Source organism: Carya illinoinensis, chromosome 1 (genome assembly GCF_018687715.1).
Source record: "Carya illinoinensis cultivar Pawnee chromosome 1, C.illinoinensisPawnee_v1, whole genome shotgun sequence".
Taxonomy (NCBI): domain Eukaryota; kingdom Viridiplantae; phylum Streptophyta; class Magnoliopsida; order Fagales; family Juglandaceae; genus Carya; species Carya illinoinensis.
This window is the reverse complement of record NC_056752.1, coordinates 9,901,779-9,973,867: the sequence shown is the minus strand read 5'-3', so window position 1 is coordinate 9,973,867 and position 72,089 is coordinate 9,901,779. Positions and strand designations below refer to the sequence as shown.

Here is a 72,089-nt window from a genome sequence, read left to right as displayed (position 1 = left end):
GGAGTCATGTACCCATAAGACGACGCATTGGTGCTAACCTTCCTGGTCACCATTTACACTACCAAAAGAATTTTCATCGATAACAAAAGCTCCGCAAGCATCTTATTCTGGGAGCCTTTTGTTTGGATGGGCATAGATGTTGGCAAGTTGAGACCTTCACCCACCCCTTTGAAAGGATTCGCCAGTGACACAATTCAGCCAGTGGGTGTCATAACCATGCCTGTCACGACAGGAAAAGGGACATGGACGACCAACAAGATGATCGACTGTTTGGTGGTCAAGGCCCCCTCATCTTACAATGTCATATTAGGGCCGCCGACCCTAAATAGCCTCAAGGCTATTACTTCTACCCACCACCTCAAGATGAAGTTCCCGACAAAGGTTGAAAAAGGGGAAGTGCAAGGTGAACAGGCCCTAGCCTAGGAATGTTCTGTACAGGAGCTAAAGTAAAGGGGATTCAACGTTTGCACCATTAAAGACTAGGCTTAGAACAAACCAAAACCCCCACCCCCCAATTCTTCTTGACTTGGGAGTGGAGGCATGGGATGAATAGAGCTTATAACATGCAGAAGTAAACATGACATTGGAGTTAATAGCGTTGTAACCAGGGTGGTCAAGCACAACAACATGGATGGAAATCATCCTCTATCGCACCAATGGTTCAAGGAGGACAATGTTGTTACCAATGATCTTGCCATATAGGCCATAGTTCGTCAACTAGACTTGGATTCCTGTCATTTTAGAACTCAAGGAAACAAATGTACATCCCTATAGAATGGATCCTGTTTGCTTTTGAAAGCTGCAGATATTTCTAGCAGAGCCCCTAATCGAATAAACCATAAAGAACTCTCAGTCAGTTAAATCTGGGTAGTCCTCTCGAATAGGCTCCAAAACCATCCACCTAACGATGCAACTACAAAAAATGACCCTCCAAGCATGGAAATGAAGTTGGGTGGGCACCAACTTCAAGAAATCAAGAATGTTGCGCACCAAGTGACAAAAGGAGAGTCTTAGGCCATGGACGAAAGCATAAACTAGCAAGGCCACTTTCTCTGCAAAACCTTCCACATTGACGACACCCTAGTGAGGAAGCTCGAGAACCATGGAGTCTGGAATTCCATAAGAGCTCCTCAACTTAGTGATGTCTCTGAAAATGAGAATAGAGCGCCAGTCGACACCCTCGAAGCAAGGAACATCCCTCTAAGCAAAGGATTCTAGAGCAGAATTGGGGGAACCACAAATAGTGGGTCAGGAAGACCCTTGTTGGGCCATTATGAATCAAAGGGAGCAAGGGTTTTGAAGCAAGGACAAAGAAGAATTCGAGATTTTAGGAAAAACATGAAGAGAGAAGTATGCAAATGTAAAAGAAGAAGGAAGAAGAGGGGAGAAGAGTAAAAAGGTGATTATGAAGGAGTAACAAAGCGACAGGAAAGGAGTATTTGCTGAATCTTGGAGACACGTGTCATGAAAGTAGGTGACTTTTGAAATGTCCAAGGTCCTCGAGAAATGAATCATCAAGCTGCAAGCTGGGTGTTTGCTAGATTCTGGCCAAAGGGGGCGTTAGTCCTTACCCATTTAATAACCACCACGTTTACACCATGAAACGGATGAAATGTGGACAGTCACACATCTAGATGGGGGGTGGTTGTAACAGACTAGCAGTGACATTATAGCCCAAGATACAGGAAGGTCAACCGACAAGTGGGGTAGTGCCGCCAATCATGATATATAGTTCCCGGAAAATGATATTATTACTACTCAACTACAACTTATCTACAACTCTTTTTGTATTTGATTTTTTTTTTAATTTTTTATTTTACTTAATGATTAAGAAAGTCAGTATTAATAAAATTATATTTTTTTTAAAAATTTTTTTAATGATTTAGGATGTTAAAAAAATACTTAAAAGAAAATAAAATAAAAATAAAAATATTTGAAATACACATGAATAATAAATAAGTTGTAATAGAGTGATAACTCTATCACTACCCATAACTCCCCTTATGGCTACGTGAAAGAAATTAGGTGGATAACTTGAGAGTCTTTATAGTCCTTAGTAGGGAACGGGTGTAGTCTAGAGGCCCAACTGGTGGTTGGTATAGAGGCCCAACTGATACGAGACCAAGGGTAGAATGAAGTAGTCGTCTAGGTCTACAGGACCAATACGACTCTATTTCTAACCACCTAGTATGATGGGTAGGACGATCAAACCAAACAATTGGGATAAACACAATATCTCCAGATAAGATGACTATAATATAAAAGATACAAGTTGATAAGAACAAATAAAGGGTCAAACCTATTGCCGGTATTTATCAGTAATCTACCATGGCTATATATACATGATAAGAAGGAAAAAAGGGGATAGATTCTCAAAGTTTTGGGTGATAACTCTTTCTACATATCACTGACTTAGGCATGAGAGGTGCATCAGGCACCCTGAGCTGCTATCTTTATTTGTTGAACGTGGAGAGCTTTGGTGTACCATGGAACACGTTCCTAACAATAGTGTTATCAAAATATTTGAACTCTAGAATTATCTAAAGATTATTTTGTTGTATCTCCATTTAATTTCTTCATAAATAGGGACATTATACGCTTTATATTAAATTCATTCAAAATAATAATAGCAGATTTGATCCAATATACCAAGATCTATACATGGAAGTGCAGGAAGACTGGGGGACAGCGATATATAAGGTGACAGTTGATAATTGAGTGGTATCATGTAAACATGGTCTATTCATGAGCTTAGATAAATGAAGATCATTATATATAACTCGTGATTTCTAATATAGACGGCAAACTCTTTCCATGATTAATTAAAAAAAAAAAAAAAAAGCAAACTATTTTAAAGGAAAAAAACAAAAAAGTAAAAAAATGTGAAAGAATGTAGTGAATTATAAAAGGGACAGATCGAGGATGCATATATATTTTGTACCCCCATTCTGTAACATAATAGCTCGTATTTATGGAGGATCTCATCCATATTCAGCTTCTCTCTGTTCCTGCATTCGCTTACCAATCTATCATTCACATACTTTGCTAGAGTTTTTGAAGGACCCACTGAGATATCAAAGAAAAAAAATCATCAACCGATCAAATTCCCACACTAGTTGATATAAATCTCTATAAAATCGCTGTTTTTCATCGTTTTCAGCGATTTTAAACTCGTTGCACGTTTGTCGCTATTATCCAGCCACTTTTGTTCCTTGCAGCAATAGGGAAAAAATTGTTAAAAAAATGACTATTTGCAGCGATTTTTTTCTGCTGCAAATTGTAAAAAAATCATTATAAATGGTTCTCTCTACTAAAATATAAATCGTTGGAAATGATCAATTGCAGCAATCTAAATCGTCACAAATATTAAGGATGGCTCTAGCTAATTTTGTTTATTATAATGTGCGAATAATTTTAAAATTTTTAATATATATTAGAAAAAAATTTTGTTTTTCTATAAAAAAAAAAAATGGAATTTCGTCTATATATGTCACCTTTTTGTGCAAATAATATGATTCTAGACGTTTCATGATCCTAGCTAGCTATTGGATAAATCTTGATGGATATTTATATAAATGTTACATAACATGTCATACAACAATATTAATATTTTGATCAATTTATTTTTGGAGCAAGAATCGGTCTTAGCCTTAAGTACCAGACACGTCTAGCTCACGATACGTACATGATTAGTGCGACCTAGTCAGCATCGATCCTAATATAGAAAAAGTGGTTTGTCAACAGTCCTGTAAAAACAGAACAACGTCAAATAATGGCCGAGATCTAGCGAGTTAGGAGTTGCATGCATCGAGAAGAAAATTAAGATCAGCGTCCACGTACACAGTTATTCCAACTGCACGCATGCTTAACGCAACCAATTATATATACAGAGGTCGAACCAGACTAGATCAGTTGTTTGGTAAAACCGAGTAGAAAATAAACAGAAAAGTCCTCGATTTATCCTAAAGAAAATTCTATTATGATCTATGATCCTTAACCTCCCATTAATGATAGCTCGAAAACAGTACAAACAACCTGTGAATTTTGTTAGAACTTTATTGTAGGAGTATCGATGCATATTGCATATATATTAGTAACTCTGGTATTGTTCTGAACAAACTGGTTGAAGCTAGATCAATAAGGTCGTAGCTTGCAAGGGCTAGAGCAGAAAGTACGGGGTTATGTTCTAACATATATAATTCACTTTGAACGAGCCATATCTGACCACTTTCCATTCCACCAAATTCCAGGGAATGTTCATCGATGCTCTTTAGGCCTGGAGGTGCTCACTTCTGAAGTTGAAAGGCCTGCCTATTGAACTTTGTGCAAATTTTACACCTTCTTCTTCTTCTTCTTCTTCTTCTGTCTTTCTCTGCACTTCTTTCAACTTCTCTGTATTATTTCATTTAGGAAACAGAGAGCGTCTATTATGAATTTGTTAACAATCTTGTTCTCTTACTCGCACAAGAATCAGGATTGTTGACAAGGGTGGGTGGGCTGGTTCGTTATATATACGGTATTTGTTTGTATAGATCATTAATCAATTAATTAAAAAGATGTCAATCATAGACAACCAACTCAACCCAGTGGGTAACTTTGAATTTTGCTATAATAAAAGCATAATCCATAGCAACGGCCTATGGCGAGCTGAAAACGCCTTGACATCTTCTCTCCCAATCTTTGTCGCCCAACTGGCCTTCATTATTCTGATCAATCGCATTGCAGTTCTCCTCCTGAAGCCTTTGGGACAACCTCGTATAACCGCTGAGATCCTTGTGAGTATATATTACATTCGTCAATCTATCAAAACATTCTTCTAAAATATCTTCTAACAAATAAAGTTTGACCTCTTTTTTCCCTGTACTGGCTATACGTGCAGGGAGGTATAATAATGGGCCATTCTGGACTTGGCCACATTGAAGTCTTTCGAAACTTTGTGCTTCCTATCAAGAGCCTTTGGACATTAGAGACGGTTGCGAATTTGAGCCTGGTTTACTACATGTTCCTGGTCGGTCTTGAGACTGATATATCCCTAATTCTTCATGCTGGGAAAAAGGCATACAGCGTGGCCCTTGCTGGTATTATTGTCGCAATGTCTGCTGGGTTCGGCTTATTTTACCAACTCAACTCAAAGCCATCCTACCCGGGGGGCGCCATTTTCTGGGCCATTGGTCTCGCCTGCACCAATTTTCCGGACCTTGCACGAATCCTCGCAGACGCAAAGCTTCTCCGCTTGGAGATGGGACAGACGGCCTTGACCTCCGCCCTTATCAACGACTTCTGCTGTTGGGTTTTTCTAGTTGTGGCGGTGGCGTTCCTCGAAATGGGGGTGTATATTTCGGTCGCTTCCACCCTTGCCTTCACGCTATTCTGCGTGTTTGCAGTTCGTCCAGCTTTGAAATGGATCATGTGCCGCATAACAAAAGAAGATGAATATGAGGAGTACCATATTGGCTTTATTCTACTCGGAGTTATCCTCTTTGGGTTCATTGCCGATGCGTGCGGCGCGCACTCCATTGCTGGGGCTTTCATGTTCGGAGTTATTATGCCAAAAGGGGAACTTAAAGATACACTTATGGAGAAGGTTGAAGACTTCGTGTCAGGAACCATGTTGCCCCTCTTCTTCTTAGTTATTGGGATCAGAGTTAATGTTGCAGCACTGGCCTATGGCACAACTTGGACGAACGTGTTGACGATTATGGTTTTAGCTTGTGTCCCCAAAATTCTCAGCACTTGGCTTGTCTCTTTATTCTATAAAATGCCACCGCTAGAAGGTCTGGCCCTTGGACTACTTATGAACACCAAAGGCTTATTATCGTTAATTATCCTTAGCGCCGGACGCGATCGAAAGGTACTCAATCATGAAAGGTTTCTTCTTCTTTCTTCTTCTTTCTTCTTCTTCTTCTTCTTCTTCTTCTTCTTCTTCTTCTTCTCTCTCTCTCTCTAGACTTTATTTTTTTCTAAATTACCATTATATCATCTATTATATTATGCTTACAAGTTTGTTGTAAAATGAAATCGATGTTGCAGGCTCTGGACAACCAAACATTTTCAGTAATGGTGGTTGCGTGTTGGTTGATGACGTTTGTGATAGGGCCTATCCTGGCAAGCTCTTATAGGCAAACATGGCGTTCAGGGCAATCCGGGGCCCGGACCATCCAAAGCGCAAAGCCAGACAGCGAGTTTCGGATCCTTGTCGGCGTTCATGCCATGCCTAATGTCTCCAGCATCATCAACCTCATCCAAGCTTCGAATCCCACCGAACTATCCCCCATTTGTGTCTTTGCCGTTCACCTTGTCGAACTCACTGGTCGTGCATCCGCCATGCTCATTGTCCACGACACATGCACGAAGTCTTCTCAAGAGAAAGTTGGTGTTGGGCGCGCAAGAGCACAGTCAGATGTTTTGGGTGCTTTTGAGAGCTTGGAGAGCCGAAGCAATGGCATCTCTGTCAAACCACTCACCGCCGTTTCTGCTTACGACTCCATGCACGAGGACATTTGCAACCTAGCTGAGGACAAGAACGTGATCCTCATACTAATCCCATTTCACAAACAATCCACCATCGATGGCGAATGGGAAGATACCAACCCTGCTCTCCGAGGGATCAACCAAAACGTGCTAACCAATGCGCCATGTTCAGTGGGTATTTTTGTCGATCGCGGTTTGAGTAGTGTGTCCTTGACGCGTAGGGAGTTCGAACATAGTTGCCAAGGACAACGCTTCGCAATGCTCTACATCGGCGGCCCCGATGACCGGGAGGCATTGGCTTATGCGTGGAGGATGTCTGGGCACCCAGGAGTGAGCCTAGACGTGGTGCGGTTTGTTTCAGCTGAGGATAGCTTGAACCGAAGAGATCAAAACCACCAAGGAGATGATCACTACGATGACAAAGAAGGGATTTTAGGAGATATAAACGACCACAATGATAATCGGGAGAAGCAACTGGACGAGGAATATCTAGCACATGTCAGGCGAGTTTCGACGTGCAACCCTTCAGTTTCATACATGGAAAAGATGGTGAACAATGGGGAGGAAACTTTGAAAGCTTTGAGCACAATGAAAGATGAGTATGATCTGTATATAGTAGGAAGGGGAGAAGGAATGGTGTCGCCATTGACATCTGGTTTGACAGAATGGAGTGATTGCCCAGAGCTTGGGGCTCTGGGGGACACGTTGGTGTCTTCCAGCTTTGCATCCAACGCATCGGTGCTAATAATTAAGCAACATGCGAGTAGTAGTTATGGGGATGAAGTTATATATGAAATGGATGGGGGGAGTACTGATCATGAAGCTGGACGCAGCAATAAGGTGAGTGGGTGTCTCACGGAGATGTCATGCCACTTACCTCAAAAGAATAGGAACTGATTACGTTGATGATGATGATGATTATGGTCGTGCACCCCTGATTTGCTTAATTAATATCATGATTCATGTATATGTATAAGACGATCGGTTTATAATGATCAGGAAGATCGTGATTTTCAGTTTTGATGGATGCATCTTTTTAATTATATTAACCAACCACGTCAAAACTCAAAACAACTAATAATTAATTAGGAGGTCATGATCTCAATTTATGCAGTAAAGTACGTATAACTTGCATGCTTTTTTAAAGTTTTCATTAAGGATAATTCCTAGTCTCTTCTTCAAAGAATTTAATTTCAATCACGTTCTTCTCTAAATACGCACAATCACATTCCATAAATATTAAAAAAAGTAATTACATCTAAAAAAATAGAAAACGTTCACGTACACACCCTCCAATAAGAGGCTGACATATGATCAGCCTGATCACAATATGTTGTTCTTATTTTGGACCACAATTCACTGAATGATAAGTACTCATAATTCTCTCCATTGTTTTGACCCTCGATCCACTTGACCACAAGTTTTTAATTTCCCATTTCCGTTTTGATTCGATTCACTGCAAAAAAATAAAAGATAAAATTGCCAGCATTGGTTATGCATCGATATTGTTCAAAAAAATGCCGCTAATTAATTTGTAACATTTTTCTACCGGCTTAACCATCCGTAGTAATGGAGGGTGGCTATTTTCATGTTCCGACTTTTGTGCAAATGCCAGTATTTATAAATCTCATTAGTGGCATTTGTATACAATTTAGCAACATTTATTGAAACACCACCACAGTACCTACATTAACAGCGTTTCTCAAGACGCCGTCATTTTATCATTGCCATCTCCTGACATATACTAGCGTCGTTATCATAAACACCACTACTACTACATTACCGATGCATCATATAAATTAGCGGTATTTATTTAAATGTCACTAATAATGCGCTGGCGATGGCACATTGGATTTATTAACTACATTTATCTGACTGCCACCAATTTTTAAAATAGCAACATTACGATAAATGCCGCTACTAGTAATTTGCCAATGCATCATATAAATTGGCGACATTTATTTAAATGTCACTAATAGTATGTTGGTGGCGGCACATTGAATAATTTAATGGCGTTTATCTAAACACTACCAATGATCTAATTTAATGGCAGTTATCTAAACGCTGCCACTAGTAAGTTGCCGGCTCATCATATAATTTGGCGTCATTTATTTAAATGCTACTAATAATACTTTGGTAAATTTCTTAATAGCGTTTATCTAAACAACACCAAGAGTTTGTGTTTTTCACATTCCATAAATTAACAACGTAATGTAAACACCACCACTAATTTGTTGCCAACACATTTTTTAAATTAACAGCATTAATTTAAACTCTGCTACAAATAAGTTTCCGGTTCATTGCATTAATTAATGACGTTCAAAGCGCACTAATAATATTTTATACCAAAATAAAAAATATATATAATATATAAATTAATAATAAATATGATATAATGGATAATTATTCATATAATAAAAAAATACAAATCAAATCACATGAAAGTTTTTCATGGATAATTCTTCTTCACATTGTGTTTGTCATTAACGGTAGGACCATTTCTTTCATGGGTAGTTCTTCACATTTATCCAATAGTTTTTTGAAATTGTTATGTAATCGTTAAGCCTAGAAAAGATTAGAAAAAGATTTGCAATAAATAAAATACTGTCTCACAGGGGTATAACGTAAATAATGTTATTGGAGGTAAAGATATATTTCAAGGAAATCTATGAAATAAAACACAAGTCACCAAGTTAAAACGTCATCACATGTTCCTGGTACTTGTACAACCAATTTTAAAATTTAATGCAAAAATCAAGTTCATCTTACTCTTCCATAACATCTTATACAGATAAGTAGTGCTATATTATTACATACTCAAGCATTCACATACCTTCTCTCCCACTTTCTCTTGTTGTTCCTTCACTTTCTGTTGTAGTTTCTTCAATCTCATGTTCGCCCTCAGCCGCTTTTCTTGTGGACAAAAACAATACCAGAATAAGTTCACCAACAACAGCTATAACGAAAGTCAATTCCAAAATAAAATTCACAAAATGGGATCATCTCCTTAGAAATTCAAACAAAAAATAAAGAAAATCTAACTAACAAAATCATGCCTTCACATAGCTAACACCAAGCTCTTTTCTTGAATATCCACTATCCAAGTTACGCATCACATATTGGTTATAATCTTTTACAACCCTCATTATAATATCCGAAGTAGAAATCCTATCAGTTCATTTTGTTTCCTTGAAATTCCCAGTAGCTTTAACCTACAACAGAGCTTCACTTAAAATAATTACAGGTTATAGAAAAATATTAGCAATTTAAATAGAATAGAAACTGCTCTCAGACTAACAAACTCATAGACATCCTTCCCGGCTCCACAAGCATCTACTTAACTGCAAATATTTACATAATAGTGCAAAAGATTACACTAAATATCTGAATTTTTTAATCGCAAAAATTAGCATTCCAAAAGAAATAGATTCGATCAGCAATTCCATTCACTTATACATGCTATAAAATTACCATATTTGCCAATATTAATTATTGAACAAGAGAAATTGAAATAAGCAATCATTGCTCTAGAACTAATAGGTTAGTCATACAGCCAACAGTCTTTGTAAGGTTGAAACAATAGGTCACACATTCAAATATGAACTTAATAAATCAACCATTGAACAAATTAAAACGCCATTCTTATCATAAGTATGAGAAACTTCCTTAGAAATCCTACAAATTAACGACCTTTCCTGTCTATACCAAGGAACTGAACTTAAATAGATGAATATTAAGATCTTTAATCCCTACAACAAAGTATTATCTTCAACAAAGCAGAATTCATGGCCAGGAATAGTAAACCCCCAGAACTTCTATAAAAGTGTAAACTATAGATTGAGCTCCAAACTATAGAACTTTATTTTGAAATCACAAGTTAGGGCATTCATTTGCTGCTGATGATTTCAGATCAAACCCCGCAAGCACAAAAATCCCCAAATCCATGCTAGCCCAAGCATACGCCTCTCATTCAAAGCCCTAAACTCCAAAATTTTATAACTGAAAAACACAAAAGACCTCACAAAAGCAATGCAATAACTTCTATTTTGACGGAGAAATAGAATAAAATGACAGAAAGAAGAAAGCTTACCACAGGTGACTCGATGAACGTGGATGATGGTGGTGTTGTACAGAGTGGTGATAACAAAGTAGACTGAGACACACACGCACACAGGGGGAAGCAGCATGGGAGAATGAGAGAAAAGAAGAAAGCTTACTATAGTGGTTGGCTGGATGTTTGAGACAAAGGTGGTGCTTAGAGCATCAGCGATGACGAGAGAGAGAGAGAGAGAGAGAGAATGGAGTGTGGGAGAACAAAAGAGTGTATGAGGTGCTTACACGCACAAGAGAGGGAATTTTAAATTTGACTAAAATTTTGATAGGTAGTTGAGGGCATGAGACGCCAAGTTGAAATTTTCAACCTTCTTTTATTTTGACAATTTTATCTATTTTATTATTAACATATTATTTATGCATACAATATTTTAGTAAAAAAATAATTTTAAACAATATAATTGAACACATTTACTTCTAAGATTTTCTACTTTTATTTGGTTTAAAAGATAATTTCATGATAATAACTAAATACAAAACATTACTTCACTGGATTTTAAAAATAATAATAATATCTAATGAACAATTGTAAAAGATAATATATCAATAGCATTGCTAATAGCTTCAATAATATAGATAAGGTCGTCATAGATAACATGTCAATAGCATCTCCAATAGCATTTCCAGAAATTTTGCGACAACGTACTAGAGGCACCAGCTTAACTTTTCACTAGTTTTTGTTTTGATAACAATATTTTGAGAGAAATTACAGAATATTCGTGTATGTACGCCTTAATGTAAAATTACCTTTTCACCACCTCTTTTTTCTAATTCCTTGACTAATATTAGCTTTTTCAATATTCCAATCCTATTTGTAAGTGAAATATTAATATAATATTTTTTTTCATATTATATATAATTATATTATATAATATACATAATCATATTTTATTATATATTATATATAAGATAATGTTATTATAATGTTATGTTAATATTAAAAATATATATAAGAATGTTATTATAATCTTAAACATGAATATTTAATTGATCATATGCTGTAAATATAATATATATTAATAACATTTTATCACTTAGTAGTAAATTCTCAATATATTCCTTTTGATAATTATATTAGTAAATTAGTAATACTAATATACATTAGTATATAGTGTATATTAATTACAATCTATACTTTATAGTCTTATACTAACACTCTATTACTATTTGTAATAGAAAGTTGCTATGCATCCGCAACTGTTTAGATGCACACTGTACACACTTTTTATTTTTTATTTCTTTTAAATGTCAGACGCCTCTCTCTCATCAACTCTCTCTCATCAAGCTTTCTCTCTCTCTCTTTGACTTCTCTCTCCTCAAGATCTCTCTGGCCTCTCTCTCTCTCCTCAAGCTCTCTCTCTCAACAAGCTTTCTCTCTCCTCAAGATGATCTCTCTATGACCTCTCTCATCTGCGTGTCTCTCTCTCATCAAGCTTTCTCTCTCTCCAACCTCTCTCTCTGACCTCTCTCTCTCCTTAAGCTCTCTCTCTCATCAAGCTCTCTCTCTCCTCAAGATGATCTCTCTCTGACCTCTCTCTATCAGCTCTTTCTCATCAAACTCTCTCTCATCAAATCCTCTCTCTCCATCCGACCTCTCTCTCTCCTCATATGTTCTCTCTCATCAAGCTATCAGCCTCAAACTCTCCTCAACGTCTCTCACTTCTCTCTCTTCAAGTGCTCTCTCTCACATCAAACTGTCGGTTTCAACGAGGAGTAAAAAATTCAAATGGTAAAATCGGTTGACACGTAAAGTGTGGAGTGTGTGATTTACTACAGAGACTGATGCCAATATTTTCTCTTTGTAGTATACTTTAAGTCTATATACAAATTATTATATAAATTACTATAGTATTAGTTATACTAATACTATATCACTTATGATACTATTAATTATAGTGATATAGTAATACTAATATTATTAATGATAAAATATACTATCAACACAAAGTTTTCAACACCGTAGTATATTGCCAATCAAATTGTGGCCGCCTAGCCAGTAAATATATAGAATGTGACCACTAGACCTTAAACAAACTCTTAGCTCCTAGTTTTAAATAATATAATGTAGTTAGATTAAGGCAAAAACAGACCTTGAAATAACACGGATATATAAAACCTGACCACTAAACCTTAATGTATGAAATGGAATTCACTCAAATTTACTAGAACCATTTATTTGTCCAAAACTAAGTTAAGCCAGACTTTTATTAGGAAATAAACCCTTATAATAAAGCCCACTAAGCTCTACTTAAGTATAGAAAATAAAGAAGATTCTTAAATTTTTCCTAAGTACAAATTTATTAAAATGTAAACCTAACTTTTGAATCATAGGTGGAAGGCCTAGCAAAGTGGCATTGTAGGTTGGCGTGAGGCTGCCAAGTGTTACTTCTATTTGCTTTCTTGCAAACTAAGGGTGTAGAACTGGACCAAATTTTTTTCTAGTCCAGTCTGAAACCCAGAATCCAGGTGCATCCTAACGAGTAAGATAAACCTAGATTCAGTTTTGAGACCCAGTTATCCGTAACCCACGATTTGCCAACAACTATAACAGATGGCACTGGAGAACAACTCTCCACCATCAAACACTCCCATATGTAAGACTCTCTAACTCGGTTTTTGAACATGATGTCCCTTCGATTTCTGAACATGATGTCCATTTGACTCCCTTCAGTTTCCTCTCCGGTTTATTTACCTGGGTTTCCAAGGCTACATTCTCCTTATTTTGAGTTTCTAGTTCAGCTTTATGTTTCTCAACCTGTATATATAAAAAATGAGAGATCATAGAGTCTATGCTTTTAGAATCATAAACTGTTTGCTTGCTGATATCTAACCTGCTTCTCCAATTAATCATCACGTGCATAAGCCTTACCAACCTTTAAACAATAGTAGCTACGAATTTCTTTAAAATTAGAGGTATTTGAATATAATAAGGTATGTACACTTTACTTCTTCTAATTTTAAAGAAAGTAGCAATTGTTGTATGTTAATGGTCATCACCTTGTTTATGCTAATCCTTTAGAGTGATGCGATCTCACTCTTGATTGAAAACATGATGTTAATTTCTAGCTAGCCTACTGACATTTTAATATCTTGAATAGGTTGAATGAAAACATGATATTTAATTTCTAGCCTACTCATATATATGTATGTGCGTGTTTGTGTGTCACAGTTCAGATTTTTTTAAATTATCTAGATAATGAATGGTATTGGATGGGCTGCAAGTGATCATTACCGTATGCTAGTTATTAGTAGATAACACTACAACATATTTAATTTTTAAGGACAAAAAGTTTTAGGGACAAATTTATTTTTGTCTCTAAAAGATCTTTTGAGACAAAATTTAAATTTCGTCTCAAAAAACATTATGGTTCAAAATTTCATTCGAACAACTATTTTATTATTCAAATAGTAATTTTTAAAGATGAAATATCCGTCCATAATAAAATTTACTGCAAAAAAAAATAAAAAATTGTGGGAATCATTCCCTCCAAAAATAATTTTTTTCCTCCTTTCTCTTCTTCTTCCCTCTCCCGCTTCTTGCCTTCTTTCTCTTCTTCTATTTTTTTCTCTTCTTCTCTTCTTCTTCCCTCTCCCGTGTCTCTTCATTCTTTCTGTTCTTCTAGTTTTTTTTTCCTGTTCTTCTTCCCTCTCCTGCGTCTCTTCCTTCTTTCTCTTCTTCTAATTTTGGAGACCCTTCTAAACAATATGGAAAACTAATAAACTGCATCCAAAATAGTGAAATATGGGTATTTCCTGGGATGGAGTATGTATGCATGTATATTTGTTATGTGTGTGTAATCATAACTATGAATTTTGTTAGTCAAAAACAAAGTACTCCGAATCATAACTAGGAAAAGCTTAAATCTCAACACCACTGTAACCTCTGTATGAGTTAGACTTGGGGATTATTTTTCTAGCGGGTTTGATTGTCTCTCATTTTAAATATTGAAGTGTTATCACTGATATCAATTTTAGTATGTTTGGTAGATTTTTCTGTTTGGCTTCTAAGGAAATAGAGGAGTTCAAATATATTTGTTAAAATGAAATGCAATTGTGTGCTGAGAAGTCTGTGTCGGGTGATAGTAACCCCAATATTACTGTATCTTTACCTCCAACTCGAAATGATGTTCTTCACCCATGTGATGTTATGGAGGTATTGATAGCACTATAAGATTATTAAACACGTTGGTGTTGTATGAAAAGAACCTTAACTTGTATTACAAAGAGAGATGCCTATTTATACACAGCTAATTGTTTACATGAAAGGAAAGAGTGATTAAGGTGCATGCTGTACAGAATATTACAAGAGCTTGAATGAAGGAAATAGACAAAAGTTAACTCCATGTATTATGCGTAGCTGCATTCAAGGGATACTGATATGCATGATTTCTGGGATCATCTATTACGCCCCCGCAAGATGGTGCTCCCATTAGTGACACTAATCTTGGACCTTAACAGTTGAAAACGAGGACGGGATAAGGCCTTAGTCATTAAATCAACAAACTAATCATGAGTAGACACGTGAGCCACTTGAAGAATTATTTTCTAACATAATCCCGCACGAAGTGGAGGTCAATGGCAATGTGTTTCATGCGAGAGTGAAGTACGGGATTAAGACTTAACTGAGTAGCACCGATATTATCACAAAGTATATTCAGTGGAGACTTCAAGGTGACACCAAGTTCATGGAAAAGGGATTGAAGCTAGGCAAGTTCAGAGGTGGCACTAGCAAGGGCCCTATACTCTGCTTTAGTGGAGGAGTGAGCTACGGCACATTGTTTTTTAGTGCACCAGGAGATAGGATTAGCGCCAAGGAAGATGATATAGGCTGAGGTAGATCAGTCGTCATCAATACTCCTGCCCCAGTCAGCATCGGAGGAGGTGAGAAGGTGTGGAGTAGCAGAGCGACAGAGATGAATGCCATGGTAAATGGAATGCTTGAGATACCGAAGGAGCTGCTTGACTGCAATCCAGTGAAGTTCAGAGGGTGAGTGCATGAACTGAGCTAGTTTGTTTACAGGAAAAGCAATGTCAGGCCATGTTAGAGCTAGGTACTGAAGTGCACCAATAATGCTCTTGTAAGTGGTGCTAACGGCAGGACTGGAGCCATCATTTAGTTGGAGGCCACTAGAAGTGGCCATGGGGTGGTGCCATCTTTGGCACCCTCCATGCCAGTTTTATACAATAGTTCTCGCACATATTTGTGCTGTGAAAGAAATAAATCATTAGTGGTGGGGATGACTTCAATCCCCAAGAAGAAGTGAAGAGGCCCAAGGTCTTTCAGAGAAAATTGTGCACCAAGCTGTTTGATGATGGTGGAGATAAATGTAGAATCATTGCCAGTAAGGATTAGATCATCGACGTAAACAAGGAAGTAAGTCACAGTGTTGTGATGATGATAGATAAATAGAGAATTATCAGAGGCAGACTTCACAAAACCAATACCACAGAGACAATCATGCAGGGCAAGGTACCAGGCCCTTGGTACTTGTTTTAGTCCATAAATGGACTTTCGAAGATGACAGACATGATTTGGATATGAGGCATCAATAAAACTAGTAGGTTGCGCCATGAATACATCCTCAGTGAGTGTTCCATGAAAAAAGACGTTATTTATGTCAAGTTGACGTAGAGGCCAACCTTTCATCACGGCAAGAGATAAAATAATGCGTATGGTTGCAGGTTTCACAACTGGGGAGAAGGTTTCTATGAAATCAAGGCCAAGTCTCTTATGAAAGCATTTAGCAACGAGGCATGCCTTATAACGATCAATGGATCCATCCGATTTGTATTTAATACGAAACACCCATTTGGAGCCAACTAGATTCTACTGAGGATCATGAAGCTATTCAAAGGTAAGAAGATTTTTGCATGTGCGAATAGAACCTGCAATATCATGAAAGTCAGATCCCAAGCCATTAAGAATATAAAGAGTGAGATCATTGTTTGTGAGGGGTGAATCAACGAGTGCCAATTCATCTGCAGTGGATTTCACTTGCTAGAGATAGTCTATAACACTCTTGGAACCACGACTTAATGAAGTGAGGGTGTCCTTGAGTTGCATGAACCTCGTTCGAGAACAATTTGCATACTGGTGGGTCAGTTTGAGCCAAGCTTCTCTTAAAGTGCTTGAGGTAGCCATTAAAGGCATGATGCTCTGAAAAACGGAAGCAAAAAGGCCATTGAGAAAGAGTTTATCTTGGCAAATCCAGCAACTATGAGCAGCAATGGTTTCAGCAATGGGGTTACTTTCGAATAGAGGACATGGGTTGGAACCAGTGATGAAACCTTGGAGATCATACCCAATGACAAGGTTGTCAAGTTGGGCATGCTATGCAGGAAAATTAGAGGAGGTCAGCTTGTAGCGAAGCTGAGCATTGGCATTGATGGCAATGATATGAGGTTCAATAGGGGGAGTAGAACTAGAGGAGTTGGTGATAGAGGGAGGGGTTTGAACCATAGCAGAAGGGAAAAAAAATTGTGGATCAACTCGATTAGAGAAGAAAGGCTCTGGATACCATATAAGATTATTAAACACGTTGGTGTTGTATGAAAAGAACCTTAACTTGTATTACAAAGAGAGATGCCTATTTATACACAGAATTGTTTACATGAAAGGAAAGAGTAATTAAGGTGCTTGCTGTACAGAATATTACAAGAGCTTGAATGAAGGAAATAGACAAAAGTTGACTCCATGTATTATGCGCAACTACATTCAAGGGATACTGATATGCATGATTTTTGGGATCATCTATTAACTTCATGATTTTCTACCAGATGGCAATGTGTGAGTTTATAGAGGTCTTGTCATTTATCTTGTGCTCACATAATGACAATTTTGCAATGTTGAATCATGAAGGAGACAGTTCAAAAGCAATGTTCATTGAAAATCCTCGTTCCTCTGAAAATGAGGTTTGCAATCCTAAGCCTTATGTGCTCAGGTATTACGATAATGCTGGATTTTGAAAGAACAGTTTTAGGTACTCATATTTATTTTTAAGAATTTCTCCTTTCTTGTCCTTGCTATTATTATTTTTATTCTCCCTTTTTGGATCAAGACTAATCACATTTCATGAACTGCATTTTTTTTTAGAAGCCGGTGTTCTTTTTAACATGTGGCCTCCATTTTCTTCTTTCTGATTGTTACTATGTGCGCTGCTTACCATTTGATTGATTAGGGGGTTTCCTTCTTCACTTCCTTCTCTTAACTTTGTTTACTAGCAGTCTATAGTGTTTAAGTACAAAGATTATATCAATACTATAACATATATATTGATATACAATCTACTATGATATACAATCTATTAATATACCCCATCATGGAAATTTCTCATCAAAAAAACAATATACCCCATCATGGACTATATATGGGGTCCATATTTTTTCAAATCAACTGTTGGATATGAACCTTCCATGATAGTATTCATTCCTATTAAAGAGGATGATTGGGGTTGATTGCTATCCCTTCTACGCAATCCTCCAAATTATAGTTTCTATTGACATGTTATACAAAAAATGTGCTTATAAACTGCATGATTTTCTTGGTGTAGCTTAATATCTTGTCTACTTCCAACACTAAACTGAAGGTTTTCTTCCTAGTTTATTTGATTTCAATTGTCTGTTTTTTCTTCTTTCCTCATGCAGTTCAGTTGAAATTTCTAATGTTTAAATTAAACAAGACGAAGACACATGATAAGAATTTTAACAATATGTATCTTTTTTCCTATTTATTTATTTAATGTTTGACACATTGCTCCATTTCCACAGACTGCTCGTACCAATCTTATGCTGGTATGTTGAAAATTGTTGGCCAGAACAAAGCCCATAAAGGTGCACTGTAGTTTTTCAATAGACCATTGATTTTTCTATGGTTGAGTCTAACTCTTGTCCCATTATTAGGTAATTATATTTAGTTTCTATCATATTAGCAGATCTCTGAGCATATGGGTTTACTAATTTTTGAGTACTGCATACTATTTAATTTTGTTGGGTCATTATTCTTAGTTCTAATGCTCTTTTTATGGAGTCAAGTTGAAGAACTCTTATTTGTAATCATTTATGTGCAAGGGTTATGATATAATCAGTTCACATTCTTGATTAGTTAATACCTTCAATTGATATATAAGTCCTAAATTATTTCCAACTGTTTCAATTGAAGATCTGTCTCTGCCTCTATCTCTGTCTCTCTCTATCTCTCTCCACACTTTGTAATAGTGACATCTTTTAGCATTATTTGCATTTATTGGCTTTTTGTTTGTATCTTCATCTTGCATGGTAATACTCTTCCTGCACTTTCACTTTTACATCTCTAGAGAAAGTTCACTCATTTCTAATTTTGTCTCTAGATTTTTGAAGTGGGTGACATAGTGCTGTTGGATGAGACTACAGATGTAGGAGCAACAAATCGTCGCCAACTTGTTGCTCTACATTGTGGTGCTACTGCAGGATATGAGGTACATGAGGTTCTCATCATACTCGGCTTGGTTATTAACATTTGAATATATGAAGTTGTGATTGTCAATAGCTATGCAAAAGAGAGACTAATTATCCAAAAAAAAAAAAAAAAAAACTCCATAAAAAATTGATCATTCATGTGTTACTTGTGAAGTGATTCACCAGTGTTTCTAATTCCCAACTTATAATTTTCAAATAATTCATGGCTTGGTGGAAAGAATCATGCTAGTGATTGGGCTAGTTCAACCTAATGACAATACAACATTCTATCTAAAGCCTTCAGATGTAAGGTTCAAGAGTTTCTCTCCCCTTCCCATTGCAGTTGCTTTTTTATATGTATGTGTTTGTTGTTGATGTTCTCCATCTTGATATATTCTAAAGGATCCTGAGTTTTTTATATGCATGTGTTTGTTTTTGTCTTGATGTTCTCAGTTGCTTAACAGGATGCTTTGACTATTTAATTTGTGCTCTAAGTAATTTAAAATGCTGATCATGTAACGTCGTGTAGTTTCGTGAAAAACTATTTGGGTGTGAAGTACTTTTGAGGGACTCATTCTCACTGGACTGAGTTGAAATTTAATTGCCATATGATTGTATACAATTCATTTGCTTCAACAGCTGGTGAAAATGATTGCACCTAGTTCAATCATTGATAAATTTTTCGCCGGGAAAGAAAAAATATTGGCCGCGGTTTTTTACTTCCATCGCGTTAGATCCAAAGTAGCTAGTTAATACTGACGAACATGTTGCAATTTTAAATCGCTGCAATAGTTATTTGCCGGCAATTTATGGCACTTCCAGCAATTTTAAGCGCTGGGAAACTTGCAGCGTATATATTCCACAACTTTGTTGCCTCATGTTGGTATTGTTGTAATCTTTTAATTTCACATGCTTTTATTAATTATTTTCCATCTTAAACTTGTGTGCAAGAATGAACAGTCGTGTAAATTATTAGTATATAGCCATGATGTACTATTTATTTAATTAATATTTATTTATTATTGAATATTTGTTAGTTCTTTGTTTTTGATATATGTGTTTAATTTAAAATATTGGACGCAGGAAAAATCAATCGAAGCATTGCCAAGTCGAGCCCAATTGTTTGTCAAGACCCATAAGAAAATGGATAGCACCTACTACAATGATGACACGAGGAAGAAAGTGGTATGTTTATTTTTAAATTTATTACTTTTTAATTTAAATAGATTTATAAGATAAAGAATGAGTATTTGTTGTTATCTATTACAGGCTGAGATTGAGGAATTTTTTACATAGGACACAAGTCCTATAGAAATGGGGTCTGGAGGAACCATGACTTGAGCATCAGATGATATTTATTCGAAAGTTATGGGTCTAGAACGACTTGGACGTGGGCGCGGTTTGGGGTTTGGGCCAATCCATACAAGGCAAACTTGTCAGTATTCACAACCAACTTCAAGCACCACATTTTAAAATAAATAAATAAATAAATATGAGAACCATATTAAGAGATTAAATTTTTAATAATAGATTGTATTATTTTCAAAATAAATGTACGACACTTACACAATTTTTAAAAAGAATGCACAATACTTACGTTATTGTATTGTACATTACTTATTTAATATTGAGGGAAAGAAATTGAAGGGCGTCACATTAAGATCTTGATGCACGAACTCTCTTTATAGTTCTATTGAACCTCCCTCCCTTCCTCCCTCCCTCTAGAACTGTTATGCGATATATGGCATTTACCGATAGGGCATCACAGAAATTCAACTACGATTTTGTGAGTATTTTCGTATCATTTAAATAAATTTTTATTATTATTTATTTTACTATCAATAAATTTATAATAACCTTTACCGCTGACGCTATATATTATTATCAACATAACAATATATACGTAAGCGCATTTATCAATTATCAGCGTTTTATTGATCAATTTTCAGCATTTTATAACACTGTCAATGCTATATAATTATTACCAGTGTAATAATATAAACACTGGAAAACTACTTGTGTAACAACGTAGAATTAATCAATGGCCAGCATTTGTTCAAACGATATAAACGCCGAAAAATTCAAAACTTTACCGGCATAAAGTTTATCAATTGTCGGCATTTTTTGAAACACCAATGACGCTATATATTATTATTGGCGTAATATTATAAACGTCGGTAAACACGGTTAATATAACGGCATATAATTAATAAATTATTGACGTTTATTTAAACGCCACTAAAAACATATATTATTATCAGTGTAACAATATAAATACTGAGAAACTGTTAATTTTCCGGAGCATAATTACTATATTGGTGGCGTTGTTATAAACACTGCCAAAGTTATATATTATTACCTATGTAAAAATTTAAATATCGGGAATCTTAATAATTTACCAGTAGAAATATTAAGCGTCGGTAAATTTATATATCTACTGGCGCATAAACAAACGCCGCACATATAAACGCCGTCAATTTCGCCCTTTTTTTAAGTGATATTGGTCCTCTGGTGCTTGAAGTCACTTCTTCCTTATTTCGACTAGTTCTCTCTAGTACTGCCCCAAGTGATATCAATGGCGGCCTTTCAGTCAACTCGATCGACAGACGTTGGTTGCAGCGGAGACCACGGCCTCTGACGAGTTCTCTCTCAGTGTCAACTGTTTCTCTCTTGTGATTATGTGAAAATGGACTATGAAGTCTCTCGATGAAAAGGGTGATTATTCAAGTTCATAAGGTTTTTTATTCATTAATTTTCTTCCTACCTGATCCCAAACATGATGGTGGTTCATCCTACAGAACACAGTTTTAAATTTAAGTTGAGAAGAGCAGTGATGCATTGTGCTTTTTGGACTTCATTTCCAAGCATCAAAAGAAGTTGGCCTTGATGGTGTAAATTGCACTTGATTATGATTAATTTCGGCAGATTATGTTGTGAGGCAGATTAGGTTGTTTTCCATATTATAATTGGCGTATGTGCATGTTCTTTGGTGCCTTGTACCGTTGATTTTGTGTACATGTAGGAGACCCGGGTTAGGCTAAAATGCCTCTACCACATATCCAAGCCCACTAATTTACTCTACGATAAATCGAATTAGACAAAAACCACCAGAAATTCCAAAACTAGCTTTATCTTCGCCTTCTCTCGCACTCCGCGTCTTTGTCCACCCTCTTCTTGTTCTTCATTCTTATATTCTTTCTCTTCTAAATATGCTTCAGACATCTTTATCTTCTCTAGAGAAATTGTAGAGCCAGATTTGTTTGTCAACCATGGTGCTAGCCATAGCAGATCAGATGGATGATCGTGTCGACATGACCGGATCTAATCACGGCACGACTTACAGCAACAACGGAAATGAAAATAGAGAAACATCTAAAAATATCTTCACTTTCACACTAAAGACCCACGACACTACCATTGTCATGGACCTAAGATGGAGATTTGTGCTCAATATTTCTAACGTCAATTTGATGGTTTGATGGAGATTTTTTGTGGGTATTTGTGCTACCGAAATTTCTGCCGTAGTAGCGCCTGTTAAACTTTTGATGGGAACATGACTTCTCTGGAGGGGTGAAGGATGACTGTCAATGTGTAGTACCTACGTGCGTGTGTGTATATATAATCACGTAATTAAGGCTACTCAAGATAAATTATATGGCAAGGTACATATCAACCTAATTAATTTTTCTAAAAAGTTGGATGCAATTGAAAAGTGCATGACTAATACTCTCTAGGTTTTCCTATGTAGAGGCGATTCTACTGCCTCAGGTGCAGTTTTTCTATCTGCTTCTTTGATTCATTTCGTTAGAATTATGAAGGCCTCTCTCAACGATCTCTATCAACGCCTTTCTTTGACTGAAAAGGAAAGTGAGGAGATCGTGGTAGCGCCTAAGAAACTGCAGGCTGATGTTCTATGTGGAGGCAAGTGCCTGATTATGCAATTGCTTACTGTGCAACATTATAATAAGGATGTTTTCAAGAGTACTACGAGGAAAGCATGGATGCTGGTTAGGGCGTGAAGTTTCGTGATTTGAACTCTACTCTTATGCTTGCAGAGTTCGAAAACAGAAGGGATAAGGAAAAAGTCCTCCGGGAGGGCCCGTGGTCTTTTGGCAAACACTTGGTCTTGAATCAAGAGGTTGATGGCAAGCAACAATTGCAGTAAATAAAGTTAACCTCTACAACTTTTTGGGTTAGGCTCTATGATCTACCACTGATGGCAAGGAATGGAGTGGTGGGTCGACTACTGGGAGAAAAGATTGGTATTGTGGAAGAAGTCGATTTGGATGAGGAGGACATGGCATGGGGTGAATATTTGAGAGTTCGGGTTACCTTACAGGTTTCTCAGCTGCTGTTAAGATGTTCCATGTTTGCAGTTGGGGCTGGAGAAGCTGTTTGGGTCTTGTTCTCTTATGAGAGACTCCCAAACTTCTGTTATCTACGTGGCTGTCTGGGACATGGCGAAAGAGAATGTTTATCAGTTAATGTAAGTTTTGACTTGTCGGCCATGATAGATTTGCCTTATGGCATTTGGCTTCGTGCAGGTTGTTATGGTGATCGATTCTTGGTTGGAAAAACCAGAGACAAAGTTCAATCTACCATTGATCCTGGATCCTCCTCTGGAGGTTAGCAGTTACCAGAGGAATAGGGGCTTACGGCCATGGCTGTTGGTTTAGTTGTGGTAGTTACAACGATGGATTCTGGTGAACGTCCCCAAACAAAACTTTGGGAGGTAACTGTCGAAATAGTTGCGCAGGAAATGGGACCAGTATCTCAAGAGCAAGGCTATGGGGAGATGGAGGGAATGGCTACTGAGGAACATAATTTGAATGTAATGGTTACTACTCAGGCTAACGACCCCTTCGTTTCTGGGCTTGATGAGCCTCACACGAAGAATTTATTTATGAGTTTTACTGTATAGAAGTACAGTCATATATTAATCTGTATATTAATACTGATTTATTTATATTTAAAATTTAAATTAATATTATTTTTAATAAAATTTATTTTTTAACTAATTACATCATATTAATATACAGATTAATATACAATTACACTTACAATTATTTTTTTCCTTTACCTATTGCACTAAACTCGGTTTCTTATAAGCCCGATGGGCTTACTAGTAAGAAATGGAAGACCATGTCATTTATTCATGAAACGACGTCCTGCCTTTCCCCAATTACTCTCAACCTTTGGGTGTTTTGTTGAACGAACTTGCTAAGAAGTGGAAGCGGAATAACACAGAGGAGTCTTCGCATGTAAGGTCTTGCAAACGAACTCATGCCTCGGGAGGTTACGATGTTGCATCAATGGCCCAAGACTCTGAACTATCAGCGGTGGCTATGGCATAGCACCACTGGTAGCCATGAAACTGCTCAGCTGAAATGCCCATGGGCAATTGGATCTCATGGTAGAAAGAGTGAGATTGCACTGTTATAAGGTTGAGAAATTGATTAATCTATTATTTCCTATTTTCCCTATCATTTTCATGCTGCTATCAAAGATGATAATTTGAGTTTGGGGCAATGGTATTTAACTGCTATTTATAGTTTTCCTAAAAAAAATATTCGTTCTCAATCTTGGGATTTGCTTCGGTCGTTGTGTAGACAAAATGGGGAGGCTTGGTTGGTTATAGGTGATTTTAACGAATTGATGTATCAACATGAGAAAAAATGGGGAAAACCTAGACCTGAGAGACAATTAACTGCATTTAAAGAGGTTATTGAGGAGTGTCATCTATGGGACTTAGGTTATTCTGGTCCCAAATTTATTGGGTCTAATAGGAGGGCTATTCCGTATCGAGTTAGTGAAAGGATTGACAGGTTTCTATTAAATTCTATTTGGTGGGATGGCTTTCCTCGTGCTTGGGTTACTCATGGTGTGGTAGCCTACTCTGATCACTTGCCTATTTAGGTAGTTTTGGAGGGTGTAGAAGAATCTCCAAAGTTTAAGAAGCTATTTAAGTTTGAGGCCATGTGGGTGGGGGAGCCTAATTGTGAGGATATCATTAAGAGTCTTTGGAGCAACGCTTCTTCTCAGTCTAATATGAGTACTGTTGCGATGATAAAAGATAGTGGGACTCATTTGGGAACTTGGAATAGACACACTTTTGGTGATGTCTAGCATCAACTTACAAAGGCACAGAGAAGTCTACGGACGTTGTATGAGACAGACCAAACAGGGGCTGATTTTGAAGCTATTAATTTAGTTAAAGATGAGATGCAGATTTGGTTAGAAAGAAATGAAGTGCTATAGAGACAACGCTCTAAGGTGGTATCGCTTAAAGAATGGGATAACAATACTAGATACCTTCATATGAAAGCATCACAGAGGCGAATGAAGAATAGCATTTTTAGAATCAAAGATGAGAATGGGTAGTGGCAAGAAGGGCTTCAAAGGGATAGGGTCATTGTTGAGTATTTTTAGACTCTCTTTACAAGCTCCTCTCCTAATATTTCTAGCGACTCTATGGATTTTCGAGAGGCGTTGACTAGGAAAGTAACTGTTGTGATGAATGTTGATTTAACAACAGAGTTTCAAGCTGATGAAGTCAAGGCAGCTTTGTTTCAAATGGATCCTATGAAGGCCCCAAGCCCCAATGGCATGTCACCAATTTTTTTTCAAAAATATTGGCATGTGGTTGGGGATTCAGTTATCTCGGCAGTTCTCCAAGCTTTGAGTTCAGGTTCCTTCCCTTCTTCTCTAAACCTCACTCATATTATACTTATTCCAAAAAAGAAATGTCCTACTCAGATGGATGATTATTGGCCTATTAGTTTGTGTAACGTGGCTTATAAACTCATTGCAAAGGTCATTTCTAATAAACTGAAAACTATTTTACCAAGTGTTATTAGTGAGAGTCAAAGTGCTTTTGATTGCAAGCCCCTTATTTCTGATAACGTTTTGATTGCATATGAGTTGGTACACTGTCTCAAACAGAAAAAGAATGGAAAAAATAAATATATGTTGTTAAAACTAAATATGAGTAAGGCCTATGACCAGGTCAAATGGGGCTTTTTACAATCTATTAGGGAGGTTATGGGATTTCATCATAGATTTATTGGGCTAATCATGTGCTATGTTCGATTGGTTTCTTTTTTCGTGTTAATGAATGGGGAGCCTAAGGGTCCTATTGTACCAACTAGAGGGCTGAGATAAGGGTATCCATTGTCCCCTTATCTCTTTCTACTGTGTACTGAAGGTTTAATTTCTCTATTGAGTATTGCTATGAGGAAGAAGGATATCTCTGGACTGAGAATCTGTAGGGGCTCCTAATATCAATCATCTACTATTTGCAGATGATAGTATTGCTTTTTGTCAGGCTGATTTAGATGAGAATAAAAGAATACATAAATTGTTGGAGAGGTTTGAAGCTATCTCGGGGAAAAAAATTAATAGAGAAAAAACTGCTATTGTTTTTAGTGGTAATGTTAGTGCTGCTACAAAAACTGAGATTAAAAATTTGTGGTCTAACTATGAGATTCAGCAATATGAAAATTATCTTTGGTAGCCACTTATCCTTGGGAGGCCCAAAACAAGAGCTTTTGAGTCTATTAAGCAAAAAGTGTGGCAAAAATTACAGTCTTAAAAAGAAAAGTTGTTGTCACAAGGTGGGAATGAAGTTTTATTGAAAGCTATAACACTCTCAATTCCAACTTACTCCATGAGTTGTTTCCTCCTTCCTTCTAGTTTATGTACGGATTTAGACAGAATTATGTCAAGGTTTTGGTGGGGACAAAATGGGTGTAAGAGGAAGATACATTGGTTAAGTTGGGAGAAGTTATGTCAAAGGAAATCTCAAAGTGCGATGGACTTTAAAGACTTGAAAAACTTCAATTCGGCATTATTGACAAAGCAAGGGTGGCATTTACTTCAAGATGAGGATTCTTAATTTGATGCATAGATTACTAAAGGCTAAATATTTTCCTCATACTAGTTTCATGCAAGCTGGTTTGGGTAGATGTCCCTCTTACACTTGGAGAGGTATTTGGGAGGCAATGAAATGGTTAATGGCAGGTTGTAGGTGGAGAATTGGGAATGGTACCTCTGTAAACATTTGGTGAGATCAGTGGATTCCTAGGCATAAGTCAATTGCTACTGAAGGGGTAGTGGTGAGGGAAGAAGATGGCATGGTTTCAATCGACTCTTTGTTCCTGCATAATGAAAAAGTTTGGGATATAACCAAGTTAAGGGCTCTCTTCAATCCAAATATGGTGCAAGATGTTCTTAAAGTGCAGCTGTGTTCTGTTGATATGGAAGATAAGAGGGTCTACATGAAAGGAATGGAATTTTCAGTGTTAAAAGTTGGTATAGAGCCATACAGATTAGCTAGGCACCCATTTTCCATAAACTTCAAATGTGCAGGGGCAACAACTACTTTGGATGCATTTGTGGAAAATGAAGGTCCTGACTAAGATTAAAATTTTTGCATGTCATGCGTGCAAAAATGGGCTACCTACGGGGACCAACTTAGTGCAGAAACATATTTTGATAAATGCCACTTGCAAATTGTGTTTAGCAGCCCCTAAAGATATTTCTCATGCTTTGGTGACATGTAATACTTTGCAAGGCTTGTTACTTACTTATATTCCTGGTTTGTGAATTAATAATAGTAGAACAGTTTATGATATGGCTTTAGACATCTGTGAGAAAAATATGCATGATAAGCTCTTTGTTTTCTTTGCTTTCGCTTGGAGTTTCTAGTTTCGACAAAACAAATATGTGCATGATCAGTTATTACTCAGTCCAAAAAACATTTAGCAGACTATGCATTGGTTATGTTGCATAGTTATACTCAAGTACAGAGGTAGATAAGGGCCCAGCTGCAACACCATTATAAGTGGCAGCACCTTGAAACTGAACGGTTGAAGTTAAATGTTGATGGAGCTATTTTTTCTGAGTTAGGGAAAGCTGGTGCAGCTGCTGTTTTGAGGGATCATTCCAGTAGAGTTCTAATAGCTGCTAGTAAAGCTGAGTTGGAAATGGATGGTTTGGAAGCCTTAGAATTAATGGCTATTTTCAGAGGTATACAATTGTGTGCTACTATGGGAATTCCTAAGCTTATTGTGGAGAGTGATAGTCTACTCTGTGTTGAAGCTCTTCATAATAGTAGGATGCATAACTCTTTGCTTGGGGGGTTATATTATGAAATTAAACAGCTTTCCTCATGTTTTGAATGCTGTTAATTTTCACATGTTTATAGAGAGGGCAATATGGTAGCTCACATGTTGGCTAGGTATGTCTCTAGAGTTGATAATATTGTTCTATGGTGGGATTGTATTCCAAACTGTATTTCTAAAGTTTTATGGCTTGATAATTGTCTGTAATTATTATTTCAATTGATTAGTGATATTCTAGTTTCTATCAAAAAAATTAAAAAATAAAAAATAAATTTCTACCATAGTATAGCTCCTATGTAATTCAATCAATTTGAACGAGGTCAAATACTTATAGAGATTGGTTACACTTTACATGCTTGGAAGCCAAGCCCTAGTGTGCAGGCTCTTTTGGTTGCCTAGGTTTATTTTTCCATTCGATCTTCATTTTTCAGCCTACTTTCATTTTTCCGTTCTAATTTCATTTTCCGACCTATTTTCATTATCCAACCAAGTTTCATTTTCCATCCTACCTTTATTTTTCACCTAAGTTTCATTTGTCAACCCATATCATTTTTTCATTCTACATTCATTTTCCGACCAACCTTCATTTTTCTATTCTACATTTTCCACCCAAGCTTCATTTTTCAGCCTATCATCATCCTACCTTCACCTCCTACTAGTCTACTTCTATTCCATCTTCAACTTTCTACAAAATCTTCATCTCTTACTAGCATCTGTCATCCTGTCCTCCTCATATGCATATCCTTAATCCAATTGCTACCTCTAAACCAACTACATCCTCCCTTCATATTGTCAATCATCCTCAAACTGAGAATCTTAAATCTCAAAATCTTTCAAATTTTTATCTTTATTGTTTTGTCAAGGCCACCAAACATCCATTAAAAATACACTTTGTTGTTCCTATATCTCTAGAGCCAACACCTTTTAATTTTATTACCCAAGCTGATTCAGATCCTAATTAGACTACTACTAAGCAAAGCTAAACTTGTTGGACAGTGATACTTAGGCCTGGTTTATATAGCAAATTCCTATCATCACATCTCATCTCAATATCTAAACACCACAAACCAAAACATTTTTCAATCTCAAATCTTCAACTTTTTCATCTACTCATTACCTAATCATTACAAGTTTTCCAAACTTTCAAACAAAATACAAAAAATAATTCATTTCAAATATCAAAATAAAAATAATATTAAAAAATTATATTCCAATAATAGTTTAACTTTATAATATTTTTATTCAACTTTTTCTCTCTCCTTTCTCAAAATCCCATAAAATATATTAACTCAAACTATTTCATTAATATTCACGTATCATCTCATTTTATCCCACTATCCAAACAAGACCTTAGTCTCTTTGTCCAAGGCCTCTCAATCTCAATGTTGAAATAAATGGGTTTTAAGCTCAAACAAAAAACATGTGGTGCTATTGCCATTAGCTTTTGGTAGTGTATTAATTGATCACTACCCCGAGACTTGTGGCCCAGCCATTAAACTAGAAACAGTGGGTTACTTCTAGCACTTGCAAATTTTGACTGGCACATATAGCAACTAGACGTTTCAAATGTCTTCCTCTATTGACTTCTTATAGAACAGGTTTTTATGTAATAGCCAGCAGGCTTTGTCAACCAGCAGCATCTTGATTATGTATGTTATTTGCCTAAGGCCTTATATAGAACTCTTAGGCAAGCATCACGAGCCTCGTTTCACGTAATACATGCTCTTCTCTGGCTCCACAGGTTCTCTTGTTGGCACTTCTTTGTACATGTTGCATCAAGGAGTTATGGTTATATATAGGTACTCATCTCGATCTTTGTCAGTAATGAGTTAGTTCACAATTTGCACAAAGAATTTAAATTCAGAGGTCTCGGACCTCTATCTTATTTTCTTGGCATTCATGTCAACCGAGGTAAGAAAGGACTTCATCTTAGTCAAGCCAAATACATCTTGGACTTGTTGGATCGAGTAAGCATGCATGGTTGAAGCTAAGCCATATCCTGCCCCCTATGTGTATCAGGGAAGAAACTCACTCCTAGTGATGGCAACCCTTTACAAGATCCCTCATTTTACAAACATTTCATTGGTGCGCGCTTTGTAGTATTGCACCTTGACACGTCCAAAGATCTCCTATTCAGTCAATAAACTTTGCTAGTTTCTACATTGTCCTACTACCACTCACTTAACAACAGAGTTCTAAGATGTCTTAAGGGCAGTACTGCGCAGAATTTGGTTTGTGTTTCAACAAAGGATCGACCTTTAGATCGCCATGCCTACTGTGATTCGGACCTTTAGACCTTTATATTCAATGAAAGGAATACAGTATTGTTTTAAGTTTTCAAAGATTAATTTGAATTTTGCATATCTTCCTATATATATATGCTGAAGAATTATGAAGCTTTTTAATTTATATGAATACGACGAGCATAAAAAAACAATTTAAACGACGGAGAAGCAACATTCCAAGTTTGTGCTTGTTTTTAAGACAAAGTTTGAGGCCATGTTTGGTTTTACAGGCGTATCAACACATCTCATTTTACCTTAACATTCATATATGATCATTTAAACACAAACATTTTTTAATTTTAAATATTCAACTTTTTTTATCTAATAATTACCTAATCATTACAACTTTTCTAAACATCCAAACAAAATTCAACTTTTTCAAATTTTAAAATAAAAATTATATTCCAAGTTATAAAAATATTTTAAGTATTTTATAATATTTTTATTAAATTTTTTCTCTCACTTCTCAAAATCTCATAAAACATCTTAAATTTTACTGCTATTCACAGATTTCGCATCTCATCTGTATAACCAAACGAGACTTGAATCTTATCTCTAACACTCTTTTTTTTTTTTAAATAAAAAAAAAAAAATCTTGTTTCAAACTAATATTGTTCCTAGAAACCAATTAAGTTTGTTGTGGTAACATTTTCTTTACGCTGCCATGCCATGTGCTATAGTGCTTTTTCTTTCTTTTCTAACTTCTTTTCTTTCTTCTCTTCTCTTCCCATCTTCTCAATTATTTTCCATCACTAAAGCTGACTTCCAAAGAGAAGATTTGCAGGCAACTTTGTGATACGATGCATAAACTTATTAGTAAAGAAACAGTGGTTTCATTTCGGTTATAAAATGAATGAACATATATAGTGTGGCCCATGACAATGCAGGTTTAGAGCGCTTATTTACGAGAATACGCTAGCTATTTTAGCCCACATGTTTTGAGCTTAAAGTTCTTCGTCTTAAAGTTTATCATTTTAGATAATATTAACCGACGTCCCGTATTTTAAATAATTTCTTATTTAACTAGTAAATATACGAAGATGTACGTCAAAAACATATATAACACATGAACAAAGATGAATTAAATTAAGTATTATAATTTAAAAATCATCTTCATGCACGATCACCTTCAGATCAGCCCCGGGCCATCTGAGCAAAACTAGGACAGTCCACGCAAGGCTAGCCATTCCCCCAGATATCCTTTTGCATTCCAAAAGAGAAGTCATAGAGCTGTCATCTTGCTTTTTTCAAAGGAGCAACGTACGTACAATGCATGCCATCGATCTCCAATTAATTTATTAAGATAATCATATATTAATTAATTAAAGTTTTAATATTTGCTTTTGATCTAATATTCTTCCACCAAATGATTGGCTTCCTGGAATTTTTTGCTTCTTGAACAATGCCTTTGGTTTGTTTATTTCTCTCAAACGGCATCTATCTTGTCTTTATTAGGAAGATGAGAAATACTTTTTGCAATCGACAGTTGCAGTCGGCGTGCAGTTAGCTGTAAAAAAGTGAATTAATACGGGACCTACATGAAAAAAAAAATTATTTTTATAACTTTTTTTTATTCATGTAGGTCCTCCTGAATATAAAAAAAAATTATAATTTTTTTTTATTTATTCCGTACAGCCGACTGCACGCCGACTATATTTGCCGACTGTATGTAGCAAAACCCTAGGAGGATTACGACAACAATCGGGTCTTTATGATCCATTAATTTTCTCATTTATCAATAGTTATATATATATATATGATGCCCTAGCTAGGAATATTATTATTAGATAAATGTTTTGTGAACTCACAAACTAACATCACTTGATGTCATGTTGTATCATATTGTAAAATTACTTTTATCGTAATGTAAATCTAACGTATCACGTGAAATCGTGCAAGTTTATAAGTTAATTTTTGTGAAATTTCGATGTAGTTGTAACACTTCTCTTATTATTATAGCACCTACAAAAAGCCCTTTACCTTGCTTCTTTCAACTTTTTTTTACTTTTTATTCGGTGATGGAACAAGAAACTTTCCACTTCAAATGCTATATATAGACCCATTATATGCAACCTAAACGACAACCAATTCCATCGACAACTATCTAGAAGATTTAATTACAAGATATTTGGCCTTACATCCTTTTCAGAACTAACGAAGATTTTTGTCGATATATATATGACCATATATAGGTAACATCAATAGTGCTATTATTCAAGGAATCATCATTCCAATATTTCTTTAGGTGGCCAAGTCATAATCATTCATGCATATTAAAGTGTATTTTTCATCGTCCCAACATTACCTTTAGCACTTTCCTGAGAGTAATAGAGCTTTATTTACTTTTTCTTTCTGTATATGTTGGGAGGCCTTTTAAAAGTACTGGGTTTTCAAAAGAGCCAGGGAGCATCCAATGCTAAAAGAGAGTGGTTGGAATAGGGAATTATGTCCAATACCCTATTAAGCTTGGAGAAATATTAGCCTAACGGCTATTCACAAAGTCTAGTGATCGACCGACCCTGGTAATTAATTGGGATATATATGAGAAATGCATTGAAGTTGATTTGATCATCATCACAAGTTTATTCTTTCCATGTCGTTACAAGAAAGTTGGACAGTTATTATCACTTATTTCTATTTCATATTAAAACACACTCATTTTAATAGGAAATAATCATTTTCGCAAGAAATAAGTGGCAATAACTGTCCAATTTTCTTATAGTGCATCCAGATTAAAAAAAAAACACACACACACATGCATATATAATTAAAAAAACTTGTAATATTGTAAGACAACGACTTAAACAACCCTAGTACTCATTTTCTAATGAGGTAATTAAAATGTGTGATCTTACGAAAGGTAGAAGGGTAAGACCAATATCACTGAAGTTGTTCATTTATAGTGTCCACTTGGTCCATTATAATAATTATATGCATATTATATATTATGTTGATGGAATTATATTAGCTATATAGGTTGGTGGGATAATAATTGAACCAGAAAATGGCCACCCATGCATGCTGCTTATCGTGGTCCTAGATCTAACTCCATCCCGAATACGGCCCACACCCTCCCTGTCTTCCTTTCAGGTCCTTGTCCATACCTTTGAGGGCAAGCAATTAGGAGAAAGCTGCTCCAACGTTCGCATGCACCATCCTGCACACACACGCATCTCTCTCTCTCTCTCTCTCTCTCTCTCTCTCTCTCTCAAGTGAAGGAGACAAGAAAGAGCTAGCTAGCATATTAAACTGATCTCTTTATATGTCATTATTCTAATGCATGCGTTGCTCCCTAAGTACTCAAGCAATTAGTGATTACGCAATTAATAGATTGATTTGTTGACATTTTTAGATCCCATTTTCACTCGAAACAAAATTATCATCGACCAGACCATTTTATACGTATGGCCTTTTATACTGTATAAATCGGTGATCAGGCACAAATATATATTTTTTCATAAAACACTCGAGATCCAAAGTTCATTATATATATATATAGTACTTATAACTCTTTTTTTTTTTTTTTTGTCACACATAAAATGAAAACAAAAAAAGCATTCATTTAATTTATTTGTCATATATATACTTGTAACATGCATGCTATTGTCATGCATGCACAACCCTCCAATTTCTTGGTCATGTGAATATAGGGCGTGATGCATTGAAAGGGAGGGTTGGCTGGGGACCTTATTGTCTCATACGGGCTTTCTCATTGAAGAAAACAAAATTAAAAAAAAAATTAAAAAATAAAGAGAGAGAGAGAGAGAGAGAGAGAGAGAGAGAGAGAGAGAGAGAGAGAGAGAGAGAGAGAGAGAGAGAGAGATCAAAATGGCCATTTGATGTGTTGATAAAGAATCAGGTGGACCCAAATGCTTTCATGTTTTTGTGGGCAGGCCTCCTGAACTTACTTTAGACCTGAGTACTGCTCTTCACATGCACCATGCATGGACAAGCATAAAACAAAATCGATCCCACTCATTATATTTCCCATTAAAATCCGTGTGCGCTCTCTCTCTCTTTGAAATCATCTTGAATATCTCTTATAAATTGATAAATTCAGATCATCATGTTTATTTAAAGTCATTACACCAAACATGAGTATTCATGACGTTTCAGTAGTACTAGTACTTCACAAAAAAATAATTAATTTTTTTCGCATTTCTTAAATATCTAATTACTTAACAAATGATACTCTTTATATGAAGGTTAATTATAATAAATATTCATGATCATGCAGGTAATGGACGTGATCAATCGTATTCATCTCGATCTAATTTAATTACATCTCCAAATCCAAATTATGATTATAATCAAGTACTACTCTTATAAGCAAAACAAAAATTTCTTTGGGTACGAAAACTTGATGAAACCACTGAATAAATTATATATATATATATAGTAGGACTTGTAGTTTTAATCTCTCTCTCTCTCTCTCTCTCTCTCTCTCTCTCTCTCTCTCTCTCTCTCTCTCTCTCTCTCTCTCTCTCTCTCTCTCTCTCTCTCTCTCTCTTGCTTTTCCTTGTTTGGTTTCTACACTTTTAATAAGAAGAACCAAAAGATACCGACTCGTCTTGGCAGATAGCCACTCGAGTCTTCCAATGAGAATCTCATTCCCCTAAACTTTGTATCGTATGTGTTGGAGTACTCCAATATCGGTTGAGAGGATTCCAACCCATTAATTTAATGCATGATGAGCTTAATCTATTCAATTATATATTAATTGAAGAGTGGGAAATGCTAAATAGAGTCTCATTACAATAAAAACAGCTTGTACGTACGTGAGACTTCTAAGTTAGATCAAATTAATCTGTTTTTAAAGAACTAAATGTTATTTTTATCATTTATTTATTATGATCTTCAATCACACTTACTAAAATTCTGCGTGTAATTAAGTAATTCTTTAGAGCTTTTCACGCATATTAGATTATCTCGAAGGCTATAAACTCCATCTAAAAAGTTATGATTTTGACCTGCATAAATCCTTTTAATAAATTGGCATAACATGCATTCCAAGTAGTTTATGTGAATATATATATATATATATATATATATTGGAACACATCATCGAGAAGAAACCAACTCAAAGTCAGCTAAGATAAAAATAAAGTTCAACAACCATGTGAAGATTACACTCAGCAACAATCAGATGAAGATAAAGCAAATCACAGCAACAAAAGATAATATCTTGGAGTAGTGCTACAGGTATCGAAAAAAGGTACTGAAAACTCACCAAATGCAGTTTTTTTTTTTTCAAATATTAATTTTTTTTCTTAAATTTAAAAAAAAAAATACAACATCACTTAAAAAAATTTTACTTAATCAATAAGTAAAAACAGATTAAAAAATAAATAAAAGGATTTGGTCAAAAAAAAAAAAAAAAAAGAACTCCTGAATTCGGGAGCCTTGTTTGGTTAACCAAAACCAAAAATCTCATCTCATCTCACGCAGACACTTACAAGAAAGATGCAGAGAATTATAGAAAAGATGCCGACAAGTACAAGACACAGCTTGATGTACTTCAGGATGAAGTAATGAAACTGCATGAGAGGCAAAATGAAACAGATAAGATCATGAGGGAATTTTTACTCAATTTCCATGGGAACACGGAGTCGCTCTAGTCTCATGGGGAGACTCCGTGAGCGTCGCTGATAAATAAAGAGATTGTATTTTTTGAGTGGGTTGGGCACTTTTTGGTTGTTGGAGATGGTGGGTGACCAATAGTATAAACACAATATATATATACATATATATATATATATATATAAAGGAAGGTTGTCTACTTTTGTAAAGGGTGAGAGGCATTGGGCAGTTGAGGGGCTTTTTGAGCGTGACTGTATAGATGGTCATACAATCACGCATTGCTGTTGGATAAGGATGCATGTGATTGGTGTTGGGAAATTCCAAAATTGGTTTGACCATAGAACGCAATTATGTGACGGATTATGGGCATATGCAAAATCCTTCGTGATTCTATGGAAGTTAAGTAAGTCTATAAGTGATTCCAGGAGATTAATTTTATTTTACACAAGTGAATTGTGGTGATAATTAAGGTTGGCTTATAATGTGTACACCAAGTGATGGACATATAAGCAACCTGTCATTGTTCTTGTTTATCCACAGTAATTGCATATTTTGTAGTTTCTAAATGCTTAACTTCATTCTGAACAGCTTCATTAAGACTACATATAGATGGATAAGTAATGAAAGTGATCTATGCTTTTATCATGTATTTCTAAAATAATAGGACAGATGATGCAATTGGTATGCAGCACTTCAGTATTATTGTGGCATCCATAAGTGTATTGGAGTGACTGGGGACACATGAAATCTCCTCAGGTATGGTTTCGTTTTATGGTTATTTGAATGCTAGTGTATCCTAAATTTTTTGGTTACTTGCCACCTTGGTTATGTCTTCCTCTTCCTTTAATACATCACCAAGTGGTATGTGAAAGTTGACCAGCAGACATTTTATTATAGATTTGGTGGATTTTATTTGGGTGGAAGCAAAACCTGGGATATAGATTTGTATAAACACATTATTGTACTGAAGAATACTTTGTCCCAATCTGAAATAGAATATGTTCTGTTGTTATAGCACTTTTAGGGGACAGACAATTAATGGTTGAACTCCATACCAAGCTTTATGGAGCCTCTATGGAAATTACTGCATTAATTTTTTCATAATCAATGCAGTCTTGCCTTAGAGTTTAGGTGATGCCCTTAGGATCTAGTGTATCCTAAGAGATGATATTAGGTTTACTTATAGAGTTGCAAATAAAAACATTCTGGACAAAAAATGTTTTTTGCTGATGAAATTCTGGAGAGTGTTCGTAGTTGATCTTTCGAGACATTCATTGTGAAGTGACAGCTATAAGAATCAGTAAATGTAGACAAAAACATGCGTTTAAGGTTATGGCTACATTGTGTGTCTAACAATATGGAGAGAATCTGTTAATGTAACAGAAAAGAGAGACAGGTAAAGAAAAGAGAAATAGCGCCCCATTGGGGTAGTAGTTTTCTATTCACTTACCACTTATGCACCAACATTTGACAAATTAATCACTGATTTTTTACAAACTTTGTTCCCAGGTGATTTTTCCATCCTTTGCAGGGAAACTTATTAGACCAAAGTAGGTAATACGGTCTCTTCCCTTTTCTAATTCAGGTTTTCCGTCTTGGTCTTGGTTTACCATTCATATGTTCTCATACTGTCACTATTTAACAATTTTTTTTTTCTTCAGATATGAGGATTCAATGGGACACTTCACTTTGTGGTGTTTTCCTAGCTTTTATAATTAAAGGTATGGTTTTGCACAACATGTGTAATACGTATTGAATCTTCCAACCACTAGTGTGTCATTTTTCTCTGTGATGGCATAAACTTGGATCTTCATGTTGAGGTGTTTTATGCTACTATGTGAAATTCAAGTTTAGGACCACTTGTTTATGTCTATAATTTGGCTTGCTTGTCCACAAGCAAAGCCTCCTACAACACTTTCATAATATGAAATGGGGTAAACCTGAAGTGGGTTTCATCTATTTTGACAAGCTGGTCCTTGAAAGGATTGAGATGAGTAGTCATGAGTAACTTTGAACATGACACACCAAACTGTTCTCTAGATCGTTACCAAATGCCTTGGTCATTTTCCCCCTGTTTTTAATGCAAAACCAGGATAGGTATTAGTACTCCCGAGAACAAATGACCAAATGGTCCCCCAAGAAATACCATATCTGCAAATATGACTGAAGATGTACCAGGAACTAAACTTTAGAGCCATGAACATTACACATTAAAAAAGGGTTGGATCTGTTTTTTTTTTTTTTTAATGGGAATTCATTGATTATAGCAAATCCTAGCATTAGGTGAATAGGAAAGGAGAAGGTGGAATATATGTTATTCCTTGGAATCCACGTTAGACAACAAAAAAATTTGTTACATATGTCCAAACTAATGCTATTCCATGATTAGTTATAGCCAATGTGAAACTAAATGAAAAGCTTTTATATAACTCAACCATAAATAAATGCATGCTATAATCTCAACTTTTATAGGCCAAAACTTTATTTAAATACTGGACAGATGGGTAGGTAACAAATCATGAATTTCTATATCCATCGCCTCTGGGTATGGGTTTAACGGCTGGATTCTGGAGTTATTGGTTTGATTGCCATTGGAGATTTCATATCTCAATGTACCTTAATCAACTATGGACTGAAAACAAGCAGAAACAAGTGCAGAAAAATTTGTTCATATCTCAATGTTGTCTTAGCATCCTTTTTTACAGAAAGCAAAATTGTCCTCTATGTATTACTGTCTTGCCAATTGTTTCTGATTATGTTTGCACAGTGAGAGTGAGACTTTTTCTGATTATCTGTGAAATATATTCTTAGAGTGGGCATTAACTTATCAACCAGAGCAGTTGGTCTTGAAGTATACAGGAAATGAGGAAGTGGAGCACTGACAGGTAAAAATGGATGACTATAGAAATAATTGATGTACTTGGAAAAAATTGTTTAGGAGAATTTTCAAGTATTTCATTATCATAAAGGTTAATGAAACTAGACCAGCCAGCATACAACATATTCTTCTCAAGTACACTCTCAAGCATCATAAGAATGTGTTATCTACTTGATTTGGTGTGTTTTCTACTTGATATTTATTAATATCCAATATGAAGGCAATTAGAATCATAAGATTCCGATTAAAACATTATCAAGGCTGTATATGAACTATAACTGTGGTTTGCAATGTAACTTTTGCAGCATAAGGAAATAGCTCAACATCTAGTATATCTAACTGGGATGATATTGAAAGTGAAGGGTAGAACAAAGCATTTCATAATGTAGTGTTGTGTAAACTGTGGGTTGTTTTTATGATGCTTGGGTGAAATGTTGGATTTGATTCAACTTTAGGATGTGATATAAGTTTAGGGGGTGGCTTTAATGAAACTTCAGTAGTTTTGAGTCAGTGACATTCTTCTAAGCCAGTACAACCATTTCAGAATTTGGTTTATTGTTGGTTGTAAGTAGGAAAAACCTGACAATAGCTATTGATATAGTGTAGAAGTTCTGCATTGAGCCATAGAGCAGGTAAAAACACAGTGTTTGGGCTGTTTAAGCTGTAACTACCTAATGCATTTAGACCCTGATTTTTTTATCTTGACTGGTGAGTGATGGGATTGGATGTCTAAAATTTGGCAAAAGAAACTTTCATAAAAGAATAATGTTTGGCCAAAAATAGGAGACCAGATTGCTGTAATGCACAAGTTATGATGCAAAATTCGGTGCTTAGTAAATGATCACCTGTTCTACAACATTGATTGATGAAGTAGACTTCGATGGATGTCTAAACAAAAATAACTTTACAATTTGTTTTATCTATTTTCTGGCATAGCAGGGATCCATTCAGAAAAGGGAAACAAATGGAAAACTGCAAAAAAAAAAAAAAAAAAAAAAAAAAAAAACTGTGAGGAATAAAAGCAAAGAATGAGAAAAGAAATTAGCAATCCAAGTTTAGGAGACCATCTCAAATTATGGGGTGGATCTATGGTATATGCACTGAGATCTCTCTCTCTTTCTCTCTCTTTCCCCCTCCCTCTCCCCAAATCAAGTGGTTTGTATTCAGTTAAATTTTTATGTGAAATTTAAATGTTAGGAGCTAAATTTGTTATTGGTTACATGTAGCAAAATTGCTTTCTAGCCATCATAAACTCCCATGTTGTATATTGCTGAGTATTGCATGGTGCAGTCCTTAATTAGATATGTCCATATTCTAATTAAATGTAATGATTTGGAGATGTTTGGAAGTTGTAATGCAGAGTTTTTTTGGATCTCAGCTGTTGAATATGATCACATCTATTGCTGAATGTATTGGGCATTTGATAACAATGACTGCTGTAATCTTGGTTAATTGGTTTTGATGATTGTCCTGCTCTAGATGTATCCTAAGGATGCAGAAATAGTGGATAGTGAAGTAGAGAGTGTGCAATGATTCTCCAGTGCACACTTACCCCGTGTACGTTTTTCAGCAACTGCTACAGCAGGCATTTGTTGAGTTCTTAATAATAAAAAATATCATATTACTTGGGTAGTTTTTAGAAGTATCATGTCTTTGTGAATTTTTGGGACTTCTTTCTGTTCTTGATAATAATAAATCGCTACTACTAAGTATTTACAATCACCTGACTAGTCATTTTTGTTATCACTGCTAGGTTGGAGTTGGAGAGAAAGACGTTGGATAAGAATGCAACAGATTAATTTCCCCCGCATGATGCAGAAGAGAAGTTGATATATCCTACCTACAATGCCCAGGTGCACTTGGTGTAAATAATATTTTTAAATATAAAAGAGCAAGACTGGTTGCACTATATATTTAGTAGTTAGAAAAGTTGCAAGATCTTGATTCCATTTGGTCCACCCCATTGTATAACCTATAACTATATTTTGTGAATTCCCAAAGAGGATTAGGTTCCCTCTGTGTTTGATGTTATATCACAAGATTTTTTATCCAAAATATTTATTAGTGTATATAATGCATGTTTATGAATTTTTTATTATGTTTACTAATTTATAAGTACTTAATATTGGGTTTTAGCTAGGTGTCATTTCATATAGGTGAAAAAATATTGAAAATTCATAAATTGGATTTAAGGTATTAAAACACAAATAATTTATTATTTGGACATATAAATAACTAACAATTAATAATAGTATTTGGACATAAAATAATTTATTATTTTAAGTTAGTCACTAAATTGGACATTTAACTAAGTTAATTGACTTAGTTATAAGCTGAAGCGGAGGGCAAAAAAAAAAAAACTGTAAAGCCATCTTTTGCAGCATTTTTTTATCGCTGTAAATACGGAACCATTAACTCCAAGGGATTATAAATAATTTTCAAAATTGCTGCAATTACTCATATGCAGCGTTTCTTAATGTTGCAAACACTTAAAAGCAACGATTACAGAGCGTTGCAACTACAATTCAAAGCAACGAAAATAAATATGTTGCAGTTGGTCTACTCTATTACAGCGTTTTTTATCTATTTGCAGCGATTTAATTACGTTGTAATTAAATGAAAGCAACGAAAAAAAATTGTTGCTTTGCCGTAACCGATTGCAGCGTTTTTATGGTCTATTGCAGCGATTAGGAGATGCTGCAAGAAATAACAAAAGCAACGCTAAAATGATATGTTGCTTTTGACGTACATCAATTGCAGCGCCTATAGATTAATTGCAGCAATTTTAAGTGTTGCAAATAGAGACAAAAACAACGAATCAACTGTAGCGCTGCTATTTTTTGATGGTTATTGCAGCGAAATTTAATAATATAGCAAGGATAAATTTCGCTGCAATTGATCTATTGCAGCGCCAAGGCATTCAGATGGTGTGGCCTTTTGCAGCGTTAAATTATTGACTTTGCAGCGCTGTAATAATGCTGCAAATGAAGGCTTTTGCAGTGTATTTTTAATAACATTGCTATTGATTAAAAAAGTCACGTTTATACTGTCGAAGATGCAAGGAGGGTAATAACGCTACAATTGATTAATTACAGCATTTTTTGAATGCATTTGCAATGAGTTTAGGCACTACAAAAGGGCGAATTTTAACTCATCATTACACCTTTTTCAAATCCTAATACAAAATATAATAAACAATCTAACTTTTTCAAATCTCAATATAAAATTAATATTCAAAAATTATATTATAATAATATTTTATTTATTACTATTTAAAACATCTCATCTCATCTGTATAATTAAGCAGGGCCCTTTCTCCTTATCTTATTTGAATATTTAAAAAATTAGTATATATATATATATATCTTATCCTATAAATAATAGATCATTTACAAGTTTACTCTATAAGTAAAAGTCTAATACCTACCAAATTGTGCGAGATAATTACACTAAAACCAATGTGTAAATATTTTTGACAATAATGTTAGGTTCGAACTAAAAGTAGTTTGTTTAGAGCCTTTCTCAGCAAATTTGAATTCAAAAATAAACCATCATGATTAGGGTCATAATGGCATGGGTCAAAGAGCATTAATGCCAAAGTGGCTTCAAATTAACTTTTGTAACATAATTCACTGTAGCCATGAGATCTTTGTCCTCAGCCAAGTGGCAGAAAAGTCTGAAATGTTTACAGTTTTACAGTGTTATCTATAATTATTAAATTTTGTTATGTACGAATAAAATTATTTATATTTAAAATTTAAATTAATATTATTTTTAATAAAATTTATTTTTTAATCAATCACATTAAATTAATATATATATTAATACACAATTATATTTATAATTAAATTTTTTCATAATTATTTAATGGAACAATTTTTTTTATCCAGAAAAGGGTGCAACTCTTATGAGTTGAAACATTGCCCCCATATTCATCCTTTTCCCAATTTCCACCTTAAATATGTTTTCTTTCTTTACAGCCACACATTCTAACATTAATTGGTATAAATTCATGTGTCGATTAAAACACCAATTATTTTTTAGCATAGCTCCATAACAATAATGTGTTGATGGCCTAAAAACTGAAGTTTATAAATAGATTTTCTTATATATATATATATATATATATATATTATAAGAAGTATTTGCTTGCATGAATAAAGCTTTTTTTTTTTTTTTTTTACAAAATCATAAGCTTTTAAGATTATTCAAGAAAATAATTTCAATATATATAAGTATTATATAACTCATTTTATAGTTATTTCTCTCGTCTTACAGCCTTTAACTGCGATTATAATTATAATAAATCCCCAAATGTAGCCGTCCCTATCTGTATCTGATTTTTCCACGCTTCACTAACTTTGTATGAACCGCAGACGTCAACCCTCAGGCCATTTCCTTCGGAACCTGCTCAATAAAAAAGTGTTTTTAAGTGATAGAATTTCACACGCAGTGACGCAGAGGGTAAAGAGAATTCAGAAGGGGGTGGTGACTTTGATGATGGTGGAAAATGGCACTGCAGCAGAGAAAATAGAGACAGCCCGAACCTTTCTTCTGGACAAAGCTCTCTCTCGCTCTTTCTCTCTCTCGCTTTCTTTATGGGCCCAGCAATCCTACCCCAACTGTCACGTATTCTTCCACTGTCAGCCAACAACGTTGTAAAGCTTTCTCCTCTCTGTTTCACCACCTTACCACCACTTTTCTCAGTCTCTTATGGCTTCCCTTCTCTGAGAATTCTGCATAGAAAAATAAAGGGAACGCTTGGGCCTCTCTTTCTGGCTGTCACATAGATACCCACATGAAAAAATCTTTGTTTTTGGTTTTTGGCATAATTTTCAGAAACGTCATCCGGGTGTGTTTAGAAAGCTTATTTTTTGGGGGTTCTTAGTGTTGAGTTGGGGTCTCTCTCAGTGCCTGAAGCTTTGACATCTGCTGGAGAAATGGGGAAAAGCTTAGGATTCTGACTTCGGAATTTGGAAAACGATTAGTTGAGCGTTTCAAGCTTATGGAGATGGTTGGAAATTTTCATTTTAGTACTATGTATTGTTCTTTTAGCGGCTTAAGCATTTGCATTGAATGAAGATTTTAAATTGATGTTGGGAAAGAGTGAAAATGCATAACACCAGAATCAATCCAATTGTGGTGAAGTCCTCAAAGTTGGATTGAACTAGCGATTATGAGATTTGTGTTTATCAGTTTCAAATGGAATTTTTTTTGTCTCCCTTAAGTTCTTGATCACATTTTTCCACAAAGTTGGTCATTGGCCAGTCTCTTCCATTGAAATTTGAGGGTATCGGAAGTTTGAGTGTTTGTGAAGTATGTGAGGGGCTGTTTCAAGGCTTATGGATGAAAAAAGAAAGCTTTGATACCTTGCTATCCATAGAAAAATTGAGTGCCTTTCGTTTTTACTAGGTTGGAAGCGTTAGCAGTGAAATTGGAATTTGTTTATTTTTCTCTGGTAGACGTCCGACTGAAATTGTTTCTTATTACCTTAGTGATTTTAAGAGCTCTAAAATTGAGGTACTTGTTTTATGCATAGCATTTGCTTATAACCACTGTTAATTTCATTCATTATACTCAAAAGGAAGATTACTGGAATTTGTGTGATCTTTCTGCATTTCATGTATGGAAAACAAAATTCTGTAGTTCTACCCTGATGTGCATGACCAATATGGTACTTCATTTTAATCCTGAATGTTAAGTATAACAGAGAATATAACCCTAGTGATTTAAGAATCAAATTACTGATATTTCTGTTTAACCTACTTTAACTACTTTTTCGATTTCACTTTTATGTTAATCAGGCTTAATGTGGCCATTACCAGTGTGTATGTTGGATTGAACAAAGCCAAATAGAATTCACGAATCACTTGTTCATTATGGGGAAGAGATCCCAAAGACGCCCGTTGCGGTATGAAAAGGATCGGTCAGGCTGTATGTGGGGCTTGATCAGTATCTTTGATTTCCGCCAGGGTCGATCAACTCAAAGGCTTATTTCAGATAGGAAGCGTGAGGGCAGACCTGTTTCTGGTATGAAATTGATTTACTATTATGGAATGTCTTTGTTTTCAACAAAATGTCTTTGTAACATGCAAGAATTTTCTAATAATATCTGTTAAAAAAACTATTTGGACTAAAATGAATTGGGTAGTATTCGTGTTCATGTGTGATATCTGGATTTGTGATTTTAGGTATTTATTGCAAGAGCATATGTTCTAGTCAAGCTTTCAAGTTTCATTGTTTTCATTTTGGATTATGAATATTAGTTAATATGCAGTGAATTTCTATGAAACTCTTTAAAAAAGTCTCTAGTCCTTGTAATTGTTGGAATTTCTTTTCTTTCTGCAGGTGCTGGATATTCAAGGAATAAGTTTGAGGTATTGACTAATTTGGGTGAAGATAATAAAGGCACTGTTGTAAGTCTTGTCATTTTAGGCTGGTATCAAACTGAAATGTGAACTTAGTAACTTTAATGTGGTACTACCTACTGACATTAAGTTATCAACATGATACCATTTTGATAGTCTAATTTGCAAATCTCAGGGTGGTAAAGAGAGGACAACAGCAGTAGTGAAAGCTGATGCTGATAAGCGTAGTGTGAAGAAACTCATAGAAGAGGAGATGTTCAGTGAGCAGGACATGAAGAAGGAGAATTGCAATGCTGAAGCAGAATCAAAACCGAGCAAACCAGGACATGAAAGCAACATAAAGACAGGGCACAAAAGAACAAAAAAGACTCGCTTGAAAAGCTGTGATATGGACAACCATGACTTGGATTCTGCTAAAAATGTGGAACCTGAATGCTCTTGTAAGCAGAATGCAGAGAAACGATCGATAGAAAGTATTCATATAGATGAAATAATGGAAGATTTCTGCCGTTGGATCTATCAAAAGAGTTCAAGTTCTACAAATCATGACCAGGATGATGAAGTTCAAATGCAATCAAAACAGAATCAGCGTGATTTTGACAGATTGAGAGGTGCAATCAAGGAGCTCATAAATCAGAAGTCTATTAATGTGAAGCATCTCAAAGAAGATGGGAAACTTCACCACTCCAAAGAAGTCAGTGCACTTGAGATTTTAAGTTCAGATGAGGAATTCCTTCAGAAACTAATGCAAGATCCAAACTCGCTTTTAGTGAAATATATTCTAAACTTGCAGGATGGTCAGATAGGGAAAGGCAAAGAACTTGAGTCACTTGTGGAACCGAACTTGTCGGAACTAGAGTTTGGTCACCGTAGACAATCTGAGGAGCATGTTAATCATAAGCAGCAGCGTAACTTTTTCAGGAGAAAAGTCAAGTCTCATGAAAGAGTTTCATCAAAACAAATTGGAAATGAAAATTCTGAAGTTTCAAAGAGAATTGTTATTTTGAAGCCTGGACCGGCAGACTTGCAAAATTCCAAAACTGAATGTAGTGTTTTCTCATCACCAAAACCTCACTATATTGTTGGAGATAAAGGTTCAACTGAGAGAGTTGGTGGACAATTTTCTCTTGGTGAAATTAAAAGAAAATTGAAAAGTGCCATAAGGAAGGAATCAAGTGGAATCTCTACCATGGCTGTTTCTACTAATTTTCCTCATTGTCGTCAAAGTTTAGGAGGTAGTGAAACAGGGATTGATAAAGAAAACGCTGGGAAAACTTCTCCAAGTAAAGATCATTTTTATATGGAAAGAATTGTCAGGCCTGCTGTTAGTGCCAGGAAAGGAGACATGGCCAGGAAACTGAAAGATTCTGAAGGAAACATGAAAACCAAAACCATTGGCCATCCCAACCAAATGGTATCTAGTATCTACGTTGAAGCCAAGAAACACCTTTCTCAGATGCTGAGCAATGGGGATGAAAGTGGAGATTTTTCTAGCAAACAGGTTCCTAAAAGCCTTGGAAGGATCCTCTCTCTTCCTGAGTACAAGTTGTCTCCAGTTGGCAGTCCTGGAACGGACTGGGAGGATGAATTTGTAACTGCACAGATGAGGTTTTCTGCGTGTGCCAAGATTCAGAAGGGCAACTCAAACACATGGTCTCCCAAAAGAGAAAACAATGTCAGCCATCTAGGTCCAGCAACACAAAACTTGGAGAGTCGGTCATCCATTTCTGATTGCCCTGATAATAAAGTACAAGCTCATGACTCAAAAAAAAATATCTCAGATGATTTTTTTCCTGTTATTGGAGATGAAGGAACCTTTGTTTCTGCTACTGATAAGATGAGTCCTGAAGGTATTATTTTCGGAGTATCCATTTTATTCATAATTAGCATTTTCATATATTTCAATCTTGTTTTTGGATTCTTTAATGCTTGGTCTTTCATTCGACTTCTGCAGGTGCTTCGGAGAATGGAAAATCGACCGAATTTGTAGCGCAGGAAGAGACGAGTGTACTATGTGCTCCTCCTGATCCAAGCTGTTCTTCAAGTACCAGAGATGACCAAAACACTAAGACATTTGAAATTTGTGACGATAAAGGATATTGTGAAAGCTTGAAACAGGTGATATATCATAGGTCCAATGCTTTTCCTAGGAATTGTAGGCATGAACATTGGGTTCCTAAATTTCAGGCATGATTTTAAATTCCTATCAACTTGTTGAGATCCAATCTTCTTTTGTCTAAAATGACTGAGTGCCCGTTTGATTTTGCGTTTGAGAGCTTAAAAAGTACTTTTAACAGTCTAAAAGCTCCTTTTAAAAAAAGGGTATACTCTGTAAATTTATAAAAAGTGACCTGAAAAAAGCTAAAAACACGTTTTTAAAAAAAACCTAAAATTGAGACTTTTGTTGAAAAGCACCTGTAGAGAACCCTGAAAACACCGTAACAACTTTAAAAGTCATTTACACATATGTTTACGTAACTGTAAACAGTTTTTCAATAGTAAAACCTTTTAACAAAGCTCTACAACTAAAAATACCAAACGTACACTGAGTCTCTAGTTACTAAAGAGCCCAGAATGCTTGAACTAGGGGATATTAGATCCAGCTAAAAGATGACATTCAATTCCAAGATTCATTACTCATCACTGCCACCATTAGCACCAGCGTTGACAGCTATCACCACCTTTCTCACTAATGGCACCATTGCTATCGTCGTTCATCACTGCCACAGTGACTATCACTTTGTGGACTGCCACAATTACTATGACTACCACAACCATCATGTTCCCCATATCTATCACATTTATCCTAACAGCTATTGGTTGTTCTATTCACAGGAATCATATGAAGAGAAGCAAGTGCCATCTTCTCCGCTTGTATCTTCTCCCATCTCTTTAATCAATAAGAAAGTTGAAAACTTAGAAAGTGCTACTGATATACCAGAGCGGCCAAGTCCTGTATCTGTTCTTGAACCACTATTTCCAGAGGATGACATTAGCCCTACAAAGTCCATATTCCGATCTGGTAGGCATTCATTTTTATATTTTAAATTCTTGAAATCATTCAACATTCATTTTGGGTTATAGGCTAATGTCAATTAATTCACAACTCTTCAGTCGAGATGCCACTGCAACCGCTACAGATTCAATTTGATGAACATGAGTCTTCTGTTGCAAGTCAGGTTAACTGCACAAAAACTTGTATGGAAGACAAGGAGTTTATATTTGAATATATAAAAGCAGTGCTGCAAGCCTCTGGCTTGAACTGGAACAAAATCTGTGCGAAGTGCCTTACATCATACCAGCTTCTTGAGCCATCATTGTTTGATGAGGTAGAGTGCTTTCCCAACCAGCTCGGATATGACCAGAAGCTCCTTTTTGACTGTACTGATGAAGTTCTCCACGAGGTTTGTCAATACTATTTTGGTTGCTGCCCTTGGGTATCATTCATGAAACCTAGTATAAGGCCAGTTCCAAACATGAAAAAGGTTATTCATGAGGTATGGGAAGGAGTGTATTGGCATTTCCTTCCTATGCCTCTGCCTCATACTTTGGACCAAATTGTCAAAAAAGACATGGCAAGAATGGGAACATGGATGGATCTTCATTTTGATGTTGACACTATTGGTATTGAAATGGGTGAAGCAATTCTTGAAGACTTAATCAAAGACATCATGGTAGGCTTTGTAGATGACAATCCAGAAAGCGGGTATACTGCTGTTCTAACTGATTCAGAAAATAGAAGCAGCAGTAACTTGTAAATGACAGTCAGCTTATACGCATCCATGCCATACAATACCTGCGATTTGCCTAGGTGGTCAGGAAGAAAGTTGTTTCTTGTTCATCGGGGAAAGAGGTGACATTCATAAATTTCGCAGGGAACTTTGAACGTCAATGGGATGATTTGATCAGCTTTTCCTAACTTGTCTACTGAAAGCCTGTAGATATCTTACAATCTTCGGCGTTAGATAGCTATCGGTGATGAGCCCTCATAGACAAAAAACATCAAACTGAGGATCCTTCTTGGGTAGAGATCAGAAGTTCCAGTTTGCAAGCGCTGTGTGCAAGAATACAAATAATGCCTGTTTCTATGGCAATTTTCAAGGGATAAAAAGTATGAAATCTGGGTCAGGTCTGCATCTAAATCAGTAATAATAGAAGTGCTCTTGTAATAGATTAGAAAAATTTGGGATGGGTTAGCCGAGGATGTGTTCTTTAGTTTGTTTGATTCAATTCATTCTTCTTTGTTTTCACTTATTTATTTTCAGGAGTGTTCTGTTTTGCAGCTTTGGCTGCTGTGTTTACTAAGGTATTGTGATTTGTAACTAATAGTGTCGCATAAAAGGAGATAAAGGGACTTCTTCATATTAGCAGTGTTATCTTTATTTCATCTTATCTCATCATCCAAACTACACCTTATTCCACCTGCTTTGGGTTATTGTGCAAACCCAAGTTAGGTCGGTAAATAAATAAGATTGTTCAACAAGCAGCTCGAGATGGGTTTAGTCAAACTTAGTTTTGCTCATTCCATGTGTAAAATAAGTCGTCGATTGATTATTGAACGGTACAATATAAAAAGTTGGCTTATATCCTATAAGCTAATATAAATACAAATAACTTCAAATTTATTATATTTTTTAGTCTTATTTTTTAACTTTATAATTATAATATATTTTGAAAATATTAATGCTATACGTATTGTTTGAATCTTTATAACTATATCTGTTGAAGTTGTTGACGTGTGTGTGTGATGAAAAAATCTATTCATTATTTATTTTCTCATCATTCTCTCATCATTTCATGATGTGACATTAGATAATAAATTCACAAGTGAAATATAATAAATAATTTCTAATCATCTAATGTCACATCACAAAATGATCGGAAGATGATAAAAAAAATAGATGATGATTAGTATTACTCTTATAAAAATGCAAAATTTGATTGACAAAATTTATATATAACATTTATAAGATATAATATAAATAATTTATGTCAAAATTATGTAGCTCATGGCAAATTAAAACTCGATGAAAAAGAATGATATCACCAAGCTCGACTTGTATTTGAGAAAAAATAATAATAATAATAATAATAATAATAATAATAATAATAATAATAATAATTAAAAGAACATAGCCTGACTAATCATTTTCCATTCGAACTTGACTCATTTAGCCATTATCAATTGTCAATTGCCTGTCCGTATTGAAGATTATTATGTACCAATGTCATAAAAAAACAAGCATTTATGTCGACTGATATACACTACTTTCTCTGAACTCATAAATATTGAGAAGCCACACTAATTAATTTCCTCCCATTCTATTGTATTGCACCGAATTTCTTGGATTATTGAGGAGTCCATAATTTGGGAAATCTATTTTAACGTCTTAATAGAATGCCCAAACTACATAACTTATATTCTAAAAGAATTAGTCAATGATGCAATTGGAGTTCTATTGGAACCTTATAAAGAACAAGAACTTCTTATTCTTATGCAATGTGAGATCCCATACACCACCTACTATTATCCTTATTATATGGGGTATCATACCTATCGAGCTCATTGAAGTCTTTTATGGAGTGTGATGACTCTCAAATTAGTACAAGTCGATTTCAAATTAGTATAAGCCATCATACATAAAAAATACCTCACTTCCAAAAAATGCATAACTAGCGCAAAGCAAAGACATCCCTCCTAAGTATATTACATCCACATAAAAGTATACGACAGAATAAAATAGGTAAAAGTCCTTCGACATAGACAACTGGAGTTAGTTACTTCTGTTTTTTATTTGCTTGTAAAAATGCAGTCTTCGAAGCTCCTGCTCTCTTCTTGTCAAATGCAGTTGTTCTGCTGTCTAAATTCTCCTCAGCATCATAGTCATCATCACCTCCATCTCTAGCAGACAGCATGCATTCCTTGGCAGTTTTGGAAGCTTTTCTTTTTCCATTGGTTAACTTGGCGTATAGTTTCCTTTCAAGTGGGTCATTTGAAGGTCCAACTTTGGATTGACGCGAAACCTTTGCACCAAGTCCAAGCCTACAACATGATGTGAAGGGTTGCGGCAAACAGCTTACAAGGACACGAGAATAGCCATAACTGACACTAAAGATGGATAAATATGTACAGACCTATAAGGTCGAGCCTCCGATTTTACTTCTGTTGGTTCATCTTCTGCAACTTTGGTCATATTATTAACCCATTGTTCAGCCTGCACATCAGTAGATTGTCATGAACAAAAGAAAGTCGCATCCTAAGCATATACTGGAGAATTGACAATAAAAGCACGTCAGAAAATGTTCTATACTTCTCTATATGTATATATAATTCTATGTACATGACAAGCATTACAAAGGCTCCATATGACCTTTGGCTATCTGAAAAAAGACAAGGATGCAGTGCATTAGCCAACATAATGCCAAGGCATTAGGGATTCCAAATGGATGCCCTTTCAGCTGAGACACGTACAGACCAGCTATCTAAACTTCAAAAATCAAATAGAACCGATTACTTCAATTGCGCTTCTTGTTAGAGAATCTGTATTCTGTTAGGCCATGGTCACCCACTTGGGAAACTAAACAGGAGAAAGCAACAGATAATCACCCACTTAGGAAACTAACCAGGAGAAAGCACCAGCTAATGAAATAAGGAGACTAGATAAGAAACCATCCAATCATGCTGAGAGCATAGAAGAGATATGCAGGAAATCCAAATACAACTATCACTTATCAGACGTTTTAGGACTTCAACAAACTACAGTTTTTCTTTAGTGTTTGATAAAAATACAAGAGATCTCCTCCAGATACTTGGCATGAGTATCTGAAAACACATTCCTACAATTCTATAAGAGTTCTATGGTCTCCTAAAAACAGATAAATCAAGAGAAGGAAGAGAAACAAAATTAACTGGTGTCCTCTTGTGGTTGCATGAAATGGGCATCAGCTTCAAATTAGAATACTTACCAGAGTGCAAATAAAAGAAGCAAAACAAGGAATCATCCAAAAATCACTAACATCTTATGTTCAGTTCATTATTCACACTTCAAACAAAAAGGGATACTCACCAATTTCAATCCCTTATCCAGTTTAACAATTAGAGGAAGGCCAGCTTTTTGTTGTGTCTCTGTAGTGCCCATTGCAACTTCTCAGTCACCCTATCAAAATCTAGATATTCATAGAATCATAAGTATAGAATAAGATTAAAGCAATGTATTTTTTTTTTTTTATAAGTAAAAATTTTATTCATCAAATGCAATAGGCAAAGCCCATGTACACACGATGTATACAAAAGAAACGCCTAAATACATTCTAATACTAGAAAAACAAGGACATAAACTCATGGACAGCCCCTCCATTAAGTACATAGCTGAAAACCAACTAAACAAGAAACACATAAAAAAATTTCAGAGTTCTTCTACATTGCATTCCCTATTATTAAAACACCTCTCATTCCTTTCCAACCAAATGCACCACATAATGCACAAAGGAATCATCTTCCACACAGCTGCCACTTGAGGGCAAGTATGAAGTCTAGTCCAACATGCGAGTAAATATACCACTGATTCTGGCATAACCCAGGTCAGTCTGGATCCTCTAAACACACCATCCCATAACACTTTAGCCACATCACAATGTAGAAGTAGATGATCCACTGAATGCCACAGCTTTCTTACACATGAAGCACCACTCCATAACAATCATTCCACGCTTTCTCAAATTGTCAATTGTCTAAAGATTCCCAATTGCTGCCGTCCATACAAGAAAAGCAACCTTTTACGGAACATGAGCCTTCCAAATGCTATTAAGGAAAAGAAATGTAATGCTGATGAGACAACATCTTATAATATGATCTAACCGAAAACTTTTTAGATGCTGTATATCTCCAGTACATTTGATCCCTCTCATGTCGTGTAATATCCACTGAATACAACAATCTGAAAAAATCAGTAACCTCCTCAATTTCCCAATCCTGGACAGGTCTGAAAAATCTAACATCCCAATGCACCTCTCCATTAGAGTAACTCATCAACTAAGATTGAGGCCTGCTGATTAACAGCCAACCTGAAAACAGCCGGAAAAGCACTAAACAGTGCATTCTCACTACACCAAGCATCACACCAGAATCGAACCTTGAACCATCACCTACCACAAATTTGACTTATTTCAGAAAATTATCCCATCCTTTTCTAATAAATTTCCATAAACTCGCACCATAAGTCCCCCTACTTAGTGCACCATCCCCCCCAATCACTCCTATACTTCCGAACAATCAGCCCCCTCCACCACTTCCTCTTCCCTATGTTATCTCCACAACCAGTTCCCCAACAATGCCTTATTAAAGCTACACAAATTACGAACCCCAAGCCTACATCAGCAATCGGACAGCAAACTTTTTTCCAGCTTACTAAAAGAATCTTAGGTTGCGTTTGGATATTGAGCTGAGTTGAGATGAAAGTTAAAAGTTGAATAAAATCTTGTTAAAATATTATTTTTTAATATTATTATTATTTTGAGATTTGAAAACGTTGAATTATATATTATATTTTGTATTGGAATTTGGGAAAGTTGTAATAATTAAATGAGATAAGTTGAAGTCGGTTGAGAATCCAAACTGCCCATTACAAAAACTAAAAACCGAACAGTTGAAATACAATGTCTAACCCAACCACGCCACCGGTCACCAAAACCACATCTTCTAAGCATGTAGAAGAGAAACTCCCAGTTTACGTGATCGTACGCCTTTTCCATGTCCAGCTTACAAAGAACCCCCAGAACACCTTCTCGCATCTGACTATCTAAACACTCATTTACAATCAGCACAGAATCAATGATTTGTCGGCCCCTAACAAATGCATTTTGGTGTATAGAAATAATCTTATCCATCACCTTGCTCATTCAATTTGCCAAAACCTTCAAATTATCTTATAAATTCTACTTACCAAACTAATGGGATGGAAATCCTTCAACTCCGAAGCACCCACTCTTTTAGGGATTAGAGCGATAAATGTGGCATTCATCAACTTCTCAAACTTTTGATAATCATAAAATTCTTGTAGAACCTGCATCACCTCCTCTTGCACAGTCTCCCAACAATCTTGAAAAAAAGCCTTAGAAAACCCATCTGGGCCAGGAGCTTTGTCTCTTCTCATCCCACATACCACCTGATGCGCCTCAAGCTCGTCAAACAGCCCCTCTAGCCAGCCAGCTTGCTGTAAAAGAATCCACAGCCTCAAAATTCAAACCATCAATTTTAGGTCTCCAATCCACCATCTCAGTTAGGAGAGTACTATAAAACTGAACAACATAATCTTGAATCTCATCAAGTGTAGAGAGCACATTATTATCAGCTTTAATCATCTCAATAGCATTGTTGCACCTATGAGAGACCCATTTTATTTTTCTGGTAGGTAAGTAAGTTAGCCATTTTATGACAGAAACTAGTGCACTTATCCCCCTCTTTAAAACATAGAACTCTCGATTTCTGCCTCCAAGATATTTCTTCCATCAAAAGTACCCTCTCAAGTTCTAACACCACTTCTTTCTTTCTTAACAAAGACTCCTCAGTTTCCCCCTCAACCTCCAAGGCCTGTAGCTCCTCCCAAAGAGATTTTTTCTGCTACTCTACATTCCCAAAAAACTTCCTTGTTCCACTTCTTCAAATCAGCCTTCAAAGCTCTGATTTTACTTGCCAAAACAAAGCTAGGAGTCCCCACAAATTGATAAGAGTGCCACCAGCTACTCACCTTGTCTACAAAACCCTCAACTTCAAGCCACATATTCTCAAATTTAAAATAACATCTACCCTCATGAATACTCTCACAATCAAGTAAAATGGGAAAGTGATCAGAACATACCCTTGTCAATATTTTTTGACATAACTCTGGATAATGAGTCTCCCAAGAAGAACAGACTAAGGTCTGCTTGGATTCGGAAAGTGTTTTATTTCATCATTAAAACTTTTCCAAATTTTCACACAAAATATAATAAACAATTCAACTTTTTCAATCAATAATAATATTCTAACAATATTTTATTCAACTTTCATCTTTCATCTAAAACCATCTCATCTCATCTCTGAATCCAAACCAGTCCTAAGAATTTATCCAGCCTTGAACCTCCTCTATAATTAGACCACGTATATTCTCCCCCCACCAAAGGCAGATCCAGCAATTCCAAATCAAATATCAACTGAGAAAAATCCTCCATGGCTGAAGACATAGAAGAATTACATGCCCTCCCTTGGATAACGAATTATATTAAAATCCCCACATATGAATCAAGGCAAATCCCACAAATGGTACAATCCCAACAATTCATCCCACAACAAATATCTATCTTGATTCCTATTTGGCCCATAAACACTTGTCAATGCCCATTTCTATCTTCTAAATTTTTTAAAACACAAGCCACCGAGAAAACTCCAACACAATCCTCCACCATCTCAACAATTTTATTATCCCACATCCTCAATACACCACCTGAGGCCCCCGAAGAAGCTAAGTAGGTCCAACCAATACATGAACATCTTCACAAGCTACGAAAGATACTTCTACCAACAAAATTCAATTTGGTTTCTAGGAGGCAAACAACATCAACCTTCCAACTATGAATGAGAGATCTAATGCAAAGACGTTTACTAACGTCATTGATCCCCCTTACATTCCAAGACAGGATTTTAGGCTTCATTAACTGAAGAAGAATCCCTCCCTTTTAATTTGACCCTCCCCATAGTTTCCTCCTTATTATCATAGTTAACAGAGCATTGCAAGAGTTTTAACTCTCTCTCCTTCCTCACAATTGACTTCATGGCCGTGAATCGACAAGCTTCTATGGCTACTAGGACAGACTTAAATTGTTCTTCATACCCTTCACATAATAATCCCAAACAAACCTGTATCTCCTCCACTTTTTTTAACACCCAATCTGAGATTTCCTTGAAAGCAATCTAAGGGGGAAGCATCCGTAAAGGCGTCCAACTACCCAACTCCTCCTCAACACTGGCTACTTCAATTTCATCCATCTATATATTAGAATTCAACCTCTCATTCTCAAATAAGTTGCCCCACTGTAAAGTCTCATCCATATCATTCAAACCAGTCTCAGTTTCTTCCTCAAAATTGTTCTTCATACCCTTCCTCGAATCTTCTGGCACAACAATCGACCCATGCCTCTTATCATGTCCAGACTCAGACATCATCAGAAATCGACCAAAACTGTTTTGATTCATCTGCACTACCAAGACTTGATTCCCTTTCCTGTGAGTTCTGAAAAACTCTGAAGAACTCCCTGAAGCTCCACACGCCCCACCACTGAAGCCAACCAATCCATCGTTGTAGCATCAATGGAAATAAACTTGACAACCTAACAACTACTCTCCGTAATCCTCCACCATAGATCATTTTCACACTTAAATTCAAATAATTTTTTTTTTTTTTATCAAAAAGTAACCTCCAGCATGACCCCACTTGAGATATTGCTTATTGACACAAATTCTTTTTGGTATGGATTTAAAGCAATGTATTTAGTTTCCTACAAATCACTAAACACTATAAACCATAATACCAGTTTTTCCTATTATTAGAATGCCATATTTGAGACGAAGTATGAATCATCACATGGTTTTATTATTTTCCCTGCAATTATCAGCAAGTAAAAAAATTGTATACTACGCAGCAAACGTAGCAATGGGTTAGGCTAATATAACGATTGGCAAATTACAATAACCATCCAAGGTATCATCTAAAATGATTTCACTTTCTATCCAAATAACTATACATCGTATCATGACTACAATTAACTTTCCGATAGCCAATTTTACAAGAATATGGCATGCACGATCAGACATTCGGATATTTATGCGAATAATATGCATGTGTTACTGTGTATCATACACATCCAAGCACAAGCGCGCGAGATCAGAGAATCAGAGACATGAAATGTTGTTTCTGCCATAGGAAACAGAGTAAGAAAAAGGAAAGCGAAAGAAAGTTGAAACACCTTAGTTTCCTAGCATAGCAGATGAAGAGGAAGACTACGGAGTTAACAGTCTCGGAATCCTATTGTTTGGAACCAAAGCTCCTATTCTCCTGTACATAACAAAACTTGTTCAAGTTGTCCCAAACAAGAACTCGGTATATTTATTAATTTATTAATTTTAAAATTTTACATTTTTACCCCGAACTATATTCTTATTTCTTTTTTATTAATTCTTGGATAGTTCCCAAGGAGGATGGATATCACTTATTACAACCCAAAAAAATAAAGATTTACTGTAGATTTAGATAGTAAATTGAAATGAAATGAGTATAAATAAAAGTTGAAAGATCAACAAAATATTATTATAATATTATTTTTAATATTTAAAAAATTATATTGTTTGTTATATTTTGTATGAAAATTTAAGAAATTTATGATAATAAAATGAGATAAATTGAGTTGAGATCAACTCTGAATCCAAACGAAGCCGGTTAAAAAGATTTACCTTCTCATTGAACTAGGAAACAAGATATGGGAGCATAAGGGTATTTTGACCCTTAACATTATCTCATAATTTTATGAATAGTATAAAAATGATTTTAGTGAAAATATTTTATTGGATTTTGAAAAATAAGAAACAAAAAAGTTGAATAAAAATATTATAAAGTTAAAAAATTGTTTGAATATTATTTTTTATATTATTTTTATTTTAAAATTTGTAAAAGTTGTATTGATTTTTATATTTGAGTAATGATCCGGTTATGATTAGATGAAAATGTAAAAAATTTGAAATTGAAAAATATTTTATATTTGAGTGATGTTTGAAAATAAAATTATAAGAAGTTTTAAGAGTTATTATAATGTTTAAAGATGCCCTTGGTTGGAAAAGAAGAAGGGGTCGACCAATAGAGGTGGTTTTATGAAACTTAAAATTATTTCATGGAATCTAAGAGGTTGAACGAGTTGGGAAAGCATCTTAAAATCCAAAACTGGCTTTGCGATTGAAAAGTTGACATGGTATGTTTACCAGAGACATGTTAGAGATTCATTCCCTTGACCATGATAAGAAGTTTCCGGGGTTGTAATCAAGTGAGTTGGCATAATTTGCCCACCCATATGTAACTTCAAGGGATATCTTGGTGATATGGGATCAAAGGATAATAAAAGTATGGGTGATAATATATGATATGACTTGTTAACCTGACATAAACTAAACACTAAATTAGTATATTTGGGTTTGATATTAAAGGGTTTGGATCAAATAGGTTAACCCGTTAAGTTTTTTTTATTCAAAATTATAATTATATCCTTTTTAACCTAAAAATAAAAATACATTAACCCTATTTCATATTTTCTAGCTCTCACTTTTAGTTCTTAGTTGAATTAGTTCTCATGAGTCACGATTGCCTTTCACACTTTCTTTAGATTGTAATTTTAGTATTTTTCTTGTTTGGATTGTAATTTTAGATTTATGTAGTTAGTTTTATATTTTTGGGAGATATTGTGATTTTAAATTTTATGTGAAATTATGTTAATGAGGTCAAATAAATTATTTGGATCAATTCAACTAATTTATATAAAAAAGTGGACATGAGTCAAAACGGATTATTGTGTGTCAATATATTTTTAATTAATTCATAACGAATTAAAACAAGTCATGCCATCTGTTATTTTAATAGGTCGTGTTATAATTTGAAAATTTGACCTGTAAAGCTTAATGGTTCATGTTCGGGTTGACTTATATTATATATTATACACAACACGAACACGACCTGTTAACACGATTTGCCACCCCTAGATTAAAGAGATAGGAGTTTGTGGAGGAAGATTCATGATGGCTATCTAAAAATACTGAAGATGGATCTTTGTAGGTGCTTCTTGTCAAAGTTATTATGGGATGAGTTAGTAGGGCTACATAGCATATGTGACTTACCCTAGTGCATTGGTGATGATTTTCATATTGCTCTATTCTTGAGAGATAAATTGAGTGGTTCCAGTTTAATTTGGCAATTAGTAGACTTCTCTAACTTTATCTCTAAGCAAGATTTACTACTCTCAGTACCCAAATGTGCCCTAACTTTCTCATTATCCTCGTTGCGGAGGCATCCACAAAGGCAAAGGTATTTCAAGTTTGCAAACATGTGGTTCAAATCAAAGGGTTTCATTAGTGGTCTTCTTACCAATTCTAAGGAAACCCAAGCTATATCAAGGGATGCAAATTAAAGGCATTGAAGAAATAATTGAAAGGCTTGTAATGAGCAAGTTTTTAGTATGTAGAATAACCAAAAGAATTATCTTTTGAAGGAGCTCAAGGGATTGGAAGGTGGCGAGGAGGAGAGTGGCATGGAGGGGGTGGAGAGGACTCATAAAACTAAAATGTTTTCGGAATTTGAGAGGACTTCTTATTGGAGGAGATATATAGGTGACAAAAATTGAGAAACTTATGGTTTAAAGAGGGAGATTAGAGATAAATCCGCCAAGTTATTCAACAAGACGACTACTTCGCATAGGAGAATAAATGGAATAGAAACATTGACGGTGGATGGGGTGTCTACCTCGAGTCATCCTAATATCACAGATAACATAGTTAACTATTATGAAAAGTTGCTTTTAAAATAATGGTGCTGGAGACAGAAGTATTAGGGTGGCTTGAGAGACCTATTGAGGAGGCCAAGACCCTGAAAGTGGTAAAGGGTGTTACGAGTGACAATTACAAAGCTCCATACCCAGATGGCTTTTCTATGACTTTTTTTCAAACTTGTCGAGAAGTAATTAAAGATGATATCATGTGAGTTCTTATTTATTTATTTATTTATTTTTATGAATTTCATGAAAATCAAAGGTTTTGAAAAAGCTTCAATGCAATCTCATTGTCTTCATTCCAAAAAATTCAAATGGAGTTAAAGGTAAAAGATTATTGTCTTATTAGCTTGATGAGTAGGATGTACAAAATCCTATTGAAAAACTTTGAAAAATAGATTGAGCATGGTGCTAGAAAAAGACTACATCAAAACCCCAAATGCCTTTGTAAGAGGTAGAAAACTATTGAGTTAGTGCTTATTGACAATGAATGCCTTGATACAATGGCGGACCTACGTTACGACTAGGGGCCAAGGCACCCCAAAATTTTCTAAAAATTAAAAATATGCCCTATGTTTTATTTATAATTCTATAAATATAGCAAATGCTCCCCCTCTCCCAAAAAAGAATTTTACAATCCCCATATATTCTCTAAAATTTCAATATACCTAGAAATATTTTTCTCCAATTTTTTTCTATAGTCTCAAAATTTTGTATGATTTCTATATATTATTTATCTTTTAAAAAAAGGCGTCTCACCAAAATTAAATTAAAACTAAGTTTAGGAAAAATAATAGACTTATTAATATGAATCTCAAAATTTTTTGTTATACAATATTAGACTTCTTAATATGGAATCCAAAATAAAAATATAAGAAAAATTATTTAAGGTTAATAATTTACATAAAAAATAGTTAAGAGGTTTTATCCTCTAGACTTTATTGAATAAAAGAAAAATTATTTAAAGTCTTAGTTATAGCATTATATGCTTAATATGACACGAAAATGTCTAGATTTTGCATGAAACTTGATGAAATAGCTTACATACTATAACAAAAGATGACATTCTAAAAGATTACTTGATAATTTTTATGAATAAAATAAATTATAAATATTTCATTACAAAAATAATAATAGATTAATATTATTTCATGAAAAATTATCGTTAAAAATTTGAAATATATATTAAGTTGTACTTTTTAGAATTTTATTTATATGTATATGTAGTAAATTATTGAGATCTAATTTTATAAATAGTTATATTTTTATGATTTTTTATTTTCTTTTTATTTTATATGAACGTATCACATATTAGAAAAGTTGTCCGCCCTAATAAAAGTTTCTGGTTTTGATGATGCTTGGATAGTAAGCTCAAGTTGGGAGATTTGAGGCTTCTATGTAGGCTAGATATGGAAAAGGTCAATGACTGAGTAAGCTCCAATAGCTTGATACAAATTGATCCTTTATCCCCATTACTATTTGTTTTCATAATGGGATTTTTAGTAAAATGCTATCAAGTGTCGAGAAGGGTGGTTTCTTACTCGGATCCTCGGTGAGGCAAATTTTGGTCATTTCAACATCTCTTCTCTTATTTATTGATGACACTCTAATCTTTTTACTAGATCAACAATGATCATATTCGAGGACTTTCTTCTATGTTTTGAAGTCATTTTTGGATTGAAGGTGACTTTAGCCAAGTTGAAAGTAGTTTCGGTGAGAAATATTCTTAAGGTCGAGAATATGGCTTCCATTCTGAGATGCAAGATAACCTAATTGTCAATGAAATATCTCGATCTTCCTTTGGGTGCTCATTTAAAATCAAAATCTATTTGAAATAATGCGCTAAAAAAATGTAGTAGAAATTGACTAATTAGAAGAGGGTGTATTTATTCAAAAGTGGTAGGGTTGCTGGCTTGAAAAGCATCGTCTCCAAACATTTCATCTAGTAGACTTTTATCTTGAAAATCATTTATTCACTCTCAATCAATAATTTCCCAACTTTTACAATCCAAACATCACCTTGAAAACGCCATCCAAATATATACCATATTCCTTAAAATTACTCAATGTTGGAATAAACTCATACCACCTAGTAAGTAGATCATGTGAGACTTATACATATGCAACACTTTCATAATTCACTCACTGCCTATTGAGAGATGCAACTTAATTCAAGCCTCAACGTGTCACTAAGTGAAAAATAAGACTAGTTACATATATATGCCTTACATATTTCAGTACCCACTTGGTAAACATTTCATGTGGGAGTTGACACCCATACAATAATTGTCTATTTTATAATCCAATACAAGGTTTTAGGAAAATTTTATGTGTAATTACTTTTGTGTATTCCTTGTGCATTCCACTAATGTGATTGACTATTTTACTTTTTTATAATATAAAATAACTGTTTTATCTAATTACATTAGTAGAGTGTGCATGAAATATGCAAAAGTGACTGTATGTAGCAGAACACAAGATTTAACTCAAACTAGGTGTTAAAATGAAAGACAAAACTTGCCACACTACAAGAAAAACTATCATTAATTAAGGTTTACTATTAGTGGGAAAAAATTGCAAATTCATTGCTAATATATCTTTCAAGTTGGCGCTATTGTACACTTTTTATTGGTGAAAATTTAAAGGCTCTTTTCTTAAAAGCAAAAGAAATTAGGATGAAAATCTTTTCTGACAAAATATTCTCCATAGTTAGTGTTTGGGCGGGGATGAAAATAATTTGGTTGATCTCCAATTCTAAGAGTGGAATTGGAAATATTTATTGGCCTAATGAGAAAACTCTAAACTAAAGAGTAACTCTTTATTTACCTTAGTTCTAGCTATGGCTCATCCACCTCCATTTGTACTTTAATGGTTAACCCACATTCACTTGTATCACAACCATCAACTTCGAACCAAGAGATTTCAGTAGTGGGCTCCGTGAATGACTGAGTTTGAAGACTTAACATCCATCGACATCAATATTGATAGTCAAATATCCCTGATAATGAAAATTATTTTAAGGAGAGGTTACGCTAATGATAACCGTCTAAACCATGATTCATCTAGAAGTGCTACATTTAAGTCTCTTGTGCTAGGCTTACCAAGTGAACCGACTTTTATTGTAATATTGGTTAATCATTTTAGAATATGATAGAGATTCGACTATCACTCTTTCTAGGATAATTACATTTTGTAGTGTTTTTTTTATACAAAAGATAGGGGGTTTCGAATCCAGATTTTCCATTTAGAGAATCGAGTAATATATCATCAGACCATTAGCATCTTAGCATTACATTTTGCATTTGGTTCCAATGTTCCAACTCATTTTAGAAGACCAACAAAAATAAGTAAAATTATCTATATATACACGTGTAAGCAAGATCTTCTCCTAAATTCTTATTTACTTCATCTCAAGCAAAAACATCTGAAATTGTCCAAATAAGGTAACACATCTTACCCAACAATTTGCAAAGTCAAAACGCTTTGATAAAAAATACAATGCTTATGAATGTTTTGTTGCATACTTTTCAAACAACTACTAATCAAAGTCACCAAAGCGCACAGCCGAAGTAAATGCACAACGAACACATACCATAAGATGTCCGATTGATTGCGCTCTCGACCCGCTTTGACCATTAAGTCCCTAACGAAATCATCATCTAAACAGAAACCACCCAACCACCGTGCGGAAAAAAGGAGGGTGAAATGGGGAGAAAAAAAACAATATTTACCAGATCGCCCTCCTTTGCCTTTATTCTAATCGCAGGAAGCAACAGAGGCATCATCGTCAGCAGAAGCAGCAAGAACAAAAGCTTAAAGAGTCAAAGCCCTCAACGCCCACGAAACCCTTCTTCTCCTTCGCATCTCTATCTCTATCTCTATCTCTCTTTAGAATTTCCATTCCGCTCTCGCCGAATCCCGAATCCCTCAAAGTTTGGACCCCTCGAATCGTTAGTTTTGGTTTTTATTTGACTTTCCCCTTTCTACGGAGATTTTTCCATCAAAACCCTAGCTTGATTTTCCGCCTGGGAACCCAATCCCTGGCCCTGGCTTTAGCTCGGGATTCGTCTTCGAGTAGAGGAATTGGAATTCGTTCAAAACCCTAGCTTTGGTTTGTGGTTGAATCATGGTGCGTTTTTGCTATTAGATTTGAAAATTTGTGGTGCAAACTCTTATTCTTGGTGAAAATATTATAGCTTAGATTTTGGGTGATTTCAATTTTTTTTTTCCATAATATCCAGAAGATTTGTGTTTGTACTGTTCATTATATATTCTAGGAATTTTCTGTCGTTTCTTTTGGGAGGGAGATTTGGAGTGATTTGAGCTACTTCGGCGGTTAGGTTTGACTGAACAGCTGAAAATTAAGAGTTAATTTTGATGAGTCCTTATATTTGATTTTAAACATTAGTGTGATTTGATCAATCATGCAATTCAATGGGATGTCGGTAGTGAGTTCGAATTTTGAATTATAGAAAGCCCAGACTTTAGGGCCGTGCTTCATTTTGAGTTTAATGTTGTAAACTCTAGGGTTGTGATTAACATTCTGTTTGTGAATTTGACATGTCAAATACAACTACTGCTGGATTCGAAGTTTCTTGACTTGTATATGTTTAAAATTATATCATTAGCAACTCCAAACTATTGCTCTAGCATCTCAAAAGTTCAGACTTTTAATACGATGCAAGTAGTTTCATTAAGATTGTAAATCTCACCAATTGCCATTAGTTGGGTTATGCTGGATTTACATTTTGCATGGATGATTGGTTTCAAGGATGTAAATTTCCATTATATGTTCGGTGTTTGAAATGATGATTTGTGAACAGTCCAAGTTTTGGTTACTGAAAATATTGGGTTATGTTTCTCTTCTATTTATTTATTTTCTGGATGGAGGTATTGGGTTATCTCACGTTTTTGTCGAGTCCTTTTGTTTTAAGTCCTAGCATAAGCAACCTCGAGCTGTAAATAGGGGTTCATTATCATTTTTTGTTGTTTGTTTAAAATTTTGAAATGCTACAGCACCGGATACAAAATTCTCGATTTATGTTTGCAACAGTCTTCTTTCTAGCAAACTCGGAAGTTTCTGCACTAATGGTTTTCTTGTTTATATGCTTGTCTTTACCTCTAATTTTTCCATTCGTCCGTGTGTTTTTCCCCACTCGTTGGATGTTTTACTGCATATTCTAGTGGTACTCCTGACATTCTGATTGTCAAATGCAAACATGTCTCTGGTTTGACAGACTTGGTCATAAAGATTCAGTGCTTAATCTGGATGGAATTTTGAAATTTCAACTTACATTCTGCAGCTTTTTGATAGGAGCTCATTAACACATCGACTGATGCTAGAGGTTATAGAATAGAATCATTTTTGTGTAGTATCCAATTTTGTTATCTAATATCTTAATTCGCTGTCATATTTTGTTAATTCTATGGCATATTATTTGGATATATGAAGTAAGTGGTAGATTCCCTTTGTTAGACATGATATGCTGAGCATGTTTTTTTAATACAGTTTCTAATAGCGGCTTGATGCTGGGAGCAGTATGCCGGTTGTAGTTGGGAGAAATGCAAAGGTATCATCCTGCTGGCTGCACTAGTGCAGTTAATAACAGTGCAATAGGTGGGCCATCAGCTAGGGATACTGCCCGAGCTGATTCTTCTTCATTGTCAGCTAACTATGGCCTGAACTCTAGGTAAATGGGTTCCTGAAAAATTGGATGTCTTACACACTTTATGCAGATAATGAATCCCTGCATTGCCTACCTCACCCCCATTACGTTTGCTTTTGATTATTGTGGCCTTGTTACTGTATGAAATGGCTTTGCCTAATTATTAGGATCAATGAACTTTCTTACTTGGGCTTTGCCCATTCTTGGGAAAAAAGTTTCTTATTAATTATGGAAAAAATAAAATAAACTTTCTTACTTATAAAAAAAAAAAGTGTATGACATGATGAGATTCCTATTAAGATATTGGTTCCAATTAATAGGAGGTTGATCATATTTGGAGAGTAAGTCATTAGTGTATAATAACGCTTGATTTGTTCATAATTAACTAGTTTGTGATAGAATTTATTGTGATGCATTTCCATTGTTGCGAGATCACGTGGTAGTGGCAATCATATTTATAAAGTTCCTTACTTTCTTAGTTAAAGTAAGCGAACTTTATGAGACTAGATTCTGCAATCTTATAGTCTCATTTGGTGATGTTGATGCCTTAGGTGTGCACTAAATTTAGACTTTTGGGCTTCTACTTACTATATTTGGGCAAGTGACGAAATTACTTTTTTATTTTTATTTTTTTATTTTAAGAACAGAATTTCGTTAAAAAGTGCAAAAGGCACAAGCAATAAGATACAAAAAAGGCCATTAAATGCCACTCCATAGGGCCTTTTAATCTCATTAGAACACACTTTTATCTCATCAATATTTAGCATCTACAAAACTCTCCGCTAGCCTTCTCTATTGTTTTGATAGCACCGAAGTCACTTCTCCAAAAGTGCATGGTTAAAGAATAGCAGGTTCTAGGCTTCTAACCGATCCTTAGGGATTATAGAATATTTTTTCGATAGGTAAAAAGAAGTTTATTAATCCACGTAACTAGGCACAGCCCAAGTACATAGGGAGTATACAAGAGAAAACATCTAATTACAAGCTAAGCATTAGAAAAAGCGACATAGAAATCATGAAAATAGGTCCCATCCAATGCAATATCCAATGCCCAAAGTAATAATGTATGGAAGAAAAAATCCCTAATCCCTCCCAATGAGCGTTCTCTATCTTCGAAACAACGTTTGTTCCTCTCATTCCATATACACCACATAAGACATAAGGGAACCATCTTCCAAACGGCTGCAATTTGGCAATTAGCTTGAGTTCCTCTCCAACAAGCCAGTAGATCCACTACCCTCTTAGGCATCACCCTCCTTGGGGGTTGATGACATAATGTTGTATAATGATCTAACCGTCAAGTTCTTGTTCCTGGGGTTAATCCAAACCAACCTATCCTCCCCTCTACTCTTCATATTCAACGCATACACTATTCTGTAAAAATCTGAGATGTCTGCCAGCCCCCAATCCTGTACAGCTCTAATAAATCTCACATTCCACTGTAAAGAGCCATTGGAATTGTCCATATAATCTACAACTGAAGTTCCCTCATCAAATGCAATCCTGAAAGCATTCTTTAGGGCGGTATCCCCACACCAAATATCATGCCAAAATCTAATCCAAGATCCCCTACCTACCACAAATCTAAAATTGCTATTGAAATCCCCCCATTTATTCTGAATAAATTTTCACACTCTCACACTATACACACCTCTCACATCATTTGAACACCATCCTCCCCAAATGCTCCCAAATTCGGCATCAACAACATTCCTCCAAAGGGCACCCCTTCCTAGTAATACCGCAGTAATGATTTCCCTAGGAGTGCCTTATTAAAAATTCTCAACTTCCATACCCACAAACCTCCACTAGAGATTGGGCTACAAATCTTTTCCCACTTAGGTAAATGCAATTTATTCTCATCACCCATACCACCCCACAACAAAGCACGAAATATCTTTTCGATTCTATTAGCCACCCCTATAGGCAAAGGAAATAAAGATAGAAAATATGTAGGGAGGTTAGATAAAGTGCTCTTAATAAAGGTGATTCTTCACCCTTTAGACAAATAAATCCTTTGGCCCAACTTATTTGGTGAAATTTGACGTCTTCACCAAACCTCGCTAAAGGAAATCTTGCTGCAACTTCTCTAGGTGATTAGCAATGCTAGATGATAGTAGAGAGACATGAAATAAGTAGGCATATTGAAAGAATGCTTGCAAACAACATAATTCTACTACCTTTTGACCTCAATCTCACTATAACTTCTTCTCTTGTCGGCTCACTCAATCTTCTCAATAACCCTATCTCAAATTACCTTGGCCTCCACCAAATGAAGGCCATGATAGCTCGTATGTAAAGATGACACCTTACTTTCCATAATGCGTACCAGACTATTCACATTAGTAACTAGACCGATTGTAACCAACTTAGATTTAAATAAGTTGACCTTCGACCATTAATTGCTTCAAAATATACAAATAAAATGTGCACACAACAAAGGTGATTCAGGTTTACCCCGAAAAGCAATCGAGTATCATCAACATACGAAAATGTGACAAGTTAATGATGCAATAAACCCCTAGGGGTTGGCTCAAGCTGTAAGGGCTTTGGTGTTGAGGATATGCTCCCCCCAAGTCTAAGTTTCAAAGCTTTGGATACGAACAATTTCTAGGGGTCACATCCCATTAGTGAAGAGTCAATAATTTACATCCATGTGATGGGGATGCATTACACGGTTTGGGGTTTAGCGGAGTAAAGGAATGTTGCATTTCCACGGTCTCTGGGATTCCTCGTCATAAAAAATATAATAGAAACTCCCAATTGGCATGATCATAGGCATTCTCAATGTCTGCTACTCCCAAATTTTCTACACTTCCTTCCAACTAGCCAGTATCTCAACAGCCATCTTTGCATTTTCTAGGATGCCCTTTAAATCCTGATGTTGCTTAGACTAGATTGGTTAATCTAAACTTTTTGGATTTATTAAATCATACTTGCAAAAAAAGTCATCAAATTATCATCGATATTTTGTGCAGGCGACAGTCTCAACTAACTCCATACAAGTTGAAGTGTGATAAAGAACATTTAAATTCCCGGTAACCCCTGCAACATAATAGTACCTTTTTTGTTGTATTATTTGTTTTTACTTCTCCACAGTGAATGGGTAGGTTTGCAGTGCGGTGTTCTCATTTCAATAAATATTGTTTAAGGGCAGTGTAGAAGTTTCTGGTTGATCTGATATTTTGTTTTAACATCTATCATATTTAGTTCTATATATCACAATTTTTTATTCTGTTAATCTCAGACTTGGGCCACCTGACTTTCACCCCCAAGCTACAAATTGTCCTGAGGAGACACTTACCAGAGAGTATGTCCAAAGTGGTTACAGGGAGACTATTGAAGGAATTGAGGTATTTATTTATTGTGTACATCAGTTTTTGAAGAATTGAGGTACATTTTTACTGTCTGCATATTAAATTAAATTATCTTCTCCAGGAGGAAGTACGTATAGATATGGAGGCTATTGCCATGTTTAACTATAAATCTGATTTTTTTTTTTTTTTAAATCGTCTATTTTAAGTAAATTTGTTGTTGCTTGGTAACAGAATGTGCCTTTTGGTTTCATACAAATAAAATGTCCTTTCCTGTTAATTTTTATTAATCCCAGACATGCAATAAATGATATATTTGACATATTGTTCCTTGTTTCCACTGTTTTATAATGTTTTTGAGAAGTAATTATTTTATAAAAATTACTCCAGGTTTCCACCATTTTATGAAAAATACTTGAAGAATATGTGATCACTACATTGTAATTGTCCTGTCTGGTATTAAGTTTCTTGCAATGACAGTCAAGTCTTGAAAACTGTGAATCCTGCTTGTCTCTCTAGCTGTTCACATTTCAAATTTTGCTTCCAATAATTCACAGTTATTACTATGACCTGTTTTATTGGGGGGAAATGACTTGTTTACTAACAGATGACTGACTGAATCAGAATCGATGCACCTCAAACTACTACTACTAACAAAAAAAGACAGACTAGAGTCGTGTGTTGTTTATGGATTTCTGATTTAGATGTCTATACTCTAAGCTTAGATGTGCATATTTCTAATTTTAGGTATGTTAGAACTTTTGTTCCTTCTCTCCTCTCTCGCATTTTTTATTGGAGAAATATTTTGTCCTTAGTACATGAAAGGTTGTTGGTTGGTACATAGATGTAAGTTGAACTCTAAAATGGTGTCATCTTTAAGGCAGATATTTTTTATTTAGATGGTATGGATAATAACTGAAACTCCTTGCACCAAAAAAAAAAAAAAAATTGTAAATAAAAATTGTCATTGTGAATTTTGAAAAGCAATCAGCATTTTTGCATTTTTATTTTGCCAGATACAAGTGTTGAAGAAATATGTCCGCTGATAAAATAAATATTTGGTCTTGCGGCCCTTGCTTATCTGCCTTCAAACATATTGTCATCAAGAACTTCAATTCTTCTGTATGCTTCTTTGATGGGTGGTATCTAACTTTGTTTTACTTGATGCGTGAGGTAGGAAGCTAGAGAGATTTCATTGACTCAGGTTCAAGCTTTCACTAAGCCTGTGGTTGTCAAGTGCAAAGAGGTGAATCACTTGATGAGGCTATGATGGCGGGCTCTCTTTTCTTACTAGCAACAAAGTTTTGCTATTTTTTTCCCCACTTTCTCCATGCATGATTCCTTGTTCATGGAAAATTGATTGGAAGGCTACATGATCTGTGACTGTTGGCTTTTCTTTGCAGGCAATTAGAAAACGTTTCAGGGCCATCAATGAATCTCGTGCTCAAAAGCGAAAGGTGAGGAATTGACTTCGCAACCATTATTTGCTTTCGGGAAACAATATATTTAAACCCTTTTTCCTAGTTGTGTGCCTTTAGACCAATTTGTTTTTTTGTTTTTTTTTCCTTGGTGGGCATTATCTTGCCTAGTGAGGTTTTTGAACTTTTGAAATCTTATTATGAAATTTTACAAGATATGATATTCTTACCATGCAGGCTGGTCAGGTTTATGATGTGCCACTTTCTGGTTCACAATTAACTAAACCTGGCATCTTTCCTGAACAAAGAGCATGTGGTGAAGACTTCCGGAAGAAATGGATTGAGGTATGTCTTCTATTCTCACTGAATAACAATGTGCATATACTTCAATAATTGATAAAGTTTTGGTTTTTGTTTCCTTTGATGATTGTTTACCCTTTTCCCATCAATTGGAAAATGTCTTCTAGATTTTCCTTCGTTGTCCTATTACTATCCTAGAAGCCTCACTGGTTTCCCGGTGGACTTGTCAGGCGTTCGAAGTTGTGTAACAATCTCTTGCAATATTATTGACATCATTTATTCATGTCTCATTTTAAGGTCTTCAATAGGCTTTTATTATACTTGCATACTAAAATAAAAACTTCTGTAATAGAATTCTTAGTAATGCAAACTAGCAAATTGCGACTGATAAGTTCCAAAATTAAGCATGTTTAAGTCGTGTTAGTAGAGCTATAAGGAGTGAAGCTCACACACACTGACTGATGGAGGGTGGGATCACATCCGCTTGCTTGCTGCCCAGCTCCACAGTAACAAAGTGGAAAGTAAGCCCGCCCCCATAACCACACAGGAGGGTAATGAGGTTCAACTGGTTATTGGAGATTGTGAAAAAAGAGAGAGAAAGAAATGGTCTTGGGAGAGGAGAAGGGACTGCAATGCACTTTCCGCTTTTTGGCCTTATGGTGAATGATTGTCTCCACTATGTTAGTTCTCTCAACACTTTACTGGCAAACATTAAGGCTATAGGGTGGCATTCATCTAGTCAAGCTTTGGTTAAGAAATTTTTTGATTATGTAGGAACAATATGGACTAGAGACGTGTTAAATGTTACACGAAGGTGAGATAAGATCTACATACGGGTTGAGTAGCCCAAGTGGTAAGGGTGAACTTGTGTGCATGAGCCCCATGTCACAGTTTTGATTCCCCTTGGGATCAAACTGCGATTTAAGTGGGAGGCCATGGTGGTGGGTTGCTGTGCTAGTCTCCCCAGAGGTTTAGGTTCCATGTGTGAGTCTTAAGGGCTCTGCTGTGGGGTGGTTCTCCCGTCATTAAAAAAAAAAAAAAAAAGATCCATATATGGGTTCTGGAGGCATGGGTTGCCATAGTATAGTGTAGACATTGAGTCTTCCAACTTTGCTGTTAGGATGAGGCATTTGTTCCAGTATCTTTTCTTGAAAGTGAAATGGCTGCAAAGCATTTATTGTGTAGCCATCGTAAAGCCTAGACTACTGGCAGTCTTCCAACTTTACTGTTTTGGGGTATTTGGATTACCTTGTTTGGAGGCATTTATGTGAAGGAAATCAAGATGCCCATGGGAATCTGGATTCCCTCCGAATGCCCTTTTGATGGGAATGTAGATTCTCTTGTAGAGGATTAGAAAGAATGAAATAAAAAAAAAAAAAAAGATTCTTGTAGAGGTGGGAATTCACATTCCTCTCGCGGTAGGAATTTTATTTTTAATTTTAAATGGATAAAAATACCCTGCACAATTTTTTTTAATTACATAAATTATATATATATAACAATTTAGGATTGTTTGATGTATATTTTTTTGTTCTTTATTGACGCCATATATTCTAAATAAATGCTTGTTTATGCTATTATT

General features: G+C 35.3%; 5 protein-coding genes across 18 annotated transcripts in view; 4 read left to right on the top strand and 1 right to left on the bottom strand.

Annotated features, from left to right (window-relative positions):
* Positions 1 to 4,556: 4,556 nt before the first annotated feature.
* LOC122304777 (cation/H(+) antiporter 15-like) lies at positions 4,557 to 7,494 on the top strand. Its single transcript, XM_043117059.1, has 4 exons — positions 4,557 to 4,775; positions 4,880 to 5,851; positions 6,031 to 7,311; positions 7,471 to 7,494. The coding sequence occupies exons 1-4, from the start codon at positions 4,557 to 4,559 to the stop codon at positions 7,492 to 7,494; spliced, it is 2,496 nt and encodes an 831-aa protein (XP_042972993.1).
* A 16,604-nt stretch (positions 7,495 to 24,098) lies between these two features.
* Positions 24,099 to 30,481, top strand: LOC122309995. 8 transcript variants are annotated; one of them, XM_043123889.1, is made up of 4 exons: positions 24,099 to 25,705; positions 27,925 to 28,044; positions 29,881 to 29,938; positions 30,159 to 30,481. In XM_043123889.1, exons 1-4 carry the CDS (start codon positions 25,489 to 25,491, stop codon positions 30,175 to 30,177), a joined length of 414 nt encoding a protein of 137 aa, XP_042979823.1. In that variant the 5' UTR covers positions 24,099 to 25,488; the 3' UTR covers positions 30,178 to 30,481. The 8 variants fall into 8 exon arrangements, 3 of the variants coding, with proteins under 3 accessions (XP_042979823.1, XP_042979813.1, XP_042979806.1); XR_006242592.1 differs by having other exon boundaries at positions 24,099 to 24,460; positions 29,881 to 30,481; XR_006242590.1 differs by having other exon boundaries at positions 27,809 to 28,044; positions 29,881 to 30,481.
* Positions 30,482 to 43,243: 12,762 nt separating this feature from the next.
* Positions 43,244 to 49,612, top strand: LOC122309985. Of its 3 annotated transcripts, none has more exons than XM_043123857.1 (7): positions 43,244 to 43,896; positions 44,687 to 44,912; positions 45,231 to 45,259; positions 45,426 to 47,100; positions 47,205 to 47,368; positions 48,086 to 48,272; positions 48,365 to 49,612. In XM_043123857.1, the coding sequence occupies exons 2-7, from the start codon at positions 44,762 to 44,764 to the stop codon at positions 49,006 to 49,008; spliced, it is 2,850 nt and encodes a 949-aa protein (XP_042979791.1). In that variant the 5' UTR covers positions 43,244 to 43,896; positions 44,687 to 44,761; the 3' UTR covers positions 49,009 to 49,612. The 3 variants fall into 3 exon arrangements, with proteins under 3 accessions (XP_042979791.1, XP_042979782.1, XP_042979774.1); XM_043123848.1 differs by having other exon boundaries at positions 43,245 to 43,540; positions 45,231 to 45,298; XM_043123840.1 differs by having other exon boundaries at positions 43,245 to 43,896; positions 45,231 to 45,298.
* Positions 49,613 to 50,850: 1,238 nt separating this feature from the next.
* Positions 50,851 to 57,371, bottom strand: LOC122309978. The gene is made up of 4 exons (XM_043123828.1): positions 57,251 to 57,371; positions 52,318 to 52,417; positions 51,386 to 51,465; positions 50,851 to 51,293 (listed from the first exon to the last, which is right to left on the bottom strand). Exons 2-4 carry the CDS (start codon positions 52,387 to 52,389, stop codon positions 51,029 to 51,031), a joined length of 417 nt encoding a protein of 138 aa, XP_042979762.1. The 5' UTR covers positions 52,390 to 52,417; positions 57,251 to 57,371; the 3' UTR covers positions 50,851 to 51,028.
* A 6,195-nt stretch (positions 57,372 to 63,566) lies between these two features.
* LOC122309953 (mediator of RNA polymerase II transcription subunit 12-like) overlaps positions 63,567 to 72,089 on the top strand; it is an 18,202-nt gene continuing 9,679 nt past the window's right edge. The window contains exons 1-8 of one of the 5 annotated variants that reach the window (XM_043123785.1): positions 63,567 to 63,938; positions 65,047 to 65,154; positions 65,319 to 65,499; positions 68,454 to 68,513; positions 68,723 to 68,828; positions 69,967 to 70,035; positions 70,193 to 70,246; positions 70,445 to 70,552. In XM_043123785.1, the coding sequence (XP_042979719.1) occupies positions 65,372 to 65,499; positions 68,454 to 68,513; positions 68,723 to 68,828; positions 69,967 to 70,035; positions 70,193 to 70,246; positions 70,445 to 70,552 (525 nt within the window). In that variant the 5' untranslated portion in view covers positions 63,567 to 63,938; positions 65,047 to 65,154; positions 65,319 to 65,371. The remainder of the gene's footprint in view (positions 63,939 to 65,046; positions 65,155 to 65,318; positions 65,500 to 68,453; positions 68,514 to 68,722; positions 68,829 to 69,966; positions 70,036 to 70,192; positions 70,247 to 70,444; positions 70,553 to 72,089) is intronic. The other 4 variants (XM_043123775.1, XM_043123792.1, XM_043123798.1 and 1 more) reach the window with 4 other exon arrangements.

Bases quoted from the DNA above. Each gene is read 5' to 3' on its own strand.
- LOC122304777 (XM_043117059.1), top strand. From the start codon at position 4,557: ATGTCAATCATAGACAACCAACTCAACCCAGTGGGTAACTTTGAATTT. The intron at 4,776-4,879 runs GTGAGTATATAT...CTATACGTGCAG, and splicing joins GTATAACCGCTGAGATCCTT to GGAGGTATAATAATGGGCCA. The intron at 7,312-7,470 runs GTGAGTGGGTGT...TATAATGATCAG, and splicing joins AAGCTGGACGCAGCAATAAG to GAAGATCGTGATTTTCAGTT.
- LOC122309978 (XM_043123828.1), bottom strand. From the start codon at position 52,389: ATGGGCACTACAGAGACACAACAAAAAGCTGGCCTTCCTCTAATTGTT. The intron at 51,466-52,317 runs GTGAGTATCCCT...ACTGATGTGCAG, and splicing joins TGGATAAGGGATTGAAATTG to GCTGAACAATGGGTTAATAA. The intron at 51,294-51,385 runs GTCTGTACATAT...ATCATGTTGTAG, and splicing joins TCGGAGGCTCGACCTTATAG to GCTTGGACTTGGTGCAAAGG.
- LOC122309985 (XM_043123848.1), top strand. From the start codon at position 44,762: ATGGGGAAGAGATCCCAAAGACGCCCGTTGCGGTATGAAAAGGATCGG. The intron at 44,913-45,230 runs GTATGAAATTGA...TTCTTTCTGCAG, and splicing joins TGAGGGCAGACCTGTTTCTG to GTGCTGGATATTCAAGGAAT. The intron at 48,273-48,364 runs GTAGGCATTCAT...ACAACTCTTCAG, and splicing joins AAAGTCCATATTCCGATCTG to TCGAGATGCCACTGCAACCG.
- LOC122309995 (XM_043123872.1), top strand. From the start codon at position 25,489: ATGGATTTTCGAGAGGCGTTGACTAGGAAAGTAACTGTTGTGATGAAT. The intron at 25,706-27,924 runs GTTCCTTCCCTT...TTTCTGAGTTAG, and splicing joins TCTCCAAGCTTTGAGTTCAG to GGAAAGCTGGTGCAGCTGCT.